The 54,166-nt window shown below is 47.1% G+C and overlaps 1 protein-coding gene and 6 pseudogenes across 1 annotated transcript; 5 read left to right on the forward strand and 2 right to left on the reverse strand.

The window, feature by feature from the left end:
- Positions 1 to 1,153: 1,153 nt before the first annotated feature.
- LOC140713225 (uncharacterized) lies at positions 1,154 to 6,252 on the forward strand (annotated as a pseudogene).
- Positions 6,253 to 7,454: 1,202 nt separating this feature from the next.
- Positions 7,455 to 13,724, reverse strand: LOC140713230 (uncharacterized; annotated as a pseudogene).
- A 663-nt stretch (positions 13,725 to 14,387) lies between these two features.
- LOC140713247 (uncharacterized) lies at positions 14,388 to 15,234 on the forward strand (annotated as a pseudogene).
- A 1,724-nt stretch (positions 15,235 to 16,958) lies between these two features.
- Positions 16,959 to 18,128, reverse strand: LOC140713286 (uncharacterized; annotated as a pseudogene).
- Positions 18,129 to 23,890: 5,762 nt separating this feature from the next.
- LOC103241868 (uncharacterized) lies at positions 23,891 to 24,761 on the forward strand (annotated as a pseudogene).
- A 10,216-nt stretch (positions 24,762 to 34,977) lies between these two features.
- On the forward strand, positions 34,978 to 43,436 carry LOC119623792 (uncharacterized). The gene is made up of 5 exons (XM_073023081.1): positions 34,978 to 35,007; positions 40,506 to 40,648; positions 40,949 to 41,299; positions 42,255 to 42,385; positions 43,270 to 43,436. The coding sequence occupies exons 1-5, from the start codon at positions 34,978 to 34,980 to the stop codon at positions 43,434 to 43,436; spliced, it is 822 nt and encodes a 273-aa protein (XP_072879182.1).
- A 1,963-nt stretch (positions 43,437 to 45,399) lies between these two features.
- LOC140713346 (uncharacterized) lies at positions 45,400 to 49,609 on the forward strand (annotated as a pseudogene).
- The last annotated feature ends 4,557 nt before the right edge of the window (positions 49,610 to 54,166 follow it).

Genomic DNA, 54,166 nt, shown 5'->3' on the forward strand with positions numbered 1-54,166 from the left:
CTGTGGTTATGTTCATTTACAAATAATAAGTATCTGTTATTCACCAGTGGAAATACAATAATGATATTCATATTGAATTTTTATATTTTATGGCCTTCTTGGCTTTTGGTCCTTTGAACAGACAGCCTGAAATTTCAAAAAGGAGTCAAGCCTCTAAGAATTAAAATGTGAGCCACGTGTGAATCTTAAATTTTCTAGTAGCCACATTTTAAAATGTACTAAGAAACAGGTGAAGTTGATTGTAATAATTTGACTCAGTATGTAACCATTTTCCTATATGGTCAATATATAATTGGTAAGGAAGCATATATTTTGGGGTACTCAATCTTTGAAGCTCACTCTGTGTTTTACCTTTTCAGCACATTTCAGTTCAGACCAGCTGTATTCCAGTTATTCAGTAGTCACACATGATCAATAGCTGCCACATTAGAGTGCAACTCTGAGGTCTAACCTCCCTTATGTCAGGGGGTGGAGGGTCTGAACATCCCTTTTCAACCAGAGGTGAGGGAACAGCCTCTTGCTACAAACATCTCTCCTCCGGTCGAAGGGTGGACGAGATGGTGATCCTAGAGAGCATAGGGGACAGCAAAAGAAAATATCCACGGGTAGAGGACTGCTGCCCACCAATAATGGCGACCCAAGAGGAGAGAACACATCTTCGCATCTGTCCACAGCCTTGACCTCCAACATTTAGATATGGAGGAAACAGACTAGAGGCAGACTTATCTTGCTATTTGGCCTTAGCTCTAATGACTGAGCTGTGATTGTCTGTTTCTTCCTGTGGTAGGGGGGCCTGTGTGAGAAAAAGCACCAATCACATATATACCTGTGTACATGCATTTCTGTATGATGGAACATTATCTTACAAAAGATCCAACTTTAAATAAGGGGGGAAAATTAGTACCTATAAAGTGCTTTTCTCTTGCAGGTAACTAGGAATCAACCTTTCACTGAATCCTGGCATCCTATCTGCCCTGGAAGCATGCATTAGTTACCTATTACATAACAAACCACCCAAAACTTAATAGCTCATGATTGAGTTCATCAGCCATTTAGGCTGAGTTCAACTGAGCTGTTCTTGTCACAACTGGACTCCTTCATGTATGTATGGCCAGCTGCTGGTTGACTAGGTGGCTCTGCTTCTGGGGATGAGATGGCTATCAACAGTGGCACCTTCCTTCTCCCCACCATGGTATGTCATCCTCTAGCTGGCTAACATGGCTTAATCTCATAAAGACAGCAAGGTTCTGAGAAAAACAGAAGCATTTAAGACCTTTTGAGCCTAGACCCAAAACTAGCACAAAAGCTGTCACGTTCGCAGTTGATAAGGTCTGGCTGTGTCCCCAGCCAAATCTCAACTTGAATTGTATCTCCTAGAATTCCCACGTGTTGTGGGAGGGACCCGGGGGAGAGGGTAATAGCATCATGCGGGCGGGTCTTTCTCATGCTGTTCTCATATGAGTGAAAAAGTCTCACGAGATCTGATGGGTTTATCAAGGGTTTCCACTTTTGCTTCCTCCTCCTTTTTCTCTTGCCGCCACCGTGAGAGAAGTGCCTTTTGCCTCCCGTCAGGATTCCGAGGCCTCCCCAGCCATGTGGAACTGTAAGTCCAGTTAAACCTCTTTTTGTTCCCATGTTTAGGAATGTCTTTATCAGCAGTGTGAAAACGCACTAATACAACAGTTTTCTATAACCAGAGCAAATAGTCCCAGCCAGATGCAAGGTTTGGGAAACATTCCGCCTCTTGATGGGAGGGGCAGTAAAAGCCCACGGTAGAAAGCATAGATACAGAGAGGAATGAAGAATTGCTGCTGTTTCTGCAATCTGTATTAGTCTACCCTTTTTTGCAGAAGAGGTTTGTATGACTCTTTCAAGTCAAGAACCTTGCCCAAAGCCCCACAGCTACTAAGCAGCTGGGCTAGTACTGAGGATCAACTCTGCCTGGTTCTGCAGCCCTTACTCCTGCATAGACCACACTGCTCATGCAGCTTCCCGAGGCCTGCGAGGTTCTGGAGAGTGACTTTTCTGCAATAGAAGCAGAATTCCTTTTAGATTTGGGTCCATATGGTGCTGTTTATCACTGGGAATAATCAATCACCTCAAGAAATTGCAGAAGCTTCTTGGAAGGACCTGGAATAATTTGGGGGAAATGGCTGATAGATGACTTTAGGAAATCAAAGTCCAACAACAGAGGAGCAATTTTAAAACAGAATATATCCTATATGTCTGTAAATGCTTTCATGCCTGTTTGGTATTTGTAGGCTGTTTATAATTTTCAACACTGACTTAAAGTACTGTGACTGAAACAACTTCTTACCCTGAAATCAAGTGACTTAAAGATACATCTGCTGAGAAGCCTTTTTTTTTTTTTTTTTCCTGCAGCAATTTATCCAAATAGCTGAGTCCATCTTGGAGGTGTCCTTTGATTTTTAACAGGGAAGAGCTATTTTTCAAGCCCCTAAACTCAGGAGCAGCCATGTGGCAAATCCCATCAGTATGCATGGAAACCAGCTACAGTGAATGCATTCATTACCCGGAATCAATTGTTCTCACCCCTGCTGCATGTAAAATCACCTGGGCGGGGAATGGCATTTAGAATTTCCCAAACCCAAGTTGCCACAGACCAGATAAATGAGAATCCCTGGAGTGGGCCTGGGCAACATTGTGGCTTAAAGTTGTGGCTTAAAGCTCTCTGGGGGATTAGAGTGTGGCCCAGACCCCAAACCACTGCTTTAACTTTTTTTAACTTTTAAGTTCAGGGGCACAGGTGCTGGTTTGTTATATTGGTAAACTCATATCATGGGGGTTTGTTGTACAGATTATTTCATACCCAGGGCCTCACCAGAAGCCAAGCAGATGTTAATGCCATGTTTGTACAGCCCGCAGAACCATGAGCCCATTAAACCCCTTTTCTTTACAAATTATCCAGCCTCAGAAAATTGTACCAGGAGTGAAGTGTTGCTATAAAGACACCTGAAAATGTGGAAATGACTTTGAAACTGGGTAATGGGCAGAGACTGGAAGAGTTTGGAAGGCTCAGAAGAAGACAGGAGGATGAGGGAAAGTTTGGAACTTCTTAGAGACTGGTTAAATGGTTGTGTTCAAAATGCTAACAGTGGTAAGGATAGTGAAGTCCAGGCTGATGAGGTCTCAGATGGAAATGCAGAACTCATTGGGAACTGGATCAAAGGTCACTCTTGTTATGCTGTGGCAAAGAGCATTGCTGTATTGTGTTCATACTCTAGCAATCTGTGGAAATTTGTACTTAGGAGTGATGATTTAGAGTATCTGGTGGAAGTAATTTCTAAGCAGCAAAACATTCAAGGCACGACCTGGCTCCTTCTAACCGTCTACACTCAGATGCAGGAGCAAATAAATGACTGAAAGCTGGAATTTATATTTAAAGAGGACACAAAATGTAAAAGCTTGGAAAACTTGCAGCCTGGCCAAGTGACAGAGCAAGAAAAAGCATTATCAGGAGAGGAATTCAAGAAGGCTATGGAGCAACTTCTTGCTAGAGAGGTTTGCATGAATAAAAGGGAGGCAGGTGCTGATAACCAAGACAATGAGAAAAAGGCTTCAAATGTATTTCAGGGATCTTTGGCCCTTCTCATCAGGTGTAGAGGACCCAGGCCTAGGGCCCCACTCCCCTGTGCAGCCTCAGGACATTATTCTCTGCATCCAGGCCACTCAGAGGGGCCCAGGTACAGCTCAGGCCACTGCTTCAGAGGGTGGAAACCATAAGCCTTGGCAGCTTCCAAGTGGTGTTAACCATTTAGGCACATTGAGATGGAGTGTTGCTCCATTGCCCAAGCTAGAATGCAGTGGTGTAATCTCGGCTCACTGCAACCTCCACCTCCCCCATTCAAGCAATTCTCCTGTAATTGCATTGAATTGATAGATCAATTTTTTTAGTGTTTCAAGCTTCACAATATTAGGTCTTCCAATGTATGAACATGGGATTTCTCCCCCATTTACTTTGGTCGTCTTTAACTTCTTCGAGTGATGTCTTGTAGTGTTAAGTGTCCAAGTCTTGCACTTTTTGGTTGCTGGTATTCCTAGGAATTTTATTCTTTTTACAGAATTGTTCCCTTATATCCTGTTTGTACTGCTCATTGGTGGTTGTAGAAATACAGCTGATTTTTGTGTATGGGACTTGTGCCCCGAACTCTGTTGAACTCATTTATTGGGCATAATTGTGTGTGTGTGTGTGTGTGTGTGTGTGTGTGTCTCCCTTAGAATTTTCTACATACAAGATGCGGTTTTCTGTAAATAGAGATACTTTTGCTTAGTTTTTTCCAAACTGGATGACTTTTATTTCATTTTCTTGTCATATTACTTTGGCTATAGCTTCAGTGAAATGTTGCATAGAAGTGGTGGGTGTGGACATCCTTTTCTTTTTCCTGATCTTAGGGGAAAACATCCAGGTTTGCACAGTTACATATAGTGTTCACTGTGAGTAGATGCCCTTTATCAGGCTGAGAAGATTCCCTTCTGTTCCTCCGTGTGCCAACCCAAAGCTGGGAAGCCTTTGAGTGGTTGGAGAACACTTGAATTCTTCATCCTCTGAGCCCAGAGATGGAGGGTGCACCTCAGCCTGTGTTCAACCATACCGTCTTGGGTCCCTGAAGCAGCACAGTTTTCAGTGTTGTCCTACAGAGCATCTCAGGGACACATCTCATTCTAGTCTCCCTTCCCCCTCTACAGGCTTGTCTCCTGCTCTGGGTCCTAGATGGGCACAGAGACGACCCATTATAACCCTTCCTAGGGACCAAGGGCCAAGATCTCCTTCTGCCCCAAACATATCCTCCCACGGGGAAGAAGCAGGAGTCCACAATTCTAGCCAAGACAGACTGAATCCCACTGAGACACAGCTGGGGCTCCCTGTGTACTAATGAGAGATACTCACTCACTCACTCATTCATTCACTCGTCTTCATTCATTCATACACACTGCTAGTGACTCCTTCATTAATCAGTTCAACAACTGTTTCTGAAATGCGAGCTAGGCCTGGCACACTGTTACAGCGGTGGCAGTAGTAAGCCATCAGGGAGGGAGGGGAAGCACATGTGGCCAGTTTACCAATGAGACAGAGGCTGAAAGAAAAGAGCCAGTGAGACCAAGGCTGAGGGTGGATAATTTATTTAGTGCTGCACCCAGGTGCATTTTGGATTTCTACAGATACATGTGATCATTTGGGTTGCAGGACATCCTTCTGCAAATGGAGCTCCTGGCAGACACAGGAAAGAAAAGTTTGCTGTCTCCCATGGAATTATCAAGAAGGGGAATTCCAGGCTCTTGCTTGTCATGAGGGCCGCCCCCAGTGCAGTCTGGCTCAGACATATGGGGGCATGTGGGAAGGAGGGTCCAAAGTACAAGGGGCATGTGATACCCTTACAGTGAATGGGCAGGGAGTGGTTCATTCCACTTCCTCAAGGGCTGGAAAAAGAAACCCTGAGCCAGGGGACTCATTGCTCTGCTCCAGAATAGGATGTGCTTGAGGGATACTCACTTGTTGGGAAGCACAGATCTTCAGGAGCTACCTGAGGTTTCCCACTAGAGCCTCAGATCTTGCACTGGCAGCACACAGGGACACAGCAGCTGGACTGGGAGCAGCAGGGTTTGCAGCAGCTGGACTGGCAGCAGGATGACCCACAGCCTGAGGAGCAACAGGGCTTGCAGCAGCTAGACTGGCAGCAGCAGGGTTTGCAGCAGCTGGACTGGCAGCAGGATGACCCACAGCCTGAGGAGCAGCAGGACTTACAGCAGCTGGACTGGCAGCAGCAGGGCTTACAGCAACTGCACTGGGAACAGCCACAAGAACCACAGCCTCCCTTAGAGCCACCACTAGAGCCACAGCCACAGCCTCCCTTGGAGCCCCCACAAGATCCACAGCCCCCCTTGGAGCCTCCACAGGAGCCACAGCTGGAGCAGGAACAGGCTGGGACACAGCAGCACACAGGTTTGCAGCAGCAGACGGGCACACAGCCGCTGGAGCCACAGCCCCCACAACTGGAGCCACAGCCCCCACAGCCAGAGCCACAGCCCCCACAGCTGGAGCCACAGCCCCCACAGCCGGAGCCACAGCCTCCGGAACAGCCACAGCAGCCCATGATTCTGGTGGATTGAGGGTGGAGCAGGTAGAGGAACAGGTGAGAGGGAGGTACAGATGTGGAACTCCCGAGCCTGGGCTCTTTATACACCTGTCTAGGGGTCAGGTGGGTCACAGGGGCCCTTCCTTGTTCCTCCTAAAGTTCTTTCCCAGGAAACTTGTGTGTCATTTAAAATAACAAAAATACTGTGTTTCCTTGTGACACACTTCCTCCTCCTATGTGGTTTTCCGCTCTAAATCCTCAGGGTCCAAGTCCTCCCCTCCGTGGACTCCCAGGAATGAGTGAAACCTGGTCTGTTTCTGCCCCGCCCTCTGACCCCAGCCTTCTGCCCCTGTTTTCTCTTCCCTTCAGGGCACTGTTCTCACCACCTGTGCTCCCCAGGGCTCTGTCCCCACCAGGCGATGGGGTGCTGCGAATTCCCTTTTCTCTCCTTCACTTTTCTGCCCCTGCTTCCTGCAACCCTGATCTTTCTCAGTGCTCCCTAAAGGCATGGAACGCTTGGGGCTCCTCCCAGCTCTCCTTCCTGTCCGGCTTTCCTGGGTGAGCGACTGGATGCCTTGTGGGGAGGTCCTCGGCTCTCCTGCCCCGCTCATTTCTAGAGGGCAGCACCTGGTTCCGTACCCGGCAGGAACCTCACAACCTATCGGGTCTCAGACCCACTGTCCTCCCTGCCTGGGCATTAGGGAGTTCCCGCCCAAACCCTCCAAAGAGAACCCTGGGAGGAGGTGGCAGGTGGTTGTGGACCTGAACTCTAGGAATCTGGGATTCTTGTCTGACACACCAGCCCTCGGACATGGCTTCGCATTTCCTCTGATGTCCAGCAGGCCTCTCCCTGCCCTGGTGCAGTCTGCGCCTTCCCATTCCCCCAGGCCTGGCAGCAGCCAGGGCCCCGTCTCTCCCGGGAAGGGCTCAGCACTCCCCGGAGCTCAGTTCCTTGGAGTTTCTCTGTGTCCTCGCCTCCAGTGGGTTGTAAAACTCTCTGTGCCCTCGTGGATGCTTTTGGGTTTTTCTAGCTCATTTTAATTGATGTGATGAGAGCAATGGTTTCTGGTGACTTTCTATGTTTGAGTCAGAGCGGAATCTCCATTGTCTCACACACACACGCACACGCACACTCACATAGACACACATGCATAGACACACACTCACACACATTTGAAGTTGTATTACAGAAGAGAAAAGGAACACACACATCTCAAAGGAAGCCATGCCTCTCAAAATCGAGATGTGTGATGAACACAGCAGGTCACCAACCTGCCACAGAGACAGGATGTGGGAGCTACAAGGGGGTCTGTGGCTCCTGTGGGGGCTCCAAGGGGAGTTGTGACTCCTGTGGTGGCTCTAAGAGGGGCTGCGGTCCTTGAGGCTGCTCCCAGTGCAGTTGCTGGAAGCCCTCTTGCTGCTTCCCAGGTTGTGGGTCATCCTGCTGCCAGTCCAGCTGCTGACTCCCCGAAGGGAAGAAGAAGCCAGAACAGTCAGGGAGCTGACAGGCAGACCGGAGCCTGGGGGAGCTGGGCTCTCCAGAATGGCAGGAGGGACAGAGACACTGTCCAGCAGCCTCCTGCCCGCAGACCTGATAAAGAACAAGACCTTGGCCATGCTGAATTTCACTCCTGAACTAGAAGAGCCCAGAGTGTATGCATGGATAGAAACACAGACAAATAAACCATTTAAAACACTGGTAAGGCAAATCCTTCTGGAACAGCGATAGAAGGCTGTGGTCTTAGGGCAGAGGCGGGAACAGGGGAGGCTTCACTCATACCTGGAGGTTGTGGGAGGGCAGGACTTGGGCCCAGAGGGTGTAGAGAGGAAAACAATGAAGGAGGAGGAAGTGTGTCACGAGGCAACACAGTATTTTTATTCTAAATGACACACAAGTTCCCTATGGAGAGAATATCAGTAAGAACCAGGAAGGGACCATGTGTACCCCATGACCCCTAGACAGATATATAAAGAGCCCACGCCCAGGGGGCTCCACACCTGCACTTCTCTCACCTCCTCATCTACCGGCTCCACCCTCAACCCACCAGAACCATGGGCTGCTGTGGCTGCTCAGGAGGCTGTAGCTCCGGCTGTGGGGGCTGTGGCTCCGGCTGTGGAGGCTGTGGCTCCGGCTGTGGGGGCTGTGGCTCCGGCTGTGGAGGCTGTGGCTCCGGCTGTGGGGGCTGTGGTTCCAGCTGCTGTGTGCCTGTCTGCTGCTGCAAGCCTGTGTGCTGCTGTGTGCCAGCCTGTTCCTGCTCCAGCTGTGGCTCCTGTGGGGGCTCCAAGGGAGGCTGTGGCTCCTGTGGGGGCTCCAAGGGGGGCTGTGGCTCCTGTGGGGGCTCCAAGGGGGGCTGTGTCTCTTGTGGGGGCTCCAAGGGGGGCTGTGTCTCTTGTGGTGGCTCTAAGGGGGGATGTGGTTCTTGTGGCTGCTCCCAATGCAGTTGCTGCAAGCCCTGCTGTTCTTCCTCAGGCTGTGGGTCATGCTGCTGCCAGTCCACATGCAGCAAGCTCTGCTGCTCATCCTCAGGCTGTGGGTCATCCTGCTGCCAGTCCAGCTGCTGTAAGCCATGTTGCTCCCAGTCTAGTTGCTGTAAGCCCTGCTGCTGCTCCTCAGGCTGTGGGTCATCCTGCTGCCAGTCCAGCTGCTGCAAACCCTGCTGCTCCCAGTCCAGCTGCTGTGTCCCCGTGTGCTGCCAGTGCAAGATCTGAGGCTCTAGTGGGAAACCTCAGGTAGCTCCTGAAGATCTGTGCTTCCCAGCAAGTGACTACCCCTGAAGCACATCCTGTTCTGGACCAGAACAATGAGTCCCTTGGCTCAGGTCGTCTTATTCCAGCCCTTGAAGAAGTGAAATGAACTACTCCCTGCCCATTCCTTTTAAGGGTATCACATGCCCCAGAGACTTTTGCCAATCCTTCCCACATGCCCCCATATGTCTGAGCCAGACTGCACTGGGGGTGGCCCTCATGCCAAGCAAGAGCCTGGAATTCCCCTTCTTGATAATTCCATGGGAGACAGCCAACCCTTCTTTCCTGTGCCTACCAGGAGCTCCGTGGCATTTGCAGATGGATGTCCTGCAACCCAAATGATCACATGTACCTATGGAAATCCAAAATGGATCTGGGTGCAGCACTAAATAAATTCTCCACCCCTCAGCCTTGGTTTCACTGACTCTTTTCTTCCAGCCTCTGTCTCATTGGTAAACTGGCCACATGTGCTTCCCCTCCCTCCCTGATAGCTTATTGCTAACACTGCTGTAACTGTGTGCCAGGCCCAGCTCACATTCCAGAAACAGTTGTTGAACTGATTAATGAAGGAATCACTAGCAGTATGTATGAATGAATGAAGACGAGTGAATGAATGAGTGAGTGAGTGAAGATCTCTCATTGGTACACAGGGAGCCCCAGCTGTGTCTCAGTGGGATTCAGTCTGTCTTGGTTGGAATTGTGCACTCCTGCTTCTTCCCCGTGGGAGGATATGTTTGGCGGAGAAGGAGATCTTGCCCTCTGTGCTTAGGAAGGGTTATAATGGGTGGTCTCTGTGCCCATTTAGGCCTCAGAGTGGTGGTCAAGCGGGGAGAGGGGGAAGTTAGACTAGAATGAGGTGTGTCTCTGAGATACTCTGTAGGACAACACTGGAAACTGTGCTGCTTCAGGGACCCGAGAGGGTGTGGCCCAGCACAGGTTGAGGTGCGCCCTCCTTCTCTGGGCACAGAGTGACGAAAAATCCAATGTTCTTCCACCACTCACAGGCTTCTCAGCTTTGGTTTTGCACAGGGAGGAACAGAAGAGACTTTTCTCAGCCTGATAAAGGGCATCTACCCACAGTGAACACTATATGCAACTGTGCAAACCTGAATGTTTCCCCCTAAGATCAGGAACAAGAAAAGGATGTTCACACCCACCACTTCTATGCAACATTTCACTGAAGCTATAGCCAGAGTAATATGACAAGAAAATGATATAAACAGCACCCAGGCAGGAAAAAACTAGGCAAAAGTATCTTTATTTACAGAAAACTTCATCTTGTATGTAGGAAATCTTAAGGGACACATACTCACACACACACACACACACAACTATTATACCCAATAAATGAACTCAACAGAGTTCAGGGCACAAATCCTGTACACAAAAGTCAGCTGTGTTTCTACAATCACCAATGACCAATCCAAACAGGATATAAGGGAACAATTCTGTCAAAAACAGTAAAATTCTTAGGAATACCAGCAACCAAAATTCAAGACTTGGACACTTAACACTACAAGACATCACTGGAAAAAGTCAAAGAGGACCAAAGTAAATGGGGGAAAAATCCCATGTTCATGTATTGGAAGAAGAATATTGTGAAGACTGAAACACTATAAAAATTGATCTACCAGTTCAATGGAATTACATCTCAGGTTTCTTTTCTGCAGAAATTGACAAGCTGATTCTTAAATGTATGTAAATATTCAAGGAATCATAAATAGCTAAAACAATCTTGAAAAAGAAAAATAAAATTGAGGACTCACGTTTTCCAATTTCTAAATGGGCTCCAAAGCAAACAGTAATCAAGGCAGAGTGGTGCTTGTCTAAATATAGAAAGATGCATCAATGGAGTAGATTCAAGACCGTTGAGATAAACCTCACAGTTGTGGTCAGTGGATTTTCAACAAGAGTACAAAACAATTCCATGGGAAAAAGGAACCTTTTCCACAACCAATGCCGCTGAGACAACTGGATGTCCACATGCAGAAGAATGAATTTGGACCTCTACCTCTTACCATATACCAAACAACCGAACATGACAAAAACAGAAAAAATAGCTCAATGGCCTAATTGTACAAGCCAAAACTAGAGGACAGTGAGAAGAAAAACAGGTTAAACCTTATGAATGTGGAGTGTGCAACGGCTCTTAGAGAATGACACCAAAAGCACAAGGGACAAAAGGAAAAACTAGATTAACTCCATCAAAACTAATAACTTTTATGCTTCTAAGAGCACTATTAAGAAAATGAAAAGACACCAACAGAATGGGAGAAACTACTTTTGAATCACATATTTGATAATGAACTTGCATCCAGACATAAAGAATTATTAGTACTCAAATGCACAATCCAATTAAAAACTTAGCAGAGGATGTAAATAGGCATTTTCTGAAGAAGATATACAAATGGCTAATACACAGATGACTCCAACCCAACAGCAGCAGAGTATACCTTTCTCTCAGGAGCACATGGAATTTTCTCCAGGATAGACCATATGTCAGGCCACAGAACAAATTTCAACACATTTTAAATGTGAAATTATATGATGTTTTCTCCAAGCACAATGGATTAAAACTAGAAATCCATAGGAGAAGGAAAAACGGAAAATCTACAACCGTGTGGAAATTAAACAGCACACTTAACCGATGAAGCAAACAAGAAGTCACAAGAGAAATACCTAGAGACAAATGGAAGGGAAAACACAGCATACCAAAGTTTATGGATGCATCAAAAGCAGTGTGAGGTAGAAGTTTATAACCATAAACATACACATTTAAAGAGAAGACAGATCTGAAGTTAATGACCTGCTGATGAAAAAAGGCACTCTGTCAAATATCTGTGGGTTTATTCTGAGCCAAATGTGAGTGACCATGGTGAGAACACAGTCTCTAGAAGTCTTGATATCATCACCAGGTGGTTAGGCTACAACTTGATCTCATATATCTTGGGGAACAGAAGTTACAGGCAAAAACATAAATCAGTGATGAGCCCCTTTTCACAAGCTTATTAGCCATTTGTATATCTTCAGAAAATGCCTATTTAAATCCTCTGCTACGTTTTTAATTGGATTTTATGTTTGAGTACTAAGAATTCTTTATGTCTGGATGCAAGTTCATTATCAAATACATGATTTGAAAGTAGTTTCTCCCATTCCGGTGGTGTCTTTTCATTTTCTTGATAGTCCTCTTAGAAGCATAAAAACTATTAGTTTTGATAGAGTTATTTAATCTAGTTTTTCCTTTTATCCCTCGTGCTTTTGGTGTCATTCTCTAAGAGCCATTGCACACTCCAAGGTCATAAAGACATAACCTGTTTTTCTTCTCACTGTCCTCTAGTTTTGGCTTTTACTATTTTTTTTCTGTTTTTGTCTTGTTCGTGTGTTTGGTACACGGTAAGAGGTAAAGGTCCAAATTCATTCTTCTCATGTGGACATCCAGTTGTCTCAGTGGCATTGTTTGTTGAAAAGGTTCCTTTTTTCCCATGGAATTGTTTCGTACTCTTGTTGAAAATCCATTGACCACGACTGTGAGGCTTTATCTCAAGGGTCTCAAATCTATTCCATTAATGCGTCTTTCTATCTTCAGACAACCACCACACTGCCTTGATTACTGTTTGCTTTGTAGCCCATTTAGAAATCGGAAAACATGAGTTGTCAACTTTATTTTTCTTTTTCAAAGATGTTTTAGCTATTTTGGGTTCCTTGAATGTTTACATAAATTTTAGAATCAGCTTGTCAATTTCTGCAGAAAAGAAATCTGGGATGTAATTGCATTGAATTGGTAGATCAAGTTTTTTAGAGTGTTTCAATCTTCACAATATTAGGTCTTCCAACACATGAACATGGGATTTTCCCCCCATATAGTTTGGTCCTCTTTAATTTCTTCCATTGATGTCTTGTAGTGTTAAGTGTCCAAGTCTTACACTTTTTGGTTGTCTGTATTCCTAAAAATTGTACGGCCGGGCGCAGTGGCTCAAGCCTGTAATCCCAGCACTTTGGGAGGCTGAGACGGGCGGATCACGAGGTCAGGAGATCGAGACCATCCTGGCTAACACAGTGAAACCCCATCTCTACTAAAAAATACAAAAAAAAAAAAATAACCGGGCGAGGTGGCGGGCGCCTGTAGTCCCAGCTACTCGGGAGGCTGAGGCAGGAGAATGGCGAAAACCCAGGAGGCGGAGCTTGCAGTGAGCTGAGATCCGGCCACTGCATTCCAGCCTGGGCGACAGAGCAAGACTCCGTCTCAAAAAAAAAAAAAAAAAAAAAAAAAAGAATTGTACACTTTTTGACAGAATTATTCCCTTACATCCTGTTTGCATTGCTCATTGGTGGTTGTAGAAACACAGCTGACTTTTGTGTATACGAATTGTGCCCTGAACTCTTTTGAGCTCATTTATTGGGCATAATATGTGTGTGTGTGTGTGTGTGTGTATCCCTTAGGATTTTCTACATACAAGATAAGGTTTTCTGTAAATAGAGAAACTTTTGCTTAGTTTTTTCCTGCCTGGGTGCTTTTCATTTTATTTTCTTGTCTTATTACTCTGGCTATAGCTTCAGTGAAATGTTGCATAGAAGTGGTGAGTGTGGACACCCTTTCCTTTTTCCTGATTTTATGGGGAAACATCCAGGTTTTCACAGTTACGTATAGTGTTCAGTGTGGGTAGATGCCCTTTATCAGGCTGAGAAAATTCTCTTCTGTTCTTCCCTGTGCAAAACCAAAGCTGGGAAACCTGTGAGTGGTCAGAGAACACTTGGATTCTTCTTCACTCTGGGCCCAGAGAAGAAGGGCGCACCTGAGCCTGTGCTTGGCCACACCGTCTTGGGTACCTGAAGCAGCACAATTTCCAGTGTTGTCCTACAGATCATCTCAGGAGCACAGCTCATTCTAGTCTCCCTTCCTCTACGCGCTTGACCTTCACTCTGCAGCCTGGATGGGCACAAAGACCACCCATTATACCCCTTCCCAGGCACTGAGGGCTAAGATCTCCTTCTCCCCCAAACATATCCTCCCATGGGGAAGAAGCAGGAGTGCACAATTCCAACCAAGACAGACTGAATCCCACTGAGACACAGCTGGGGCTCCCTGTGTACTGAGAGATCCTTACCCATTCACTCATTCATTCACTCGTCTTCATTCATTCATACACACTGCTAGTGACTCCTTCATTAATCAGTTCAACAACTGTTTCTGGAATGCGAGCTAGGCCTGGCACACTGTTACAGCGGTGGCAGTAGTAAGCCATCAGGGAGGGAGGGGAAGCACATGTGGCCAGTTTACCAATGAGACAGAGGCTGAAAGAAAAGAGTCAGTGAGACCAAGGCTGAGGGTGTAGAATTTATTTAGTGCTGCACTCAGGTACATTTTGGATTTCTACAGATACATGTGATCATTTGGGTTGCAGGACATCCATCTGCAAATGGAGCTCCTGGCAGACACAGGAAAGAAAAGTTTGCTGTCTCCCATGGAATTATCAAGAAGGGGAATTCCAGGCTCTTGCTTGTCATGAGGGCCGCCCCCAGTGCAGTCTGGCTCAGACATATGGGGGCATGTGGGAAGGAGGGTCCAAAGTACAAGGGGCATGTGATACCCTTACAGTGAATGGGCAGGGAGTGGTTCATTCCACTTCTTCAAGGGCTGGAAAAAGAAGCCCTGAGCCAGGGGACTCATTGCTCTGCTCCAGAACAGGATGTGCTTGAGGGGTACTCACTTGTTGGGAAGCACAGATCTTCAGGAGCTACCTGAGGTTTCCCACTAGAGCCTCAGATCTTGCACTGGCAGCACACAGGGACACAGCAGCTGGACTGGGAGCAGCAGGGTTTGCAGCAGCTGGACTGGCAGCAGGATGACCCACAGCCTGAGGAGCAACAGGGCTTGCAGCAGCTGGACTGGCAGCAGCAGGGCTTACAGCAACTGCACTGGGAACAGCAACAAGAACCACAGCCCCCCTTAGAGCCACCACAGGAGCCACAGCCACAGCCTCCCTTGGAGCCCCCACAGGAGCCACAGCCTCCCTTGGAGACCCCACAGGAGCCACAGCCCCCCTTGGAACCCCCACAGGAGCCACAGCTGGAGCAGGAACAGACTGGCACACAGCAGCACACAGGCTTGCAGCAGCAGACGGGCACACAGCAGCTGGAGCCACAGCCCCCACAACTGGAGCCACAGCCCCCACAGCCGGAGCCACAGCCCCCACAGCTGGAGCCACAGCCCCCACAGCCGGAGCCACAGCCTCCGGAGCAGCCACAGCAGCCCATGATTCTGGTGGATTGAGGGTGGAGCAGGTAGAGGAACAGGTGAGAGGGAGGTACAGATGTGGAACTCCCGAGCCTGGGCTCTTTATACACCTGTCTAGGGGTCAGGTGGGTCACAGGGGCCCTTCCTTGTTCCTCCTAAAGTTCTTTCCCAGGAAACTTGTGTGTCATTTAAAATAACAAAAATACTGTGTTTCCTTGTGACACACTTCCTCCTCCTACGTGGTTTTCCGCTCTAAATCCTCAGGGTCCAAGTCCTCCCCTCTGTGGACCCCTAGGAACGAGTGGAACCTGGTCTGTTTCTGCCCCGCCCTCTGACCCCAGCCTTCTGCCCGTTTTCTCTTCCCCTCGGGGCACTGTTCTCACCACCTGTGCTCCCCAGGCCTCTGTCCCCACCAGGCGATGGGGTGCTGTGGGTTCCCTTTTCTCTCTTTCACTTTTCTGCTCCTGCTTCCTGCAACCCTGATCTTTCTCAGTGCTCCCTAAAGGCATGGAACGCTTGGGGCTCCTCCCAGCTCTCCTTCCTGTCCGGCTTTCCTGGGTGAGCGACTGGATGCCTTGTGGGGAGGTCCTCGGCTCTCCTGCCCCGCTCATTTCTAGAAGGCAGCACCTGGTTCCGTACCCGGCAGGAACCTCACAACCTATCGGGTCTCAGACCCACTGTCATCCCTGCCTGGGCATTAGGGAGTTCCCGCCCAAACCCTCCAAAGAGAACCCTGGGAGGAGGTGGCGTGTGGTTGTGGACCTGAACTCTGGGAATCTGGGATTCTTGTCTGACACACCAGCCCTCGGACATGGCTTCGCATTTCCTCTGATGTCCAGCAGGCCTCTCCCTGCCCTGGTGCAGTCTGCGCCTTCCCATTCCCCCAGGCCTGGCAGCAGCCAGGGCCCCGTCTCTCCCGGGAAGGGCTCAGCACTCCCCGGAGCTCAGTTCCTTGGAGTTTCTCTGTGTCCTCGCCTCCGATGGGTTGTAAAACTCTCTGTGCCCTCGTGGATGCTTTGGGGTTTATCTGGCTCATTTTAATTGATGTGATGAGAGCAATGGTCTCTGGTGACTTTCTGTGCTTCAGTCAGAGCGGAATCTCCATTGTCTCACACACACACACACGCACACTCACATAGACACACATGCACACACATTCACATACACACATGCACACACAGTCACACACACTGGAAATTGTATTACAGAAGAGAAGAGGAACACACACATCTCAAAGGAAGCTGTGCCTCTCAAGACAGAGATGTGTAATGCCACAGACAGAGTGTGGGGGTACCAAGAGGGGCTGTGGCTCCTGTGGGGGCTCCAAGGGGGGACTGTGACTCCTGTAGTGTCTCTAAGGGGGGCTGTGTTCCTGTGGCTGCTCCCAGTGCAGTTGCTGGAAGCCCTGTTGCTGCTCCCCAGGTTGTGGGCCATCCTGTTGCCAGTCCAGCCGCTGCAAGCCCTGCTGCTCCCAGTCAAGCTACTGACACGCTGAAGGGAAGAAGCAGCTAGAACAGTCAGGGGGCTGACAGGTGGACCACAGCCTGGGGTAGCTGGGCTCTCTAGAACAGCAGGAGGGGCAGAGACACTGTCAGCAGTCACCTGACCTCAGACCTGGTGGAGAACAAGACTTTGGCTATGCTGAGTTTCACTCCTGAACCAGAAGAGCCTAGAGTGTATGCATGGATAGAAACACTGAGACAAAGAAACCACTTAAAACACTGGTAAGGGGAATCCTTCTAGAACAGCGATAGAAGGCTGGAGTCTGAGGGCAGAGGCAGGAACAGAGGAGGCTCCACTCAATCCTGGGGGTCCTGAGAGGGGAGGATTTGGGCCCAGAGGGTGTAGAGAGGAAAACAATGCAGAAGGAGGAAGTGTGTCATGAGGCAACACAGTATTTTTATTTTAAAAGACACACAAGTTCCCTAAGGAGAGGACATCAGTAAGAACCAGGAAGGGATCATGTGCACCCCATGACCCCTAGACAGATATATAGAGAGCCCAGGCTCAGGGGACTCCACACTTGCACTTCTCTCTCACCACCTCATCTACCTGCTCCACCCTCAACCCACCAGAACCATGGGCTGCTGTGGCTGCTCTGGAGGCTGTGGCTCCAGCTGTGGGGGCTGTAGCTCCGGCTGTGGGGGCTGTGGCTCCGGCTGTGGGGGCTGTGGCTCCAGCTGCTGTGTGCCCATCTGCTGCTACAAGCCTGTGTGCTGTTGTGTGCCAGCCTGTTCCTGCTCCAGCTGTGGCTCCTGTGGGGGCTCCAAGGGGGGCTGTGGCTCCTGTGGCGGCTCCAAAGGAGGTTGTGGCTGTAGCTCTTGTGGTGGCTCTAAGGGGATCTGTGGTTCTTGTGGCTGCTCCCAGTCCAGCTGCTGTAAGCCCTGCTGCTCCTCCTCAGGCTGTGGGTCATCCTGCTGCCAGTCCAGCTGCTGTAAGCCCTGCTGCTCCCAGTCCAGCTGCTGTAAGCCCTGCTGCTCCTCAAGCTGTGGGTCATCCTGCTGCCAGTCCAGCTGCTGTAAGCCCTGCTGCTCCTCAGGCTGTGGGTCATCCTGCTGCCAGTCCAGCTGCTGTAAGCCCTGCTGCTCCCAGTCCAGCTGCTGCAAGCCCTGCTGCTCCTCAGGCTGTGGGTCATCCTGCTGCCAGTCCAGCTGCTGTAAGCCCTGCTGCTCCTCAGGCTGTGGGTCATCCTGCTGCCAGTCCAGTTGCTGCAAACCCTGCTGCTCCCAGTCCAGCTGCTGTGTCCCCGTGTGCTGCCAGTGCAAGATCTGAGGCTCTAGTGGGAAACCTCAGGTAGCTCCTGAAGATCTGTGCTTCCCAACAAGTGACTACCCCTGAAGCACATCCTGTTCTGGACCAGAACAATGAGTTCCCTGGCTCAGGGCTTCTTTTTCCAGCCCTTGAGAAAGTGGAATGAACCACTGCCCGCCCATTCTCTATAAGGGTATAACAAGCCCCGCAACTTTTGCCTCTCCTTCCCACATGCCCCCATATGTCTGAGCCAGACTGCACTGGGGGCAGCCCTCATGCCAGGAGGTGCCTGGAATTCCCATTCTTGACGATTCCATGGGAGACAGCAAGCCTTTCTTTCCTGTGCCTGCCAGGAGCTCCATGGCATTTTCAGATGAATGTCTTGCAAACCAAATGATCACATGTATCTGTAGAAATCCAAAATGCACCTGGGTGCAGCACTAAATAAATTCTACACCCTCAGCCTTGGTCTCACTGACTCTTTTCTTCCAGCCTCTGTCTCATTGGCAAACTGGTCACATGTCCTTCCCCTCCCTCCCTGATAGCTTATTGCTCCCACTGCTGTAACTGTGTGCCAGGCGCAGCTCCCATTCTAGAAACAGTTGTTGAACTCATTAATGAAGGAATCACTAGCAGTGTGTATGAATGAATGAAGACGAGTGAATGAATGAGTGAATGAGTGAGTATCTCTCAATAGTACATAGGAAGCCCCAGCTGCATCTCCGTGGGATTCAGTCTGTCTTGGCTGGAATTGTGGACTCCTGCTTCTTCCCCAAGGGAGGATATGTTTGGGGGAGAAGGAGATCCTTGCCCTCAGTGCCTAGGAAGGGGTATAATGGGTGGTCTTTGTGCCCATCCAGGCCCCAGAGGGAAGATCAAGCATGTAGAGGGGTAAGCGAGGTTAGAATGAGCTGTGCTCCTGAGATGCTCTGTAGGACAACACTGGAAATTGTGCTGCTTCAGGGACCCAAGATGGTATGGCCCAGCACAGGCTCATGTGCGCCCTCCTTCTCTGGACACAGAGTGACGAAGAATCCAAGTGTTCTCTGACCACTCACAGGCTTCCCAGCTTTGGTTTGGCGCAGGGAGGAACATAAGATACTTTTCTCAGCCTGAAAAAGGGCATCTACCCACAGTGAACACTATACGTAACTGTGAAAACCTGGATGTTTCCCCCTAAGATCAAAAGGGTGTCCACACTCACCACTTCTATGCAACAGTTCACTGAAACTGTAGCCAGAGTAATATGACAAGAAAATGAAATAAAAAGCACCCAAGCAGGAAAAAACTAAGGAAAAGTTTCTTTATTTACAGAAAACCTTATCTTGTATGTAGAAAATCCTAAGGGATACACACACACACACACACACACGCTCGCACAACTATTATGCCCAATAAATGAACTCAAGAGTGCAGGGCACAATTCGTATACACAAAAGTCAGCTATGTTTCTACAACCACCAATGAGCAATGCAAACAGGATGTAAGGGAATAATTCTATCAAAAACTATAACATTCCTAGTAATACAAGCAACGGAAAACTGCAAGACTTGGACACTTAACACTAGAAGACATCACTGGAAGAAGTTAAAGACGACCAAAGTAAATGGGAGAAAAATCCCATGATCATGTATTGGAAGACCTAATACTCTGAAGATTGAAACACTCTAAAATACTTGATCTACCAATTCAATGCAATTCCTATCAACATTCCAGGTTTCTTTTCCACAGAAATTGACAAACTGATTCTAAAATTTATGTAAACATTCAAGGGATCCTAAATAGCTAAAACAATCTTGAAAGAGAAACAAAGTTGAGGACTCATGTTTTCCAATTTCTAAATGGGTTACAAAGCAAACAGTAATCAAGGCAGCGTGGTGATTGTCTAAAGATAGAAAGATTCATTAATGGAGTAGATTTGAGACCCTTGAGATAAAGCCTCAAGGGTTTATCTGTGGTCCATTGACCAAAGTTGTGGTCAATGGATTTTCAACAAGAGTACAAAATAATTCCATGGGAAAAAAGGAACCTTTTCAACAAACAATGCTGCTGAGACAACTGGATGTCCACAAGCAGAAGAATGAATTTGAACCTTTACCTCTTACCATATACCAAACAAACAAACAAGACCAAAACAGAAAAAAATAGCTCAACGACCTAATTGTAAAAGCCAAAACTAGATGACTGTGAGAAGAAAAACAGATTAAGTCTTTATGACCTTGGAGTATGCAATGGCTCTTAGAGAATGACACCAAAAGCACAAGGAGAAAGAGGAAATCTAGATTAACTAACTACATCAAAACTAATAGATTTTATGCTGCTTTTTCTTTTTTTTTTTTTCTTTTTGAAACAGAGTCTCGCTTTGTCACCCAGGCTGGAGAGCAGGGGTGCGATCTCAGCTCACTGGAAGCTCTGCCTCCTGAATTCACGCCATTCTCCTGCCTCGGCCTCATGAGTAGCTGGGACTACAGGCGCCCGCCACCATGCCGGCTGATTTTTTTTGTATTTTTAGTAGAGATGGAGTTTCACTGTATTATCCAGGATGGTCTTGATCTCCTGACCTCGTGATCCGCTCATCTTGGCCTCCCAAAGTGCTGGGATTACAGGCGTGAACCACTGCGCCCGGCCTAGTTCTTGTGCTTCTAAGAGCACTATGAAGAAAATGAAAAGACACCAACAGAATGGGAGAAGCTACTTTCAAATAGTATATTTGATAATGAACTTGCATCTAGACATAAAGAATTCTTAGTACCCAAACATACAATCCTATTAAAAACTTAGCGGAGGATTTAAGTAGGCATTTTCCAAAGAAGATACACAAATGGCGAACGTACATGCGAAAAGGGGCTCATCACTGATTTATGTTTTTGCCTGTAACTTCTGTTCCTCAAGACATATGAAACCAAGTTGTGACCCAACCACCTTGTGATGATCTCAGGACTTCTGGAGGCTGTGTCCTGGGTCATGGTCACTCATATTTGGCTCAGAATAAACCTCCACAGATATTTGACAGAATTTGCCTTTTTTAATCAGCAGGTCATTAACTTGAGATCTGTCTTCTCTTTAGATGTGTGTGTTTATAGTTATAAACTTCTACCTCAGCACTGCTTGTGCTGCATCCATAAGTTTTGGTATGTTGTGTTTTCACTTTCATTTGTCTCTAGGTATTTCTCTTGTGACTTCTTCTTTGCCTCATTGGTTAAGAATGTCCTGCTTAATTTCCACATGATTGTAGAGTCTCCATTTTTCCTTCTCCTATGGATTTCTAGTTTTATTCCATTGTGCTTGGAGAAAACACCATATAATTTCAACATTTAAAATGTGTTGAAATTTACGTTGTGGCCTGACATATGGTCTATCCTGGAGAAAGCTCCATGTGCACCTAAGAGAAAGGTATACTCTGCTGATGTTGGGTGGAGTCATCTGTGTATGTCTTTTAGGTCTAATTTCACTATAGTGCTGTTCAAGTCTTTCATTTCCTTGTTTATCTTCAGTCTGTTGCTCTGTACGTATATATGGGCAATATCCAAAGATCATTTTTCTTTGTAGTCACCATTGTATCACATAAGATATAATAAAGTAATGACATTCTTTTTCAAACTCAGAACTATTTACCTTCAACCATACACAAAACCATATTACTACATAGCTGCACCCTCTCTACTTCATGTTATTGATGTTACAAAATACATATTTGTTTACATGTTATATAGCCACTAAGTGGCTTTATATTTAATTTTTGTGTTTTTTCTTTTAAATGTCATATATTAAAAGTGAATTTATGTACCAAAATTACATTAATATATGTTACTGTATTTTTCTATGTATTTATCTTTTTGGAGGAATTTATATTTTTATATTACTGTCTAGTATTTTTTCTTTCACCTTGGAGGATTCCTTTTAGCATTTCTTGCACAGTAGGTCTAGTAATAATGAACTTCCTTAGCTTTTATGTACTGGGAAAGCCTTAATTTCTGCTTCATTTTTGGTGGCCAGTTTTCTTGATTGATAGCTTTTTTTTCTGTCAGCATTTTGAATATACCACCCTACTCCCTTTTGGCCTGTAAAGTTTCTGCTGAGACATCTCCACAAAGTTGCTTGAAAGCTCCCTTGTGTGTGATGAGTTGTTTTCCCTTGCTGCTTTATAGATTCTTTTTCTTAGAATTCTGGCACTCTATTTAAAGTGAGTCAGTGTGGGTCTCTTTAGATTTATTCTGGTTGAAACTTCTTTATGTGTATGTCCATGTTTTCCCTAATATTTGGGAAGTCTTTGGTTATTGGTTTTTTTCTAATAAGCTCCTTCCCCTTTTCTCACTCTTCTCTTTCTTGGAATCCCGTAGTGTGTATATTATTCCACTTCCTAGCCTCCCATAAGTCCCTTGGGCTCTCTTAACTTTCCTTCATTCTGTTTAAATGTTGGCTGCTCTGACTTGATGATTTTAATGTTCCATCTTTTAGTTTGCTGCACCCTTCTGCCTCATCAAGTCTGCTGTTGAACTTCTCTAGTACATTTTTCAGTTTGGTTATTGTATTTTATAGTTCTAGAATTTATGTTTGGTTGTTGTTGATAGTTTCTGTGTCTTTGTTGTTATTCTCCTTGTGATCATGCATTGTTTTCCTGATTGCGTCTAGTCGTTCATCTATGTTTGCTCATTGATCATCTTCTGACTGTTATTTTGAATTTTTTGTCAGGCAGCTCATAGATCTGCATGTCTTTAAGGTCAGTTTCATGAGTTTTTATTTGTTTGTTTGTTTGTTCCCTTGATAGGCTCTGGTTTTCCTGTTTGTTTTGGTTTGTTTTTGTTTTTGTATGCCTTGTGATTTTTGTTGTTGTTGTTATTGTTGAGACTTGAGTGAAAAAAAAAAAAAAAACCAACCACCTCTCCCTATCTTTGTGGACTGGCTATGTGCAGGGGAAGCCCTTCACCAATCAGTCCAGCTAGAGACTCCAGGACCTGTCAAGCTTTTTCTGAGTAGATGTCTTCTTTGGGCTTGTGTGTGTGTGCTTTTCAGTTATCTCGAATTCCCTAAGCAAGTTTCCCACGCCTCTTCTCAGGAGCCCATAATCTTTCTCCCCTCTGCCAACTGTCTTAGGAGCTGAGCTTTAATATGCCATGGTGGTTGTATCTTTTTTCAGTAGCTTCCAAGAAAGACTACCAGCCTAGCAGTACTTGGAGTCAAGTGAGACACATACCAGTTCCTCTGGCTGACCCCAGGTTGCCAGAACACTGGATGCTCAGCTGACTCTTTTGTTCCTGTCTTACTCAGGATCCGCCTGCTCCTCTGCGCCTCTAGGGCAGGCACTGGATGCGGTATCCTCCCCGGGTTGAGCCCTCTTCTCCTGCAAGCAGAGACTGTGAAGATATTTGAGGCCGTGTGAACTTTGTGGTTCCTTTTGAATACCCCAAGCCTGCTGGCAGGCGTTTCCCAGTTTAGCTGACAGATCAGAACACAGAATCAGTCACTGCACAGGAAAAGGGTTGGACAGAATCACAGCAAGCGTACAGTTGATTTACAGACATGAGAGGCTTTATTGCAAGGAAATTCATTCATTATTTTGTTATTGTTTTTAAACAGATGGAAACAACAAGAAAGGAAGGAGACCTTCTTGGTCACAGGTGGGCCACAGAACAGGCAGCCGCCCAGGAAGACCTAGCATCCTGATGGTGGTTGAGGAACTGGTTTTTAGTGATCACTCAGGAACGTCGACCTGGCCTTGTGGGGTCAGACCTTGCATCTCAGTCAGCCCAGGGAGAAGAAGATGGTCCACACCCAAGTGCAGGGAACACTGTGGCAGTTGGCGGGGCACCCGCTTCCAGGCAAGGACACCTCCTGCATCAAGGAAACACGTGTTTCCGGAGTGAGGAGGCTGAAGGCAGGGCCCAGAGGAGAGCCGAGCTGTGGAAGGAGGTGTGTGCATGGATGGTGAGCTGGAGAAGGTGCAGGTGCCTCAGGGAGGATGAGTGGGATGAGCTGATTCAGGGAAACCATAACAAATGCTTTCACCAAACAGGAGAAACCTGAACGTCTGGGTTCAGAGCCTCAGATCTTACACTGGCAGCAAATGGGGACACAGCAGCTGGACTGGCAGCAGCAGGGTTTGCAGCAGCTGGACTGGGAACAGCAGGGTTTGCAGCAGCTGGACTGGGAACAGCAGAGTTTGCAGCAGCTGGACTGGCAGCAGGATGATCCACAGCCTGAGGAGCAGCAGGGCTTACAGCAACTGCACTGGGAGCAGCCACAAGAACCACAGCCTCCCTTAGAGCCACCACAGGAGCCACAGCCCCCCTTGGAGCCACCACAGGAGCCACAGCCCCCCTTGGAACCCCCACAGGAGCCACAGCCCCCTTTGGAGCCCCCACAAGAGCCACAGCCGCCCTTGGAGCCCCCACAAGAACCACAGCTGGAGCAGGAACAGGCTGGCACACAGTAGCACACAGGCTTGCAGCAGCAGACGGGCACACAGCAGCTGGAGCCACAGCCCCCACAGCCAGAGCCACAGCCCCCACAGCCGGAGCCACAGCCCCCACAGCCGGAACCACAGCCCCCACAGCCAGAGCCACAGCCCCCGCAGCCGGAGCCACAGCCCCCACAGCCAGAGCCACAGCCCCCACAGCTCCCACAACTGGAGCCACAGCCTCCAGAGCAGCCACAGCAGCCCATGGTTCTGGTGGATTGAGAGTAGAGAAGGTAGAGGAGCAGGTGAGAGGGAGATGCAGGTGTGGAGCTCCCTGAGCCTGGGCTCTTTATATACCTGTCCAGATGTCAGGCAGGACACAGGATCCCTTCCTTGTGACTGTTTACACTATTTTTCCAGAGCTGTTTTTTCCCTCTTTGCTAGTGACTTCCTCCTGGCTCAGCTGAGCATCTACTTTCTTTGTGTGCTAAATTTGTCTTTTTCCCCATTTGTTTTGGCCCCTACAATTAATACCTGAGCTCCAGGCTGTCTGGTGCTTCCCGTAAAGCCCCAGGGTGCTGGTCACCTGCTCTCTGCTGACCACATGTGACCAATGGTCAACAGCCTCTGCCCAAGTGCTCTCATCTTTCCTGTGTTGACTCCCCCAGATAATACTAATTTTATGTTTTTAGATTTCAAAATTCATCCATGGTCTTTGTATTTTATTCATGCCATTCTCAGCTTTCTGGGTATATTGGACCATTCTTTGCATTGCTGTGAAGAAATACTTGAGGCTGGGTAATTTATAAAGGAGAGAGGTTAGAATGGCTCATGGTTCTGCAGGCTGCACAAGCATGGCACCCACCTCTGCTCGGCTTCTGGGGAGGCCCTCAGGGAGCTTTTCCTCATGGCGGAAGGTGAAGCAGGGACAAGCACGCCACATGGTGAGAGTGGGAGCAAGGGGTGAGGAGGGGCCGCACACTTGTGAGCAACCAGATCTGAGTGAACACACTCATCGCCAAGGGGATGGCACTAAGCCCGTCATGAGGGATCCACCCCCATGATCCAAACACCTTCCTGCAGGCCCCTCCTTCAACACTGGGGATTGCATTACAGCAAGAGATTTGGAGGGGACATCCCAACTATATCATTATACCCCTGACCCCTCAATCTCATGTCCTTGCATTGCAAAATAGAATCATCTCTTCCCAACAGTCCTCCCAATGTCTTGACTCATTCCAACATCGAGTCCAAAGTCCAAGTTCCTTCCACCTATGAACCTGTGAAAATCAAAACACATTATTTACTTTCAAGATATAATGAGGGTAGAGGCGTTGGGTAAATATTCCCATTCCAAAAGGGAGAAATCAGATGAAAGGAAGGGGCTACAGACCCCATGCATGTCTGCAATCCAGCAGGGCAGCCATTAAATCTTAAAGCTCCAAAATAATCTCCTTGGACTCCCAGTCCCATATCCAGGGTACACTGGTGTGAGGGGTATACACAGCGTTGGTGTCCTAAAGCCTTGGGCCACTCCAGTCTCGTGACCTTGCAGGGTTCACCCCTGCAGCTGCTCTCATGGGTTGGAGTTGGGTGCCTGCAGCTTCTCCATGCTCAAGATGCAAGCTGCCAGTGGCTCTACCATTCTGGGGACTGGAGGATGGTGTCCTCCTTCCCACAGCTCAATTAAGCAGTGCCCCCATGGGGATCATTTACACAAGTAAATGATCCTTCCCCACCCCTCACCCCTGTGGTGATATCTGTGACCTTGTTCTTCACAGGGCACCCCACTGGGGTCTGTCCCATGTACCCCACCTCCAGCCACCCTCCTCTTTCCAGCTTACTTTCTCCCGTGCTTTGATTCCACCAGAACCCTCAGTCTAGTGATACAACCACAGCTTCACCGATCCCCAACCTCTCTGATACCTCTTCTTGTTTTGTTAACAGCTTTATTGATGTACCATTCATATACCACACAATTCGCCCATTTCAGGTATACATTTCAATGCTTTTAGCATATTCACAGGGCTGTGTACCCATCACTATAATCAGTTATAGAACATTTCAGAAGCTCCCACCCTTTAGTACCCCCCCTTCACTCCCGCACAGGATGGTTCTCCAGGCTGCTTCAGACCAATGCAATTCTCCCTGTGTCTCACTTGTGGTTCTCAGGTGTGACTGCAGAGGGAGCTGAACAGACATTTCTGAAAGAAGACATACAAATGACCAACGAGAGCTTGAAGAAATTCTCAGCATCATTCATCATCAGGAGCATGCAGGTCAAAACCACAACGAGGTGTCCTCTCATCCCACAGAATGGCCGTGATCAAAAAGGCAAAAATAGATCCTTCAGAGGAAGAGAAGAAAGGGAACTCATACGCTATTCCTGGGAAGTTGTACAACCAATAAGGAAAACAGTATGGAGTTTTCTCAAAAAGCTAAAAACAGAGCTAACCCAGCAATCCCACTACAGGTGTGTATCCAAAGGACAAGAAATCAGTATGTTGAAGAGATACCTGCACCCCATGTTTATCGCAGCACTGCTCACAATAGCCACGATATGAAAGCACCCAAGTGTTTATCAACAGACGAATGGAAAACATGGAAAAGTAAGGGAAAAGAACAGATGGTGTATACACACAATGGAATTCTATTTAACCCTAGAGCAGAACAAAATTCTGCCATATGTGACAACACAGGTGAGCTTGGAAGACATTATGTTAAATGAAATAAGCCAGGCACAGAAAGATAAACCGCATGATCTCACTCACAAGTGCAAGCTAAAGAAGTTGATCTCAGGAGTAGAGGGTGGAATGGTGGTTACCAGGGGCTGGGAAGGGGTGGGGAAGAGGGAAAGAGGAGAGGCTGGTTCACAGATACAAAACTACAGCCACACAGGGGGAATAAATCCTAGTATTCTGTAGCACTGTATGATGACTGGGGTTAACAATAATTTATTGCACATTTGCAGATAGCTAGAGGAGAAGATATTAAGTGTTCCCAACACAAAGAAATGATAAATGTTTGAGGAGATGATATACTATTCACCCTGAATGATCTCTACACATTGTATACATGTATCAAAATATCTCACTGGACCTATAAACATGTACAATGATCATGCTTCAATTAAAATATTAATAAAAGAACAAAAAGAATAACTACAGAATATGCTGGGAATGCAACATCCTAAGATAGGGAGGGACTGGCCGGAAGAGCCTGGGCTTTGTCCTAGTTCCTAGAAACAGGACGTTCTTTGGTGCCTTAGTGCAGTGAATCCTGTAGCCCTGGGACATAAGACCCAGGACAGGTAGCTTTCTGGGATCCCTCAGCTGCGGTGTGAGTGGGGCACACATGGATGAGACTCAGCTCACCTGGGAATCTTTGCTGAGGCTAGAGGTCTCCCAGTGAATCCAAGGTTCCTGTTCTCCCTTGCTGCCTGTCTGTAACTAATATACCCACTTCCTGTGACATGTGTGAATGTCTCATCTGAGTCTGATAAATGGGTAACAGTAGTAGCCAGAGACGACTACTAATTTACTTTTTGTCTCTATTTTCCTATTCTTGAAATTTCATACCTGTGAAATTATATGACATGTGGTCTTTTATAATTTCCTTCTTTCACTCAGTGTAATGTTTTGAGGTTCATCCATGTTGCAGCCTGAAACAGTACTTCATTACTTTCTATGATAAATTATTTATAATAATCTTCCTTTGTATGAATACACCATTCATTCCTCAGTTGGCAGACACTGGACTGTTTCCACCTTTTGGCTGTTGTGAGTAATGCTGCTGTGAATATAGGTGTGCCAGTTTTTGCATGGAATGTGCTTTCATTTCCCTTGGGAACATCCCTAGGAGCAGAATTGCTTTGCCCTATGGTAACTCTCTGTTTAACTTTTTGAGGAACTGCAGACTGTTTTCCACAGTGGCTAAGCAATTTACATTCCCACAGCAGTGCATGGAGGTTCCAATGTTTCTACATCCTTGTCAATATTTGTTATTTTATTTTTATTTGTTTATTTATTTTTTAGAGACAGGGTTTTACTGTGTTGCCCAAGCTGGAGTGCAGTGTCATGATCATAGCTCACTGCAACCTCAACCTCCTGGACTCAAGCAATCCTTGTCTCAAACTCCCCAGTAGCTGGGACTACAGTTGTGCCTCATCACACCCAGCTAAAGTTTTAATTTTTTGTAGAGACAAGGTCTTGCCATGATATCCGTACTAGATTCAAACTCCCGGCCCCAAGGGATCTTCCCTTCCAGCCTCCTGAGTCACTGGGATTATAGGCATGAGCACACCCTGCCCCAACACTTGTTATTGTCTGATCTTTTAAATTATATTCATCCTAGTGTTTGTGAAATGATATCTCACTGTGATTTCAATTTACATCTCCCTGCTGAATCATGATACTCAGAATCTTTTCATATGCTTGTTGTCATCTGGGTGTCTTCTTCAGAAAATGTCTAATTAAGATTCTTTGCCCACGTTGTCTTTTTATTATTGAGTTTCACATCCAGAAGAATAAAACCGGGACACTAACCAGATCACCATATACAAACATTAATTCAAGATGGATTAAAGACTGAAATGTAAAACCTCAAACTATAAAAATCCTAGAAGAAAACCTAGGAAATTCCCTTCTTGATATCAGCCTTGGTAAAAAAAAAAAAAAAAAAAAAAAAAAAGAATTATGGCTAAGTCCTCACAAGCAATTGCTGCAAAAACGAAAATTGACAAGTGGGACCTAATTAAACTGAAGAGCTTGTGCACAGCAAGAGAAACTATCAGGGAGTCAACACTCAACCTACAAAATGGGTGAAAATATTCACACACTGTGCATCTGACAAAAGTCTAATATCTGCAGTCCACAAGGAACTTAAACAAATCTACAAGCCCAAAACAAATAACTTCGTTAAGAAGTGAGTAAAGCATATGAACAGACAGTTCTCAAAAGAAGACAAGACATGGCCAGCGAATATATGAAAAAATGCTCCACATCACTAACCATTAGAGGAATGTAAATGAAAACCACCATGAGATACCATCTCATATCAGTCAGAGTGGCTTTTGATAAAAATTTTTAAAAATGAAACAAAACAAAACAAAACAAACCTAAACACAGATGCTGGCGAACTTGAGAGAAAAGGAACATTTGTACACTGTTGGGAATGAAAATGATTTCAGCACCATGGAGAGCGATTTGGAGCTATCTCTAAGCGCTAAGACTTGAACTACTATTTGACCCAGCAATCTCATTATTGGGTATATACCAAAAGGAAAATAAATCATTCTACCAAAAAGACACATACATCCATATGTTCATTGCACTGCTATTCACAGAAGCACAGACGTGGAATCAATCCAGGTGCCCATCAATGGTGGATTGGATAATGAAAATGTGGTACATATACACCATGGAATACTACACAGCCATGAAAAAGAATGAAGTCATATCTTTTGCAGCAACCTGGATGCAACTGGAGGCCATTATCCTAAAAGAACTAACGCAGAAGCAGAAAACTAAATCCCACATATTTTCACTTATAAGTGAGAGCTAAACATTGAGTACCCATGGACATAAAGATGAAAACCATAGACACTGGGAAATAAGAGGAAGGAGGAAGGGAGGGGGCAAGGGCTGAAAAATGATTGGGTACTACAGTCACTATTTTGATGATGGATTCATTCACACTCCAAACCTCAGCATCACACAATATACCCATGTGACAAACTTGCACATGTACCACCTGATTCTAAAATAAAAGTTGAAGAAAAAGTTATTTATATACTCTAGGTACTAGACGCTTATTAGATATCTGATTTGAAAATCTTTTCTTCCTTTATGTAGATTGTTCTTTCACTTTGTTGATAGTGTCCTTTGATGCAAAAATATTTAACTTTTGATGACATCCAATATATTTGTATTTTTCTTTTGTGACTGGCGCTTTTCGTGTCCTATCTATGAATCCATGCCGAATCCAGGTCATGTTTTCTTTAAATAGTTTTATAGATTTGACTCTTAAATGTAGGCCTTTTGATCCATTTTGAATCAATTGCTGTGGTGTGAGGTAGGGGTCCAACTCATTCCTGTGCATGAGGATGTCTGGTTTCCCAGCACCATATGTTGAAGTACTGCTCTTCCTCCATTGAACGATCTAGCACCCTGTCAAAAATCAGTTGGTCATCTACATGAGGGTTTATTTCTGGCTCTCAATTCTATTCCACTGGTTTAATACATCTATTTAACACCAGTACTAAACTGCCTTGATGACTGCAGCTTTGTAGTAAGTTTTCAAATTGTCAAGTGTGAGCCCTCCAACATTGTTCTTCTGGGTTTTTTTTTTTTTTTTTTTTTGGTCAAAGTCTCACTCTGTAGCCCAGGCTGGGGTGCAGTGGTGCAACCTTGCCTTACTGCAAGCTCCACCTCCCGGGTTCACACCGTTCTTCTGCCTCAGCCTCCTGAATAGCTGGGACTACAGGTACCTGCCACTACGCCTGGCTAATTTTGTTATTTTTAGTAGAGACAGGATTTCACTGTGTTAGCCAGGATGGTCTTCATTTCCTGACCTCGTTATTCACCCGCCTTGGCCTCCCAAAGTGCTGGGATTACAGGTGTGAGGCACCACACTTGGCCTGTTCTTCTTTTTAACATTGTTTTAGCTATTCAGGGTCCCTTGAGATTCCACATGAACTTTATAATCAGTCTGTGAATTTCTACAAAGAAGCCAGCTGTTTTCCTGATAGAGATTGCATACACTCTGTAGATCAATTTTGGGGTTATTGCCATCTGAAAAATGTTAGGTCTTGTGATACATGAACATCAGTCTGCTTGGGCTGCTATAACAAAATACCACAGATTTGGTGGCTCAAACAACAGGCATTTATTTTCTCACAATTCTGGAGATCAGAAGTCCAAGGTCAGGTGCCAGCAACTTTAGTTTCTGGTGAGGGCTCTCTCCTTGGGTTGCAGATGGCTGCTTTCCCACTCTTTGCTCACGTGGCCTTTCCTTTGTGTATGGAGAGAGAAAGAGATGGAGGGAGGAAGAGATAGAGATAGAGAGAGAGAGAGAAGCACATCCTCCCTGGTGTCTATTCTTATGAAGATAGAAATCCTATGGAAGCCCTTATGACCTTATGTAACCTTAATTTCTTCCTTAGAGAATCCGTCTCCATATTCAGCCACAATGGAAGTGATGGTTTCAACATATGAATTTGAAAGAACATAAATATTCAGTTCACAACAAATCTTGGATGTTTTAGATCTTCTTTAGTTTCTTTCAACAGTGTTTTGTCACTTTCAGAGTTGCAAGTGAGTAGAAATACAATTGATTTCTATATATTGGTCCTGTATTCTGAAAACTTGCTGCATTCATTTATTAGTTCTATAATCTGTAAAACATTGGCTGAACACAATGGCTTATGCCTATAATCCCAGCACTTTGGGAGTTTGAACCAGGCAGATTACATGAGGCCAGGAGTTTGAAACCAGCCAGGCCAACATGGTGAAACCTCATCTCTACTAAAAATACAAAAACTAACTGGGCATGGTGGTGCATGCCTGTAATCACAGCTACTTGGGAAGCTGAGACTGGAGAATTTCTTGAACCCAGGAAGCAGATGTTGCAGTGAGCTAACATTGTGCTACTGCACTCCAGCAACAGAGTGAGAACCTGTCTCAAAATAAAAAATCTATAAAACATTAGTTGCTTTTACAAATTGACAAGTAGAAGACAGACAACCAAGTTTTTAAAAAGATGATTGAGTCTCTGATAAACAAATGGAAATGTGCAATTAAAAGTATAAAAAGTGGATCAAACTCACTGGTAGTCAGATACATGGGATATTTTCTGTGGAGTGCTGATTATGGAAAAGGAGCCTGGTTGGTTGGATCAAGGGAAAGCAAAAAGAGAAAGCAGATAAGCTGCAAGTCTGCCTTTCTTCATGGTGCAAGACTTAGCCCTCCTGTGCAAATAACTCACATAACTCACAATCTTCCTGCACTCAACTTATGACCTCAGTTGATAGAAAAATGCAAGTTAGCTCACTGAAACCTTGGCATTATCAGCACTGCATGTAACCCTCTCTAGCACAAGCACTATCCTATAAAATCCCCAGCAAGCCTTTGTCTCCTGGCAGCCAGCTCCTTCCTTGCTGACCCGCCCTTTCCATTCTTGCAACGTGTTTTCCTACGTTCTCTGATAAATCTGCCTTTCCTTACCTACAACTGTCTTGGTAAATTCCTTTACTGTCCATGACAGTGGCCCCAGTTAGTGGCTGCCTGCAACATTTTATATCTACTAGACTGGCAAACATTAACAAGAATAATAACACCTATTACTAGTGAAATTGCAGGGAAAAGGTACTCTTATACATTGTTCCGGGGATATAATTTATTATAGTTTTTTGTTTTAAACCGTATCTAATAAAATTAGGTAATGTCAATACTATTAGTCTTGAAATTACTGAAAATAAGAGTAAATGTAAACATATTTATGTATACCCATATGTGTATGATACATTGTTTGCAGTGTCAGAAAAAGAATCCTAGCAAATTGAAAATGAATACTAAAAGTAATGCCCACTAAAATATTAGATTGCAGCTGTACCAGTGGACTTGGAGAAATTTCCTCAAGATTCTGACTAGTGTGAAATGTAGATGCAGGGAAATGAGCACAGTAGGATCTTATTTTAGTAGCAAACAATAAAAATATATTTTACACATATGTTGAGTATGTACCTGGGGGTACATAGGACAGTGGCTGGGTGGAGTGGGGAAGGTGTGTGGGAATCAACAAAAAGAAAATGACAATGAAAAGTGAGTCCAGTATGTGTGATCCTACTTATGGAAAAAATCCATATATATGAATATGCATGTGCGTAAAGAAACATAGACTTATACCCAGATCTACTTTCTAGGAGAGGCAACCATGATACAGGTTTTAGTGAAAAAAATTAAGTTGCAAAGAAATGTGGATAATAAAATTCTAATTGGTAACAATACCCAATCATGCATGTGCATCTATTCTTTTATACATTGTATGTGCAAGGAGGAGGGTTGGGTGGGGGTACCTGTGGGGCCTGGCACTGGGGGTTGTTTTTATTATTGTTTATTGTGTATATTTAAGACGTAAAATTGGATTATCTCATATATGTCTACATTGTGAAATAATCACCACAGTCAAGATAATTAAGATATCCACCACTTCACATAGCTCTCTCTCTCTCTTTTCTTAGTGGTGAGAACATTTAGTATCTACCCTCTCAGTACATTTTAAGCACATAATAAACACTGTGTTGTTACCTGTGGTCACTTTGCTGTGCATTGGGTCTCCAAGTCTTATTCATCTTGCAGAAGTAACACTTTGGACCCCTGGACCAGCGCCTCCTCATTTCCCCTTTCCCTGCCTCTGGTTCCCATGCTTCCACTCTCTGCTTCTGTGAGTTTCACTCCTGTAGACTCCATGTGTGAGGGAGAGCATATGATGTCTGTCCTTCTGTGTCTGACTCCTTTCACCTTGTGTGATGTTCTCCAGATCCATCCATGTTGTTGCAAGTAACCAGATCTCGTTCTTTTGAAAGCTGAAGAATATTCTATATATACATACATAGATGTATGTATATATTTCACATTTTGAAAAGGTCAAATACATAGAAACATAGAACAGTGGTTATCAGGGTCTGGAGGAAGAAGGAAAGAGGGAGGAAGAGGCCAAGGGCTTGCAGTTGTGTAGGAGAGGGAGCCTAGCAGTCCAGTGCACAGTGCAAGGACTACAGGTGACTGGTGCTGTGTGCTGCAGGTGTGCTGAGAGGAGACTCCGGGTGCTCTTACCACACACACACACACACTCACATCATACACACATACTCACCCTCATACACACACATCATACACACATACACTCAAATACACACATACAAACACACACTCAGTCCCACACACATATAATTAAAAACACACCTTACACTCATACACGCATAATCATACAAACACACACACTCATACACATGCATACACACTCATACACACACTTATCCAACACACTCATGCACACACACTCATACACACACATACAGAAGGGAACCATGGAAGGTGTTGGAGATATTAATTTGTTTGACGGTAGCCATCATTTCAGTTGTGTACGTGTTTATCACAACACCATGTTTGTCCACCATGAATATATACAATAAAAAGAAATGTAAAAAAAGATGTGTCTTGGGAGAGTTCTTCATAATAACACCTGAGAGGCATCACCTTTCTTGACTTTTTCTGACCACGAAATGCACCTGCCAAGGATGGCAGAAGTAGGGACCTGACCTCCTGGGCCCTCATGTGTCCAGTTATCTTTGGCCCTCTGGACTGGAGCAGTTTGTAGACCCTGGAAGCAGGGCCCCAGCACTGACTGCTTGGCCTCAGGCCTCTGCCCATAGGTGGTCTGGTGGTGGCCACAAGGGTGCAGGAGCTCAGCCATCCCTGTCTCCTGGAGTGGACAAGGTTGGCAGCTGGGCAGCCTGCTCCTGCCCCACCCTCGCCTCATGGAACCTGGTAGTGTCACTGGCTCGGCCTTGCTGGGCATGCACAGGCACAGCACCCACTCTGTCCCAGGGGGCTTGCCCTGCTTTTGGCCAAGTTCTAGGTCTGGCCACTGCCATAGAAGTCTCGGTCCCCTGTATGATCATCCTGGCTGCTGCTGGGTGCCCACAGCGCCCCTGGTGGCCCTCCCTTTACAGGTTGAGACAGAGGCTACCGGGCATGCTGCTGGCTGGCCATGGCTGCGGGAACGTGACACTCACCCTTCCTTCCGGCAGCTCCAAGTGACCAGTTTTCCCGTGGATATTAATTTCCTGAGGCCAGGAGCCATCTGGGGCTGCAGGGCAGCCTGCTGGGTGCCATCCTGGCCCCTTCCACACCATACTGGCCACTGCCTGTCATGGGGTTGGATGCAGGCGATCCCGTGCAGGGGGTGTCTCTGGACCTGCCTCTTCTCTTGCTCATCACAAGGCCAGGCCAAGCCTGGTGTCAGGGCCCTGGTGGGGTTGCAGGGCCAGGCCTGTCCCATGGGCCTGGGGTGTCCAGGGCACACATAGAGGAAACAGGGGCCCTACATCCCGGCTCCCCAACGTTCTGTGGAAATCATGGGCCCGCAACATCCAGCTCCGTGGGAGGCATCCACAGGGACTTCCAATGAAGGAACCACTGGACAACTCCTGGTCTCTCCTGCGTTGGGGACAGGCCAGCCACACTCTGAGTCCCTGGGGACCCCCAGAGAGCGGCCCACTGCCTTGGGCTCTGAGGAGGCCCTCTCATTGTAGAGCACAGGGAATGTCGTGGCCCAATCCTCTCAATTTTGCTGTGAACCTAAAACGGCTCTAAAAAAAAAAGTCCATTAAAGGAACCAGCATGAGCTGATGAGGAGGGGATCATTCACCCCTCAGTTGGACACCGTGTGGCTGCGAACCCACCCTCAGACCACAGAGTGGGTTTTGGCAGCAACACCACACCCTAGCCTCATCCTGAGCTCGAATTTAACTCGAATAAACAAGGTCTTTTTCCGTTGTTCTTAGCCACTGTTAAACCAGGTCATTTGATTCATTCTGTGTTTTTGCAATTGGCTTTTAAACAAAAGAGCTGGGTGTGGTGCATATTTCCTTGTCAAATATTTTTTCCGCAATTCTGTAAAAAACCAGACAAACAAACAAATGAATTTTCATGAGGACAGGAATATAAGAACTTGGTGCTTTAGAGTAAAGGGATTATGGGCAAGTTTCCCTTACCTTCAAAATTATTTTGTTTATGGCTGCCACGATGTTATTGTGCAAGAAATAAAAACTAGTAGAATGAAAAAATTTAAAAAAAAACCATAACTAGAATCAGAGCACCCTGGGGTGTTGGCATCTTTTATTATGAGCAGCCCTGGCTGGGGATCACACCCACACCTGACTATGGAGGCTGCAAAGCTGTAATGGCAATTAAAACGCACAGCCTTGCAATCAGGTGCTAATTATAAAGTAGGAACACGACTGGCGAGGAGCAGGCATTTGCTGAAACTCTTGGGATGAAATCATCTGGGTGGACACAGGTGAGCCAAAAACTGGGAATCCGCAAATTTCCCTGAACTCTAAGCAGCCTGTCCTGGCTCGCCTTAGTCAGCCCCTCACACCCACCCACCCCCAGCTAAGGTGGTCCCATCTCCATTAGAAAGACCCCTTTCAGTGACTTCATCTGAAGCAGCAGCCACTCAAGGCCCCACCATCATCCCCAGGCCCACAAGAGAGGTGGCTCCCAGAACAGCATAAGCAGAAACAGGCGAGCTTGTCCGAGAGGAGACAGCCTACATGCCAGTACAGGCACGGGATGCTGCCCATCTCATTGTCCAGAGTGTGGGAAATTGAAACGGGGAAGGATAAGAAATGAGAGAAAGTCAAGCGAAGTGTATCTATTCAAGGGCACTTACCAGGGTTAGGGTTTTAGCCCAACGCAGGCTTTGTGTAAAGTGTTATTGCTGGGGCATTAGTTGTTTTGGGGCTGGTTCAGTGGGATACATTTACGAATTCAGAGTCCTTTCCAGCTATATTCCAACAATTTCTTATCCTTTAGAGGATGAATGACTTCCAGGAATACTCCTACTGTGACAATTTGCCCCAGTATGGTGACACAAAGATGAATGACCAGAGATTGTAGATTGTGTCACGATACCAGGCATCCTCCAGTGGCTGCCTGTGGGCAGTGGAGCAGAAACAAGGTTTGAAAGGTACAGAGGGAGAGCTAGTTTTCAGAAATGTCTTCCAAATATTATAGCTCATATAGGAAAGCAATCTGATGACATCTCCCCAAATTTGATAATCCTAAAAATTACCGTAGTTATTAATAGTGAGCTATGAAATTAAAAACAACCTTTCTAAACTATTGATAACACAAATGTTTAAGAGAGCAGTGCTAGAAGAAATAATGAATTCTCCGCACCATGCCCCCAACCATTAGCAGTCGTAGGAACCTCTAGCTGATGCCAAGAAGGAAGGAAGAGCTTGGCTACCGTAAAACTTCTCTTGGTACAACCCATGGGAATGGCAGGAGGCAAGGAAGGGGCTGCAGACACACCCTGGGGGAGAAGCAGGGGCCGCTCCACCAAGGCACGGGGAACATGCAAGGCCCTGGGGATTCCCACGTAGACTCAGGTGGGAAATGCAACCCTCTGCCTACAACGGGGGCTCGGGTCATTGTTACGGGGCCAGTGAAGTGCTCGTGACTTGGCAAGCAGAACACCATGATGGCCTCGGGTAATAGAGAGGTCATGAGATGCCTGAATACACAAATTAGATGGGAGCAACCAAAATGTTAGCACTCTAGAGACTGGGGTTATGGGTAATTTGTTGTCTTCTATAATTGTCTATCATTTTTAACATTAAAACACTAAAATTTAAAGATGATATGGGGATAACATCCAGAACGTGAATATATCCATGTATGAATATACCACATTTCCTTTACCCACTCATCAGTTCATGGACATTTAAATGGTTCCACTTGTTGGCAAATGAGAATAAGGCTGCTATGAATATCATCATACAAGTTTTTATGGGATCTATGTTTTCACTTCCCTTCAGTAGTTACCTAAGAGTGGAACTGCTGAGTCCTATGGTATCTCTACATGGAACATTTGAGGAACTATTTTTCAAAGTAGTGGCATGTTTTTCATTTTCATCCAATGCACAAGGGCTCCCATTTCTCCATATTCTCATCAGTGCTTCTTATTGTCTTTTTGATAATAGCCATCCCAGAGTATGTGGACTGCTATCTTATTGTGGTTTTGATTTGCATTTCCCTGATTTTCCCTGATGTCTAACAATGTTGAGCTCCTTTTCATGTGCTTATTAGCCATTTGTATATCTTCTTTGGAAAATGCCTATTTAAATCCTCTGCTGAGTCTTTAATTGGATTGTGTGTTTGAATAGCAAGAACTCTTTATATGTATAGATGCAAGTTCTTATCAAATATATGATTTCAAAGTAGTTTCTTCCACTCTGTTGGTGTCTCTTCATTTTCTTCATAGTGCTGTTAGAAGCACAAAAACTATTCGTTTTGATGTAGTTAGTTAATCTAGTTTTTCCTTGTGGTTTTGGTGTCATTATCTAAGAACCATTTCATACTCCAAGGTCATGAAAACTTAACCTGTTTTGCTTCTAGTAATCCTCTAGTTTTGGCTTTTACAATTAGGTCATTTATCTATTTTTTCTATTTTTTTTTTTTTTGTTTGTTTGGAATATGGTATGAGGTCAAGATTCAAATTCATTCTTTTGCATGTGGACATCCAGTTGTCTCAGCAGCATTGTTTGTTGAAAAGATTCCCCCTTTCCCATGGAATTGTATGGTACCCGTGAAAATCCATTGACCACAATTGTGAGCCTTTATTTCAAGGGCCTCAAACCTACTCCACTGATCCATCTTTCTATCCTTATGCAAGAACCATGCTGTCCTGATTACTGTAGCTTTGCAGCCCATTTAGAAATTGGAAAACATGAGTCCTCAAACTTTGCTTTTATTTTTCAAGATTGTTTTAGCTATTCAGGGTCCCTTGAATGTCCACATGAATTTTAGGATCAACTTGTCAATTTGTGAAAAAATAAATCTGAGATGTTGATTGGAATTGCATTAAATTGGTAGAACAATTGTTTTTTGGAAAGTTTCAATCTTCCCAATATTAGGTCTTCCAATACATGAACATGGGATTTTTCCCCCATTACTTTGGTCCTCTTTAACTTCTTCCAATGGTGTTTTGTAGTGTTAAGTGTCCAAGTCTTGTACTTTTTTGGTTGCATTTGTTGCTAGGAATTTTATTGTTTCCTTACATCCTTTTTGCATTGCTTTTTGCTGTTGTATAGAAATACAGCTGACTATTGTGTGTAGTCTTTGTGTCCTGCACTCTACTGAGCTCAGTTATTGGCCCTAATAGTTGTGTGTGTGTCCCTCAGCATCTTCTGTATACAAAATGAGGTTTTCTATGAATAGAGATAGTTTTGCTTCCTTTTTTCTTACCGGGATGGCTTTTATTTTCTTTTCCTGTCATATTAATCTGGCTATAGCTTCAGTGAAATGTTGCATAGAAGTGGTGGGTGTGGACATTCTTTTCTTGTTCCTGATCTTAGGGGAAAACATCCAGGTTTCCACAGTTAATCACAGTGTTCACTGTGGGTAGATGCCCTTTATCAGACTGAAAAAAGTTCCTTCCGTTCCTCCCTGTCCCAAACCAAAACTGGGAAGCCTGTGGACACTTGGATTCCCTCCTCACTCTGAGTCCAGAGATGGAGGGTGCACCTCAGCCTGTGTTCAACCACACCGTCTTGGGTCCCTGAAGCAGCACAGTTTCCAGTGTTGTCCTACAGAGCATCTCAGGGACACAGCTGATTCTAGTCTCGCTTCCCCCTCTCCTGGCTTGACCCACAAACTGGGAACTGGTTGGACACAGAGACCACCCATTATACTCCTTCCTAAGCACTGAGGGCAAAGATCTTCTCTCCCAAACATATCCTCCCATGGGGAAGAAGCAGGAGTCCACAATTCCAACCAAGACAGACTGAATCCCACTGAGACACAGCTGGGGCTCCCTGTGTACTAATGAGCGATCCTCACTCATTCACTCATTCATTCACTCGTCTTCATTCATTCATACACACTGCTAGTGACTCCTTCATTAATGAGTTCAACAACTGTTTCTGGAACAGGAGCTGGGCCTGGCACATAGTTACAGCAGTGGGAGTAATAAGCCATCAGGCAGGGAGGGGAAGGACATGTGGCCAGTTTGCCAATGAGACAGAGGCTGCAAGAAAAGTCAGTGAGACCAAGGCTAAGGGTTGTAGAATTTATTTAGTGCTGCACCCAGATCCATTTTGGATTTCCATAGATACACGTGATCACTTGGGTTGCAGGACATCCATCTGCAAATGCCACGGAGCTCCTGGCAGGCACAGGAAAGAAGGGTTTGCTGTCTCCCATGGAATTATCAAGAAGGGGAATTCCAAGCTCTTGTTTGGCATGAGGGCCACCCCCAGTGCAGTCTGGCTCAGACATATGGGGGTATGTAGGAAGGAGGAGCAAAAGTGCCTGGGTCTTGGGGTATCCTCACAGGGAATGGGCAGGGAGTGGTTCATTCCATTTCCTCAAGGGCTGGAAAAAGGCCCTGAGCCAAGGGAGTCATTTTTCAGATTCAGAACGGGATGTGCTCCAGGGGTAGTCACGTGTTGGAAAGCACAGATCTTTAGGAGCTACCTGAGGCTTCCCACTAGAGCCTCAGATCTTGCACTGGCAGCACACGGGGACACAGCAGCTGGACTGGGAACAGCAGGGTTTGCAGCAGCTGGACTGGCAGCAGGATGACCCACAGCCTGAGGAGCAGCAGCAGGGCTTACAGCAGCTGGACTGGCAGCAGCTACAGGAGCCACAGCCCCCCTTGGATCCCCCACAAGAGCCACAGCTGGAGCAGGAACAGGCTGGCACACAGCAGCACACAGGCTTGCAGCAGCAGACGGGCACACAGCAGCTGGAGCCACAGCCCCCACAGCCAGAGCCACAGCCCCCACAGCTAGAGCCACAGCCCCCCTTGGACCCCCCACAGGAGCTACAGCCCCCCTTGGAGCCCCCACAGGAGCCACAGCCCCCCTTGGAGCCCCCACAAGAGCCACAGCCCCCCTTGGACCCCCCACAGGAGCCACAGCCCCCCTTGGAGCCCCCACAGGAGCCACAGCCCCCCTTGGAGCCCCCACAAGAGCCACAGCCCCCCTTGGAGCCCCCACAGGAGCCACAGCCCCCCTTGGAGCCCCCACAGGAGCCACAGCTGGAGCAGGAACAGGCTGGCACACAGCAGCACACGGGCTTGCAGCAGCAAACGGGCACACAGCAGCTGGAGCCACAGCCTCCACAGCCGGAGCCACAGCCTCCACAGCCGGAGCCACAGCCTCCAGAGCAGCCACAGCAGCCCATGGTTCTGGTGTGCTGAGAATGGAGCAGGTAGAGGAGCAGGTGAGAGGCAGGTGCAGATGTGGAGCTCCCTGAGCCTGGGCCATTTATATCCCTGCCCTGGGTGAGGTGTGAAGCTGGGTACATGGTCACTTCCTGGTTCCTGTTTGTGCCGTTTCCCCAGGGAGATTTTGTTTGCTTTCTTGAAACTAGAAACAATCACGTTCTGTTTGCTGTGTTTTGCAGTTTTAATTCCGGCTCTGCGTCTCTAATCTGACTGGCGCATGCCACACCCATGTATCATGGAAGGGACTGACTAGAGCCCCTAGGTGCCCGCTGGACCTGCCGCACATCCCCTTCCCCAGTGGTTGTCCTCACGTGACTCCTGGGGGAATGCCTCTGAACAGCCACCATGAGACCCGGAGAGCTTGGCCAGGAGGGACATGCAGGATCTCGTAGCTTTCACAGCTCTTAGGGCAGGAGGCTGGGATCTACTCCTCCCTCCTGGGGGCTCCCCAGCTGCCAGGAGCTGCTTGCAGGGCCTCACGCCTGAGGCTGCATCAAACCCGAGGCCACGCATGTGCAGCGTGATGGGGCTGGGAGGGGCCCGACACACCTGATCAGAAAGGCAGAGCTGGCTGGGTTCCTCTTCCCACACTGTTGAGAGAGACCTTCGCAGGATGTCAGAAAAAGAGGGAGCCAGAGGCAGGGGTGAAGCCTGTGTCCTTGTCCAGGAGCTCCAGTGACAAATGACCACAAACTGGGGGCTCAGACAACAGGAATTTGTTCTCTCACAATTACGGAGGACCCACACCTGGGTGTCTGCAGGCTGTGCTCCCGCCAAAGACTCTCAGGAGGCTCCTTCCTGCCTCTTCCAGCTTCCGGGCTCCGGGTGTCCCCTGGCTGTTCCTTAGCTGTGGACGCATGGCCCAGCCTCTGCCTCCCCAGCCACAGGGCCGTCCCCTGTGCTCCAGGCCTCTCTTCTCCTGCAGTCAGGTTCCTCCGGCCTCCCTCTTACCAGGACACTGAGGTCACACTCAGGGCCCATCCTGGAGTCTAGGATATCCTTCCCATCCCAGGATCCTAGACACAATCACGTTTGCCAAGGCCCCTCACATCCAGAGGACCCGGAAGCCTGGATTTGGGGGCCAGGAGGGCATCAGTCAGCCAAGCACAAGATGCCCTGGAGTCACCCTGGGTGCCCATCCCTGTACGGCAAGGTGGTCCCTTGTGAACAGAGCTTTGGGTCCCAGCTGGCCTCCCTGCAGAAGCCACTGCCCCTTGGGGGTGTTGGGTGAGAGGGGGCAGGCACTTGCTAGGGGGCAGAAACTGCGGGGATTTTGTGGGTCTGCTGGTACCCCACGGTCTGTGAGAGTCAGGCGATGTTCTGTGCAAGCTCTGCGGGGAGAGGCTAGTTACAGTGCAGGCTCCACACTCCCTCGGCACCACAACCTCTCCTCCTGCCCGCAATCCTGCTCCGGTCCCACGAGAGCCCCTATTTCCAAAGGGAGGCCTCAGGGGACAGATCCCTCAGCTTCTCTCACATTGATGGTCCTGATGCCACACCCATGTATCATGGAAGGGACTGACTAGGGCCCCTAGGGCCAGGAGGGCATCAGTCAGCCAAGCACAAGATGCCCTGGAGTCACCCTGGGTGCCCATCCCTGTACGGCAAGGTGGTCCCTTGTGAACAGAGCTTTGGGTCCCAGCTGGCCTCCCTGCAGAAGCCACTGCCCCTTGGGGGTGTTGGGTGAGAGGGGGGCCCGCTGGACCTGCCGCACATCCCCTTCCCCAGTGGTTGTCCTCACGTGACTCCTGGCCATGGGAGCCTCTTCACCTGGGGGTTCATCTGTGTCCTTGATCTCATCCTCTATAATAAACCAGTAAACATAAGCAAGTGTTTCTCTGAGTTCTGGGTGCTGTTCTAGCAGATTATCAAACCCAAGGAGGGTGGTGTTGAGTAAAGGAAAATAAAAATCTCAGGACCCCCAAGCTCCTTAGGCCAAAGGGAAAGTTAAGCCCGGAGGCTGAGTGGCACCGCCCTCTTGCAAAAGCAGCCCTGTTCCTCCATAGCCTGTGTGTTTCGCTCTCCAGGCCCAGGAAACAGCAAAGGCCTCAGGCGTTCAGGACACTGCCCCTGCAAATCACTCATAAATAAGTGCCAGTGTGCTGGTTGCAAAACTTCTCAAGACGTGTGTCCTGCCATCAACAAGATCGTGCCCGTTGTGACTTCAGGCCTGCAATCCAAGTCCAGCTCCTAAAACGAAAGTCTTCCATTCCACGCCGATCATATAGATTATGAGTTTATCTTCCCAGGAGCAGAACAAAAACAAGATGACACCAGTCCCTCCTTTACCTACCCAGAGAGGTCTGCACAACTGACTCTTCCTTTAGTTCTCTTTTCTCCTCAAATGCCCACCTTACCTTATGTAAAATGCAGACTTACTGGGCACTAACTAAAGTCTCACAGGAATGCAACCATTGGCCTAACGCTTACCTGCCTCTTCCTACCTGCCTGCTTCCCTTTAAGGAAATGTATAAATACCAAACTTCCCGAAAACCTCTTTGGGAAAACAGCCACAGATGTGCCTGCATCTTGCATTTCTCCCAGATGCACCTTAAAGCAGGCTTAGTAAACCCTGATGGGTAGAGAGCTTTGCCTCAGCCACTCATTTCAGGTATCAGTGTGAACCCTGATTTATAGCCCGTTGGTTAGAAACTCCAGAGACCTGGACTCATGATTGGCATCTGTGTTAATCCGTTTTCACACTGCTGATAAAGACATACCCAAGACTGGGCAATTTACAAAATGAAGAGACTTAATGAACTCACAGTTCTCCTGGGGAGGCCTCACAATCATGGTGGAAGGTGAAAGGCACATCTCACATGGCAGCAGACAAGAGAAGAGAACTTGTGCAGGGAAACTCCCCTTCATAAAACCATCAGATCTCATGAGACTTATTCACTATCACAAGAACAGCACAGGAAACACCCACCCCCATGATTCAATTACCTCCCACCGGGTCCCTCCCACAACATGGGGGAATTGTGGGAGCTACAGTTCAAGATGAGATTTGGGTGGGGACACAGCCAAACCATGTCAACATCTCAAATGGGGACAGTCTTGTGGGACTCAGCCCTTCGCCTGTGGGATCTGAAATGAATTCTGTTTCAGGATGGGAGTGAATCGCAGGACAGTATCAGAGAATCAGTTGGTGTGGAAAGAAGCAGAAAATTGAGTGGTGTGGAGAAAACTTGCACATCAGGAATGAGAGTGTTCTGTGTGAGAGTGTAAAGAAACTACGTTTTTCTCAGATTCATACTGACAACAGAAGTGATACCACAGGTGGAAGAAAACAGAGTGTCTCTTTCTGGTCCAGGCAAGGGGTGGAGGCCGTTTTAGACTTTCACCTTCCTCTATGGGTTCAGCTCTCTCTCGCTTGTTGGTTCTGAGGATTATTTATTTTTTGAACAGCTCATTGACTTAAAAATATACATGTTTTAAATACAGCACTTTAAGTTTTATTTATTTATTTATTTATTTATTTAGAGACAGAATCTCATTCTGTCACCCAAGTTGGAGTGCAGTGCTGCAATCTATGCTCACTGCAGCCTCTGCCTCCCAGGTTCAAGCAATTCTCTTTCCTCAGCCTCCTGAGTAGCTGGGATACAGGCGCCCACCACTGTGCCTGGCTCATTTTTGTATTTTTAGCAGATATGGGGTTTCACCATGTCCTTTTAGAAGTTCCAGGGTTGTGAATAGTGTTTAGTCACCATTACTTACTAAAACAGAGACTCAGAGGCAGTTTCTAAAACTTCTGTGTTGTTGAGTTTTCACTTTCTTGTCACAGTTTCGTCAGGCACTCATTGTCTGCCATCCTATAAGACACTGGCTTCCCAAGCAGTCTCCAGTGCTCTGCTGTTACAGACGCCTGGGGTCTGGGAGCTCCAACCTTGCAGCCCACCTCCTCCTCTGCTGGCTCCTGTCTTCCCTCCCTATGAGTCAAACCTGCTGGACTTTGGCCGGGGCCCTCCAGCCTCCGGAACTGGGAGAAATGGTGTCTGTTGTTCAGTCCTCCAGGCTTACTTTGTGGGTTTCGTTCTGGCAGCCAGAGCTGACAGAGGCAGCAGGGAAGGGACAGGTGGGTGCCTGAAGCAGAGGTCTGCATAGGGAGGTGTCACAAGGAGGCAGGAAGGAGATGTCTGTAGGATGTCTTCCAGGAGATGCTGTGGGATTTGGTGACTTGTGGAGGAAAGAAGCCCAAGGAGCCTCCCAATTCTGTGTCCCAGAAGATGGGAAAGATGGTGAGGCCCCCATCCAAGTGGATGCCATGGCTGAGTTATGCCCCCTGGTTCATACGTTGGAGTCCTCACTGCAGTATCTCAGAATGGGACCTTATTTGGAGATAGGTCTTTACAGGGTGATTAGTTAAAACGTGGACCTCATGGATTAGGGTGGGCCCTAATCTAATCTGTGTCCTTATACAAAGAGATGAGGATGCAGACACACACAGAGGGACGAGCACGTGAGGGTACAGGGATGGTAGCATCTGTAAGCCACGGAGAGAGGCCTCAGGAGGACCCAGCCCTGGGGCACCTTGATGGCAGATTCTGGCCTCCAGACTGTGAGACAATCCACTCCTGTTGCTCAAGCCACATGGTTTGTGGGGCAGCCCTAGCAAACTCACACAGCAGGGAACGGGGGGTTCCCAAATGCCTGGGAGTGCAATTCAGTGAAAATTGTATATTTCTCTAATCACACAGAGGCTGAAATGAAAGAATCACAACACAAACTCGTGGGAGGTACGGATCATATTTATTTAGAAGATCCAGCCCAGGTACTTACAAGGCGAAGCCTTGGGGCAAAGAAAGCAGGCCAGGTCGGAGATAGAAGAGGAGACTGGGCACCCCTCCTCCTCAGGAGAGGATCCTGGGATCTCTAATAATTCTGAGTCCTCTAGATCAACTCCAAAAGCAATCAGAGCTCTGGCAGCTCAGGCAGGATGAAGACAAAGGGTGGAGGAGCCAGGAGGCTGCAGGGACCCGGGAGAGGTGGTAGCAGGTCAGAGGATTCCAGTTTCAGCGTGTTTCCAGCAGGCTCACAGGAGGGGCCCAGGGATGTGGGATCTTGAAGCCCTGAGAAGGTTGAAGTGGTGAGGTCAGGAAAGGAAAAGGGGATTCCGGAAGAATTGATGGGCAGGACCCAGCACGCCGGAAGCCCTCATGACCTCAGAGGCTGAGCGGCTGAGTACTGAGCCCTGAACACTAGGCTGCCTTAGTCCAGAGGAGGACAGGCTCAGAGACATGCTTCAGGAATTCACGCCACAGCTGCAGTCATTCCTGGAGGCCCAGATCTGTAGGACCAGCTGAGGTTTGTGGGCAGAGTCTCAGATCTTGCACTGGCAGCAAATTGGGACACAGCAGCTGGACTGGCAGCAGCAGGGTTTGCAGCAGCTGGACTGGCAGCAGCAGGGCTTACAGCAGCTGGACTGGGAACAGCAGGGCTTACAACAGCTGGACTGGGAACAGCAGGGTTTACAACAGCTGGACTGGCAGCAGGATGACCCACAGCCTGAGGAGCAGCAGCAGGGCTTACAGCAGCTGGACTGGGAACAGCAGGGCTTACAGCAGCTGGACTGGGAACAGCAGGGCTTACAACAGCTGGACTGGGAACAGCAGGGTTTACAACAGCTGGACTGGCAGCAGGATGACCCACAGCCTGAGGAGCAGCAGCAGGGCTTACAGCAGCTGGACTGGGAGCAGCAGGGCTTACAGCAGCTGGACTGGCAGCAGGATGACCCACAGCCTGAGGAGGAGCAGCAGGGCTTACAGCAACTGCACTGGGAGCAGCCACAAGAACCACAGCCCCCCTTGGAGCCCCCACAGGAACCACAGCCCCCCTTGGAGCCCCCACAAGAGCCAAAGCTAGAGCAGCAGACGGGCACACAGCAACTGGGGCCACAGCCCCCACAGCTGGAGCCACAGCTCCCCTTGGAGCCCCCACAGGAGGTACAGCCCCCCTTGGAGCCCCCACAGGAGCCACAGCCCCCCTTGGAGCCCCCACAGGAGCCACAGCCCCCTTTGCAGCTCCCACAAGAGCCACAGCCCCCCTTGGATCCCCCACAGGAGCCACAGCTGGAGCAGGAACAGGCTGGCACACAGCAGCACACGGGCTTGCAGCAGCAGACAGGCACACAGCAGCTGGAGCCACAGCCCCCACAGCCGGAGCCACAACCCCCACAGCCAGAGCCACAGCCTCCAGAGCAGCCACAGCAGCCCATAGTTCTGGTGGATTGAGGGTGGAGCAGGTAGAGGAGCAGGTGAGAGGCAGGTGGCAGGTGCAGGTGTGGAGCTCCCTGAGCCCCGGCTCTTTATATTCCTGCCCAGGTGTTTATACTGATCACATGAATACTTCTGTTGTTGTTTCTGCTGTTTCACATGCACAAGTGTTATTTTTAATCTCTTCACCGTCCTATGAGCCGCCATCAGCTCAAGCCAAGCTCTACTTTCCTTGGTTTCTAAATTTGGCCTCTTCCTCATAGGCGTTTCCCTTTGTTAGAAGACATTGGGCTCCCTCTCCAGCGGGTGTCCTAGGAGTCTGGGAGGCGGTGGTGGCTCGGCCGGCAGGTGGACCATTGTCCTTGGTGCTCAGAGCTCTCCTCACTGATGCAGACCCTCCACCCCCTGGCATTGGTATTTATGTCAACGGTGGTCATTTTGTAAAAAATAAAATAAAATAAAATAAAAATTAAAAAAATAAGCTGAAAGAAAAGGTTGTCTATAGGTTCCACTGCTTAAAAACTTCCATTATAAATATTTTGTCAAATTTGTAAAACAAAGTGTTGAAGAGCATGGATTTTAGTGTGGCCCTGGTTCTCCTTTGTCTTTGTTACCTCTTCCTCCTGTAATCAGCTCACTCCTAACGACATGGATTAGTCCCACGTTCCCTTCAGGGAAGCTGGGCTCACAGAGGGAACAGAGGAACAAGACCCTTTCTAATGCTTTTGAGTTTTCCTCAATTAAGTCTTTGTAAAAATTCCACAAATCAACAGATATGCTTCCAATTTACTCTCCTTGAAGGCTATGAAAATTTTGACTAGCCACCCACTCTAATGCACTTTTATTTTCCAAAAAATTAATTTTAATTTTGTATTGAGGTAAAATTTACATGCAGTGAAATGCTGTTTTTTTTTTTTTTTTTTTTTTTTTTTTAAGACTAAGTTTCACTCTGTTGTCCAGGCTGGAGTGTAGCGGCATGATCTCAGCTCACTACAACCTCTGCCTCTCGAGTTCAAGCAATTCTCCTGCCTCAGCCTCCTGAGTAGCTGGGATTACAGGTGTGTGCCACCATGTCTAACTAATTTTTGTATTTTTAGTAGAAACAGGGTTTCACCATGTTGGCCAGGCTGGTCTTGAACACCTGACCTCAAGTGATCCACCTGGCCTGGCCTCCCAAAGTGTTGGGATTACAGGCCTGAGCCACCGCGCCTGGACTGCATTTTTTTTTTTTTTTTGAGACAGTGTCTCATTCTGTCACCCAGGCTGGAGGGCAGTGGTGAGATCCTGGCTCACTGCAGCCTTGGCCTCCTGGGCTCTGCACATATTTTGAGTGTACAGTTCCATGAGTTCCGCTAAACACGTACTTGTGTGCCCATCACCCCAACTATGACCAACTGCTCCACCCCCGGAAAGTTCACTGTCACGGCCTTCCCTTCCCGCCCATCACTACAGGCACGGCTCTGCTGACCGGTTCTGCCCGCTGTTGAATGTCGCAGAAATGAAATCGTTAAAAATGTACTCTGGTTTCTTTCCCTCACGATGTTATTCTGTGTGTCAATGATTTGCTCTTCTTTTTCTTCTTCTTTTTTTTTTTTGAAACAGGGTCTTGCTCTGTCACCCCGGCTGGAGTGCAGAGTGGTGCCCTCATGGCTTACTACAGCCTCGACCTCCTGGGCTCAGGCGATCCACCCGCCTCAGCCTCCCAAAGTGCTGGGATTACAGGCATGAGCCACTACGCCTGGCCTTCTTCTTCTTCTTTTTTAATCACCGCGTGGTGTTTAGTGTAAAAATACTCTCCACTGTGTTCCCCCAGTCTCACGTTCACAGATATTTGAATTGTTCGCAGTTTGGGGCTATGATGAATGACATGTAAACATGCCTTCCAGTCCTTCCGTACTCGTGTTTTTAGTTTTAATCTTTTGGTTAAATATTGAGGACCGGCCTTGCTAGACCATGGAGTAGTGTGTGTTTAACTTGCTAAGAAACGGACAGCTGTCCAAACGCTCGTGCTGCTTTCCCCTCCCCAGCGATGCCTGAGACTGTCAGCTGCCCCAGGCCTGACAGTACCGCCCGGCGGCTTTTCAAACGTGAGGCATCGCGTGGGGGTACAATCGCATCGCGTGTGGATTTTGACCTGCGTTTCTTTGATGACTAATGTTCGCAAGGATCCATTCTTGCACTTACTGGCCATTTTCACATCTTTCTTGTAAAAAGGTCTTGTTAAAATTGTTTGCCCATTTTATCATAGGGTTTTTTTTTTTTTTTTTTTTTTTTTTTTTTTTTTTTGAGACGGAGTCTCGCTCTGTCGCCCAGGCTGGAGTGCAATGGCGCAATCTCGGCTCACTGCAAGCTCCGCCTCCCGGGTTCACGCCATTCTCCTGCCTCAGCCTCCCGAGTAGCTGGGACTACAGGCGCCCGCCACTGCGCCCGGCTAATTTTTTCTATTTTTAGTAGAGACGGGGTTTCACCATAGTCTCGATCTCCTGACCTTGTGATCCGCCCGCCTCGGCCTCCCAAAGTGCTGGGATTACAGGCGTGAGCCACCGCGCCCGGCCTATCATAGGGTTTTTTGTTGTTGTTGTTGTTATTGAGTTATTGGAACTCTTCATAAATTCGATATCAAGAATATATGAATGAAATACTTTGCCATACATATGTATATGTATTTACACATGTACTTTATATACATGTATATATGTGTGAAGGGGGCCAGTCCCTCCACACTTGTGGGTATTTCTCGTCAAGTGGATGAGACACTGAGAAAAGAAATAAGACACAGAGAAAAAGTATAGAGAAAGAACAGTGGACCCAGGGGACCGGCACTCAGCATACGGGGGACCTGCACCGGCACCAGTCTCTGAGTTCCCTCAGTATTTATTGATTACTATTTTCACTATCTCAGCAAGAGGAATGCGGCAGGAGAGCAGGGTGATAGTGGGGAGAAGGTCAGCAAGAAAACATGTGAGCAAAGGAATCTGTGCTGCAAGTAAGTTCAAGGGAAGGTGCTACGCCTGGATGTGCACGTGGGCCAGATTTACGCTTCTCTCCACCCAAACATCTCAGTGGAGTAAAGAATAACAGAGCAGCATTGTTGCCAACATGTCTCGCCTCCCACCACAGGGGGCGTTTTCTCCTATCTCAGAATAGAACAAATGTATAATCAGGTTTTATACCGAGACATTCAGTTCCCAGAGGTGGGCAGGAGACAGTGGCCTCCTTCTATCTCAACTGCAAGAGGCCTTCCTCTTTTACTAATCCTCCTCAGCACGGACCCTTCACGGGTGTCGGGCTGGGGGACGGTCAGGTCTTTCCCATCCCATGAGGCCGTACCTCAGGCTATCACGTGGACAATATTGGACAACACCCGGCTTTCCAGGGCAGAGGTCCCTGCAGCTTTCCACAAAACATGTGCCCCTGGTTACTTGAGAATGGAGAATGGCGATGACTTTTACCAAGCATACTGCCTGCAAGCATTTTGTTAACATGGCACATCCTGCACAGCCCTAGATCTCTTAAACCTTGATTCCATACAACACATATTTTTGTGAGCTCAAGGTTGGGGCAAAGTTATAGTTTAACAGCATCTCAGGGCAAAGCAATTGTTCAGGGTACAGGTCAAAATGGAGTTTCTTATGTCTTCCTTTTCTACACAGACACAGTCACAGTCTGATCTCTCTTTCTTTTCCCTACATATGTGTATATATAATATATATGTATGTGTAAAATATAATACATAATTTTCCAGTATTTAATTTGCCTTATTATCTGAACTTCTTTTTATAGGGAAACGTTTTTGATTTTGAAGTACAATTTAATATTTTTTTTCTTTGACAGTTAGTGCTTTCTTGTGACCTTTTTGAAAACTGTCTTTCCGCTGGGCATGGTGGCTCACGCCTGTAATCCCAGCACTTTGGGAGGCTGAGGCGGTCAGATCATGAGGTCAGGAAATCAAGACCATCCTGGTTAACACGGTGAAACCCCATCTCTACTAAAAATACAAAAAATTACCCAGGCGTGGTGGCCTGCAGTCCCAGCTACTCAGGAGGCTGAGGCAGGAGGATCGCTTGAACCCAGGAGGCAGAGGTTGCAGTGAGCCAAGATTGTGGCACTGCACTCCAGCTTGGGTCACAAAGCAAGACTCCGTCTCAAAACAAACAAACAAACAAACAAACAAACAAACAAAGGTAGTTCTCTTGTAATAGCAGCACTTTGGGAAGCCACGTGAGGTCATGAGTTCGAGACCAGCCTGACGAACATGGAGAAACCCCGTTTCTTCTAAAAATACAAAATTAGCTGGGCGTGGTAGCACATGCCTGTAAACCCAGCTACTCGGGAAGCTGAGGCAGGAGAATCGCTTGGACCTGGGAAGTAAAGGTTGCAGTGAGCCGAGATCATGCCATTGCACTCTAGCCTGGGCAACAAGAGCGAAACTCCATCTCAAAAATAAATAAATAAACCAACCAACCACCCTTATCCCACTGGAATCGCTGGTGTTTTTAATGAGAATCAGCCGACACTATGGCGAGTTTTTTCCTGTGTCCTGCTCTGCGGTCTGTATGCTGCTTCCTAACACAAACACAGCGTCACTGTGACATTATGGGAAATTTTGAAGACAAGTATTGTGAGACTTCAACCTCATTCTTCCTTTTAAAGATTGCTTTCTTTTTTTTCAATTCCTTTGCTTTTCCAACGAAATTTTAGAACCAACTTGATCATCTTAACAAGAAAAACATAGATGGATACGGAGGTACATAGATGATAGATAGATAGATAGATAGATAGATAGATAGATAGATAATTCTGAAGAATTGGACTATGTAATTACAGAGGCTGAGCAGCTGCACAGTCTGCTGTCCGTGAGCTGAAGGTGTCCCCTGCTTGCTTCAGGACTGAGTCTGGTTCCCTGATCACTCTGACAGAGATTCCTGCTAACATGGTCCCTTGGTGACCACTCCACACACAGCCAGCATCTCTAGGCTCCATGCGGGGTCTCCCTACACTCATTATCCAAGATTCCTGGGGGGTGGGAAACCATCAGGTTTTGAAAATATTCACTAGCAGCAGTGGTGCATGCCTGTAGTACCAACTACTCGAGAGACTGAGGCAGGAGGATCCCTTGAGCCCAGGAGTTCAAGACCAGCCTGGGCAACACAGTGAGACTCTACCCCTATTGAAAAAAAAAAAAAAAAAAAAAAGAGGAAGAAGAAAGAAAAAAAAGAAAATAATCATAAACAAGTAAACAAGCTGACCATGTCTTTTATTTATTTATTTATTTATTTGAGACAGGGTCTCACTCTGTCACTCAGGCTGGAGTGAACAATCATAGCTCACTGCAGCCTCAACCTCCCAGGCTCAAGAGATTCTTCCACCTCAGCCTCCCCATTAGCTGGGACTGCAGGTGTGCACCACCATGCCCAGCTAATTTTTTTTTATTTTTCTGTAGAGATGGGGTCTTGCTATGTCACCCAGGCTGGTCTTGAACTCCTGAGCTAGAGTGTTCCTTCTTCCTTAACCTCCCAAAGAACTGTGATTACAGGAGTGAGCCACTATGCTCAGCCCAGGCTGACCACTTCTGAAAGTGTTCTCCATCAAGCAGCTCATTTACTTAACGATATCACTTATTCCCACACACCCCCTCCCAGATCTCTTCCATGTCTTTGCAGAACCAGCTCTCCTAAATAAATTTTCCACAGTCATATTTACAATGCAAATTGTAAGTAAAATTGCAATGCTTGCAAAAAAAAGAAATGTAGGATTCTGTGATGTCAACGAAAGTGACGTTGGAGAACCTCTGGTGGGAGCCAGGCAAGGCCATTGCAGTGAAGATCAGGCAGTTCACCCTGAAAGAGAAGCTGGTCAAGGAGAAAAGATAGGGGCTTCCCAACAGGGTGGGTTGACCTCAAAGAGAGGTGTTCGTGAAGGATGAGAAGGAGCTCGGTTGTTTTTGCAATGTGACTCCCTTCAGCATTATTCTGTAATGGTCAACTGTGAAATGAAGGATGTTGCAGCGGGCAATCCTATGATTTTATCAAAAAATTATGCATGAAATATCCAACACTCGATTTTCTCTTTGTTGATTTCATGGAGAGTTACAACTGTGTCCTACATCTTGCTGACTATCACGTGTCATCTGTTCATTATTAAGGAAGGTTTTGGTTTTCTTTCACTTTCTCTTCTACTCCCCACACCCCAAGCACAGACAGCATTGGTTCTGTTGGGCCTATTTCCAATGGACGGCTGGCAGCAGGCTTTTCTCTGGTGCCCATTACTGAGGTAGGGAGGCCGTCTTTGATCTGCAGGTCACTGGGTCCTTCCTGGGCCAAACACCTCCCCTTCTTCCCTGGAGAAATCTCTTCATCACATAGCAAGACATGAATTTACCCACGGGAGCCACAGGCCAAGCAAAGAGAACGCCCAGTGAACCATGGAGGGAGAAGTTTCCGGCATTTTCTTCTGGACCCACTGACCCCACAGCAGCCCCTCCCACCCCATTGGCCAGGCTGGATGCAGCCACCAACTCCCTACCTGCAGTGTGGTCCACCCTCATAGAATCTCATCAAATTGTATCCTTAAAGAGGGTTCCTTTCATTTCAGCTTTAATTGTCCTTTGCTGCTCAAAGGCCTTCTAAGTGTTATCATTTACCAGGTAGAACTGAGAACTCTGTAGCTCCCCAGAGTTCTCCAGGCTTTCTAGAACTTTCCTCCTGGCTGG

The sequence above is a fragment of the Chlorocebus sabaeus genome, chromosome 1 (assembly GCF_047675955.1).
Source record: "Chlorocebus sabaeus isolate Y175 chromosome 1, mChlSab1.0.hap1, whole genome shotgun sequence".
NCBI classification, from domain to species: domain Eukaryota; kingdom Metazoa; phylum Chordata; class Mammalia; order Primates; family Cercopithecidae; genus Chlorocebus; species Chlorocebus sabaeus.

Excerpts from the sequence above, each read along its gene's own strand:
- LOC119623792 (XM_073023081.1), top strand. The coding sequence starts at position 34,978 with ATGCTGCTGGCTGGCCATGGCTGCGGGAAC. Across the intron at positions 40,649-40,948 it reads AGCAGCTGGACTGGCAGCAG|CCACAGGAGCCACAGCCCCC; the intron begins CTACAGGAGCCA and ends CCCTTGGAGCCC. Across the intron at positions 42,386-43,269 it reads CACCCTGGGTGCCCATCCCT|GCCCAGGAAACAGCAAAGGC; the intron begins GTACGGCAAGGT and ends TTCGCTCTCCAG.